The 67,536-nt window shown below is 42.8% G+C and overlaps 2 protein-coding genes, 1 non-coding gene and 1 pseudogene across 5 annotated transcripts; 2 read left to right on the forward strand and 2 right to left on the reverse strand.

Moving 5' to 3' along the window:
- Positions 1–11,355: 11,355 nt before the first annotated feature.
- On the forward strand, positions 11,356–22,127 carry Grhpr (glyoxylate and hydroxypyruvate reductase). The gene is made up of 9 exons (XM_005326292.5): positions 11,356–11,516; positions 13,246–13,376; positions 14,174–14,246; positions 14,771–14,887; positions 15,927–16,015; positions 17,512–17,616; positions 18,235–18,370; positions 20,041–20,171; positions 21,792–22,127. Exons 1-9 carry the CDS (start codon positions 11,434–11,436, stop codon positions 21,911–21,913), a joined length of 987 nt encoding a protein of 328 aa, XP_005326349.1. The 5' UTR covers positions 11,356–11,433; the 3' UTR covers positions 21,914–22,127.
- Positions 22,128–23,347: 1,220 nt separating this feature from the next.
- Positions 23,348–56,234, reverse strand: Zbtb5 (zinc finger and BTB domain containing 5). 3 transcript variants are annotated; one of them, XM_005326293.4, is made up of 2 exons: positions 56,022–56,234; positions 23,348–27,854 (listed from the first exon to the last, which is right to left on the reverse strand). In XM_005326293.4, exon 2 carries the CDS (start codon positions 27,848–27,850, stop codon positions 25,820–25,822), a length of 2,031 nt encoding a protein of 676 aa, XP_005326350.1. In that variant the 5' UTR covers positions 27,851–27,854; positions 56,022–56,234; the 3' UTR covers positions 23,348–25,819. The 3 variants fall into 3 exon arrangements, with proteins under 3 accessions (XP_005326350.1, XP_077903959.1, XP_040141988.1); XM_078047833.1 differs by lacking the exon at positions 56,022–56,234 and adding an exon at positions 55,877–56,015; XM_040286054.2 differs by lacking the exon at positions 56,022–56,234 and adding an exon at positions 55,332–55,869.
- On the reverse strand, positions 36,113–36,247 carry LOC120890152 (small nucleolar RNA SNORA70). Its single transcript, XR_005734400.1, has one exon. It is a non-coding gene; the product is annotated as a small nucleolar RNA SNORA70 (small nucleolar RNA).
- On the forward strand, positions 47,829–50,132 carry LOC120889849 (adaptin ear-binding coat-associated protein 1 pseudogene; annotated as a pseudogene).
- Positions 56,235–67,536: the final 11,302 nt, after the last annotated feature.

The following is a 67,536-nucleotide window of genomic DNA, read 5'->3' on the forward strand; positions in this document are numbered from 1 at the left end:
TGGTTAATGATCCTCTGTCAGAAGAGTAGCTAGCAAAGATTTCCTGGGAGCACTTTCTTAATAAATCACTTGCTCATGAAGCCTCAGCTTGCGAGGAGGCTGTGGGAGACCATTTCCAAGCTTTTTCTCTGCTTTTGGAGCGGCCTCCACCAGGACTCCCTTGCAGAAGGAAAGAGGTCAGCGAGGCCCTGCTCCTGCCCAGGCCCTCCCCAGGGGAAAGGCCCTGCCCAGAGACCCAGGCCTGCTGAGGCCTGCTGGTGGGGCCTGCTGACCAGCCTGGTTCCCAGAGGCAGCCCTCACTCTGGCCTTGCCCACAAATTGTTCTTCCCCCCTGGACTCATGGCTCTTCCCCACCTCCTAGCCACGTGGGTCCCCAGCTCCACCTGTCCTGGGGGCTGCTGGCTCAGGCCCTGTGAGCCCCCATCCGGCTGCAGTTGAGCTGGATCCTGGAGGAAAGAGGAACCTGGCTGGTTGAAGAATGAACAGTTGGGTCCCAGCTCACAGAATCAAATATTCTGGCTGTTCCAGCTCATTACTAAACCCCGGCTATGCCCGGAGAAGGATTAAAGAAACTGCTCTGGAAACAATCCCCAGCAGAAGTCATGCACTCTCCCCCAGGAAGCCCTAGAAATCTGACTACCATATCTCCTCCTGGCGGACTCCCCGGAGTGCATGGGGTGCCTGAGCACCAGCAGGGCTGTCCGGGCAGATGGGTGCACAGCCTCTGTCTGGTGGAAACGTGGCCCAAGGTGCCAGCTCTCCCATGCACAGTCCCAGCTCCCCACAGCTGCTGGGGGAGCGTGTGAGGCTGGGTCACTGCCGAGGGAAGTTGAGTCAAGAAGCCTGGACAGGCGGCTGCTCTGCTGGGGACCCCAGAGGTCACTGTCCCTTACTAACCCTCAGCTTTCCCATTTTAAAAATGAAGACAAAGTCCACCTTTAGGGATATTCACTCACTCCCAGGAACATGTTGGCAAGCGTCCACCCCGGGGGCACTGGGGCCCTGTTCTTGCCCTGTGTTGCTCACAGGCCAAACAATGGAAGGGTGAGGGGAGAGGTGAGGGTCAGGGGGAGAACAGAAGCATGGCTCCCTGGGAACAGAACCCCGAGCACAGTCCCAGGGCTCCGGCCAGCAAAGGATGCCAACCAAGCCCTCTGCTGCTCTCTGTGGCCAGGGCTCAGGTCTTTTGCATCGAAAAATCAGATGGAAGCCCAGGCAGGGGCCAGGATGAGGGGCATATGGCCTTGCTTGGTGCACATCTTTTGGGACCCTCTTTCCCCACTCAGGGCCTTAATTCCTATATCTGTGTCTTCTTGCACACACCCTGCCCCTACCAATGAGACCCCCACCCTCGGGCACAAAGCTGGGCAGGCACCTTCAGCTGGAAGGATAGTCTAGATTCAAATCCAGTTCTGTCCTTTACCAGCTGTGTGGCCTTGGGCAAGTCACTTCACTGATCTATGCCTCAGTTTCCTTATTTGTAAATAGGGGTCCTATAATCTGCTTCATTGACCTTCATGGGATTAAATGAGCTCTTGCACTTGAAGTTCCTGGCATAGATCACTGTCTTGGTGGAGGTTCCCTTTCCTTGGGCCTCTATGTCATTGTCCAGCCTCATCTTCCACTGCCCACCCAGCAGCTGCTACTTCTCTTCCCTCTCAGCACATGCCGAGCTTTCCAGCCTCCACCAGGATCGCCCTATCTCCCTCTCTCCCCACCACGGTTCCAATTCTTGTTGCTTTCATTACTCAGCTAAAATGCCACCTCTTCCAGGAAGGCTCTCCTCCCATGACTGTGCCAGCAGACAAGAACAGAGTAGGGCCACCAGAGCTGCTCCCCAGCAGTTTTCTCCACCTGCTGTTTGGATCAGTCACTTGCATTTTTCTCCCCCATGTCGCAGTACACAAAAGTTACCACTAGGTGGTGATAGAGTAACAAAGTCCCCGCAGGGAAAGGCAGTTGGGGAGGCCAATGCCACACCTCCTGCATCGGTGCTTTGTTTATTCAATAAATATTTGTTGAACACCTGCAGTGTGTAAAACTGCAGGACAACAGCAGTAAACAAAACAACAAGGTCCCTGCTCTCAAGGAGCTTATGTTCTAGTTGACCAAGGCTAGGCTTCTGGGAAGCACAGAAACAAGGAAATAAAAAAGCGGGGAAAACGTGGCACAGAGGTGGGCACTGTACAGAAAATGCCAGGCCCTGAGTGTGCTCAGACGGCTGAATGAGAAGCAGGACGGGTAACCAAAATAACACTTGGAACCCAGAGACTGACCAAGCTGGATGATTCTCTGCCTCTTGCAACTCAAAGTGAGGTCCATGGGCCAGTAGCAGCAGGAGAGCCCTTGGGAAATGCAGATTCTCTGTCTTGCCCAAATATTCTGGAGCAGAATCTGCATTTTTGTGGCTTGACTACTACATCCCCAGCCCTATTTTGTATTTTATTTAGAGACAAGGTCTCATTGAGTTGCTTAACACCTCGATTTTGCTGAGGCTGGCTTTGAACTCATGATCCTCCTGCCTCAGTCTCCCAAGCCACTGGGATTACAGGCATGTGCCTCTTCACTTGGCTCAGAATCTACATTTGAATAAGATCTTCAGGTTATTTATCTGCACAGGGAAATGGGAAGCTCTACTGGAACCCAGAAGTTTGGGGGCAAATGATACCCATGGGACAAATCTGGCCACCTATTTTTGTATGACTCCCATGCTAAGAATGAATCCCGTTCAGAAACATAAAATCTACAGAATAATATTTTATGATACATTAAAAATACATAAAAATTCAATTTTCATCGGCCGTAACTGAAGTTGTACTGGAACACGGCCATGCTCGTGTCTTTGTCTGTGGTTGCCTTTGAGCTGTCATGGCAGAATGGAGGAGTTGCAACACAGACGTAGGACCTGCAAAGCTAAAATATCTACTATCTGACCCTTCAAAGGAAAGGTCTACTGATCCCTGCTCCAGCCTTTCCTCACACCTTATGAATGAGGAATGAGAGCCTCAAGGGGGGGGGGGCTCATTTCATTCAAGATCTCGTGGAGCCCTGCTTTCCGTATGACTCTCAAGGTCCTGTTTCCACAGCTTCTGGTTTGAATCGCCTCCACCTTCTCGTGGCTGGAGCCATAGCCTTGTTGAGAAGTGCTGTTTCTTTAAGATGTATAGCATAATCACACACCAAGTCCTAGTTCAAATGATGCTAGAGGACCAGAGGAATGTGGGGAACTGAGACAGCTGCATTCTTCTCACCAGAATGTGCATGACTGATGTCAGGCCTTTTTCTGAGGAGCGAGGGCCTCTGGACTCCTGAAGAGGGGAAAGGGTTACAGAGGGGTCAGTCGGGGAGCCAGGCCTGACTCTGCTGGGATGTAGCTTGGAAGCACTGTCCCCAACTGGGCCCCATCCAGGGCTCCCACCTTCCTCGCTCTGGATTGTAAACTTTTTTTTTTTTTTTAATTTATTTTTTTAGGTAGAGATGGACACAACACGATGCCTTTATTTTTTTATGTGGTGCTGAGGATCGAACCCCAGTCCCACCCGTGCTAGGTGAGCGCTCTACCGCTGAGCCACAATCCCAGCCCTGGATTGTAAACTTCTTAACCTGTCCTGCCCTGGCCAGGGCCCCAGCCCATTCCCCAGGTAAATCCCTGCTCCAGCTAAACACTGGCCTGCAGCACCGCTGTTGGGGAAGGGGTTCATTAGAACAGGGAGGAGTACAAACCCCTTCCTCCTGTTCCCAGGTTTCAGCACCACAGTGAAAGCAAAAATAACCAAAACAGGAACAGACCTCATGGATCAGAAAGGCTTTCTTTATTAAGCAGCGGAATGGCCCATTTTCAGGAGAGAAAATAGCAACTGGTCCTAAGAGGGGTCTGATTTTTATCTTTTAGTAGCCTTTAGCGTTGAAATGAGACTTGAGTCCTAGCAGAATGCACTGGTTGTGCAAGTCCAAAGCCCCTTGTTTTCCTTCTCTCCTCTGGACCCATTGTCCTCATTTGTCCCTGGGGGTTGTTTTTTTCTATATCCTTCACTGGAATCAACCTAGGTGCCCTTCAACAGATGAATGGATAAAGAAAATGTGGCACACATACACAATGGAATATGACTCAGCCATAAGAAAGAAGAATGAAATCACGGCATTTGCCAGTAAATGGATGGAACTGGAGACAATCATGATAAGTGAAATGAGCCAGTCCCCCAAACCAAAGGCTGAATGTTCTCTCTGATATGCAGGAGCTGACTCACAATGGCGGCCAGGGGTGGGGGGGTGGGGGGGAGGGGGTCACCAGATGGAGGGATGGGGGGAAGGGAAGGGGGATGGGAAAGGGACACACAGTAGAATGAATTGGACTTAACTTTCCTATGTTCATATGTGAATCCACCCCCAGTGTCACTCCACATCATGTACAACCACAAGAATGGGAAGTTATACTCCATGTATGTATGACACGTCAAAATACATTCTACAGTTAGTTATTCATGTGTAACTAAAAAGAATAAATAAAATAAATGAATACATGTTAAAAAAAGAATCTTGTGTGCCAGATATGCCAACCACAAACCCTAGGGGTATCCTAGGTGTCTGGGAGCTCAGAGAAAGGGTCTCCTAATCCAGCAGTGGGGGGGCAGGTGCATTAAGAAGGACTTCCCAGAGAGGTGGAGGCCGGGCTGCATCCTGAAGCTCAGATAGAATTTAACTTGGTGAAGATGAAAAGGAGGGGGGTTCCCCTCTTTGAACAACTCTCCCTAAGGGACTTGTTTTCCTTTATATTAAAATGCATTTTAAGGGTAAAATAATTAAAGTGGTGATATTGGCAGTGAACTAGGCAGGCTGACTAATAAAGCTACATTGAGAGTCTAGAGAGAGAGACACAAGCAGATGCAAGAATTTAGCATGTGACAAAGATAACACTTCTTTTTTATTTTTTTATTAGTTCTAATTAGTTATACCTGACAGTAGAGCTGTATTTTGGCACATTATACATAAATGGAGCATAACTTCTCATACTTCTGGTCATGTATGGTTTAGAATCACACTGGTGGTGTGGTCATAGATGCACATAGGGTAATAATATCCGACTCGTTCTACTAAAAGATAGCACGTCTGTCTGTGGGGAGAACAGATCATTTGATAAATAACTTTGGGAGATATGAAATAACAATACACTGAAGAGGAATGATAATTAAACCAGTATGGTATTAATATGTATGATAGCTCATAGGACAGAATATAAATTTTAGGAATAGATCCTAGTAGGCCCACATTTAGTATATGATAGTAGTAGAATTTCTGATTCTAAGAGGAACATGAATTATCTCATAAAAGGTATTGAACAATTCACTAGCTACTAGGAAAAAAAAATTTCAAAAGTAAAAAAACTATAAAAGTACCAGGTTGAAAAAGCATGAGAAATGCATTTTTAAAACTAAACCCTAGCCAGGCGTGGTGGTACCTACCTGTAATCCCAGTGGCTCGGGAGGCTGAGGCAGGAGGATCTCGAGTTCAAAGCTAGCTCAGCAAAAGGGAAGTGCTAAGCAACTCAGTGAGACCCTGTCTCTAAATAAAATATAAAAAAAGGGCTGGGGATGTGGCTCAGTGGATGAGTGCCCCTGAGTTCAATCCCCAATATGCACCCCTCCAAAAAAAACCCTATACCCTATGTTTAAAAAGGCCTTTTTATATACAGCAATTTTAAAACAGCCCCCCAAATTCTTCAATACTCTTCTCATCAAGAAATAGAATCTTGGGGCTGGGAATGTGGCTTAGTGGTGGAGTACTCACCTAAGGTGCACAAGGTCCTGGGTTTGGTCCCTAGCACACAAAAATAATGGAAGACAGAAAGAAAGGGGGAAAAAAAGAAATGGTGTCTATGTCTTTTCTCCTTATTTGGATCCTGTGACTACTTGCCCCATAGAAAATGGCAGCAATGATATAGTGCCCTTCCCAGGGCTCAGGCATTAAGATAATGAAGGCTTCCACCTCCTATCTCTTGAGATGGTCCATGCTTGGAACCCAGCCTCCAGACTCTCAGGATGTCCAGGACACACAGAGAGGTTGTGTACAGGTGTTTACATCAAAAGTCCAGCCCAGGGTCCACTGCCAGCAAGTGTGAATGACCAGACATAAAAGTTTTATTTTGTTTGGTACCAGGGATTGAACTCAGGGGCACTCAGCCACTGAGCCACATCCCCAGCCCTATTTTGTATTTTATGTAGAGACAGGGTCTCACTGAGTTGCTTAGCACCTCACCTTTGCTGAGGCTGGCTTTGAACTCGAGACTCTCCTGCCTCAGCCTCCCAAGCCACTGTATTATGGCCTTTGATTGCCACCTTTGAATGACTCAGCCCAACTACCATTGATTACTCCTGAGTGAGAACCACCGGCTGAGGCCACCACCCCCAGGGCTATAAGAAGCAATAATCACATGATCACTGTTGCTTTAAGTCACTGTTTTGGGATAATTCATTATACATCAATAGATAACTGAGGGACTATGTATGACAAAGTCTAGAAGTCCTAAGAAGAAAAAGTTTCTGCATTAAAAAAATTAAAGCCGAGTGCGGTAGCACATACCTGTAATCCCAGGGACTCCAGAGGCTGAGGCAGGAGGATCACAAGTTGGAGATCAGCCTGGGCAACTTAGCGAGACCCTGCTTCAAAATAAAAAATAAAAAGGGATGGGAATGTAGCTCAGTAGTAAAGTGCCCCAGGGTTCAATCCCCACTCCACTTGGAAAAAAAAAAAAAGTTAAAATCAGGGACTGGGATGGGGGTGTGTCTCGGTGGTAGAGTGCTTCCTTAGCATACGTAATATTGAAGGACCTGGGTTTGATCCCCAGGGGGAAGGAAGGAAGGAAATTAACAAAATCATAGGACAAACAACGAAATGGGGAGAAAAACCATATATTTGCAAATAAATGGATAATTTTTTTGTACCAATAGTTCCTAAGACAGAGATACCCAGTTCATCTGAATAGGCAAAGGATATCAATGGATAGTTTATAAAGAAGGAAGTGGCTTTTAAATGTATGAAAAGTGCTCATCTTGGTCCAAAAGAGAGCTACAAATTAAATTACAATAGAATGCCATTAAAAATATTAGGCTCTTTGTTGGGGCATTGAAAATAGGGAAAATGACCCAAGGGTACATTCAGAGGGTACTGTTCCTTATTTGTGGTTTTCCTACAGTGAAGTACCCTGCATCAATAAAAAACATTAGGCATCATATATACTGATGTGGAATCACGTCCATGATATTCTCTTCAGTGAAAAAACAGGGTGATGCAGTGTGTATGCTACCATTTATGTGAATAAATATATGCATATTCCTATAAATACATTAAATATCTTTGAAAAGATGTACAAAAACTGAGAACAGGGCTGGTGGTGTGGTTCAGTGGTAGATTGCTTGCCTAGCAGGTGTGAGACCCTGGGTTCAATCCTCAGCACCACATAAAAAGATAAATACATAAAATAAAGGTATTGTGTCCATCTACAACTAAAAATAAAAATAAATTAAAAACTGAGAAGAGTGTCTGCTTCTGGGCAGGGGGCAGAAGGCAGAGTAAGAGAGACACAATTTCCAACTTGTACCCTGGGTAGCAGTGGGGACTTGTATTTTTTGCATTATTATCTATTCCTGAAATAAAGAAAACATTCATTTAAAAGTAGCTCTTGAATTCTGGTTAACTATTTGGAAAACATTAAGAAAAGCCTTGGGTGAAGGATGCAGCTCAGTGGTAAAGCACTTGCCTAACATGTGAGCATGAGGCCCTATATTTAGTACCCCCAGCACAGCAAAAAAGATAAAACAAAATGAAAAATTCATATTAAGAAAAACCCCATTTCAGCTGGGCACAGTGGTGCATGCCTGTAATCCCAGTGGTTTAGGAGGATCATGAGGTCAAAACCAGCCTCAGCAATTTATCGAGGTGCTAAGCAACTCAGTGAGACCCTGTCTCTAAATAAAATACAAAACAAGGCTGGGGATATGACTCAGTAGTTGGGTGCCCCTGAGTTCAATCCCCAATACAAAGAAAGAAAGAAAGAAGAGAAAGAAAGAAAAGAAAGAAAAGCCCCAGTTCACTAGGCATAGTGGTACATACCTGTAATTTCAGTGGTTTGGGAAGTAGATACAAGAGGATCCAAAGTCCGAGGAAAGCCCCAGCAACTTAGTGAGACCCTAAGCAATTTAGTAAGACTACCTCAAGATTAAAAAATAAAATAAAAAGGACTGAGGATGTAGCTCAATGGTAGAGTGTCCATGGGTTTGTTCTCCAGTGCCATGGGGAAAAAAAAATAAAAAGAAAATAAGAAAAGCCCTATATCAAACTATATATGAAAAATGTTCCAAAGGAGGTCAAGATTTAAATGTAAAAAGTAAAATTCTGAAAGTCCTCAGCACCACATAAAAATAAATAAATAAAAGTATCATGTCCACCTACAACTAAAAGTATTTTTTAAAAAATGACAGCCCCTTCAAGGGTTCCCCAATTTAATTCCTGGAATTCACCCCTCACTCACTCCTTCGCGCTTCCCACCTCCACAAGGTGGGCTATAGAGCCAGGGTGCAGGTCTTGAATTCTGCCTCTCAGTGGCTGTGTGACTTTAAGAAAAAGACTTTACTGTTTTTGCCCTCAGCTTCCAGTGTGTAGGCACCTTACAGCTATAGAACACGTTGACATTAGGGGATCGCCACCAAAGGTGTTGGAGACAGTGACGAGAACTTACTAAAGGGTCCAAAAATATTGCTACTCATTATGAGGATTAGTTTCAGCCACTGAAGCCCAGGTCAGGCTCCTCCACTGACTCTGGCCTCCTGGGCCCTCGGCTGGCTATTCTGGCTCCATCCCTACTACCCAGTTGTACTTATTGAGCATCAGCTGTGTACTTTGCCCTGGGGAAGGAACACGTAAACCTGTCATGTCCAGAGCCCAGTGCCCTTGCCTGTCCTTGGTGTGTGGAAGTGTTATGGGGAGTCGCTTCAGAAAACACTCTTAAGTCCAAATTCAAATCAATGAGAGCTTTATTTACCTGGCCTGGGACTGTCACCCACCTGTAGAGACTGACGCTCTGTGGGAGAACAGAAACTTCCTGGCCTGTATCCTGGGAACTTAAAGATGAAAATCACAACGACTCAGGGGCTTTCCTTAGCGTCATGCAAGCAAGCCAGTCACAGAAATTAAAACAATAGTAAGTGGGACCTGTGAGCCCTAAGCAGGACTGGAATTTTCCAGTTAGCAAGCAAGCAAGTACAGAAGCTGGAAAAAAGGTAATCAGCTTTGCAATTCAGTTAGCCACATTCCCAGGTTCTAGCAGGTGCTAGACAACAGTATCCTGAGTTTGAGCAGGGGTCAGCGGGGCCGAGAATCTATTTCAAAGTCATGTAGACTCACAAGAGCACTCAAGCTCAGGATGTAGCTCACCATGACCACCGCTGCATCCTGATTAGGTACAATTTGTGGGGCAAAAAGTACAGAAAAACAATTTTTATAAGAAAACAGCTTTCATTTCAGTTTCTTAGAAACAGCTTTTGTAATTTTTTTTTTTTTAATAGAAGGCAGCAAAATGGAGTCTTAGGCCTGTCTATGACAGTTCTTGCTTTATAATTGTTTCCCTTATCAAAATCTTATATCTATAATCTATATTTTTTTTACTAATCTATAACTTATAACTTACACTCTTACTGATTTTATTGATTAGTTTACACCACAACAGAAGAAGCTGGGCTCAGATGACAACAGAGGACAGAGCCACAGACTGCATTGTCCCCAGAAGGCCTGACTTGGGGACTGAAAACACTTGTTGTGTCAGTGTTGAATGTATTTCAGAAATTTTCTCCGAATTGGCTAGCAGCACAGATAAAGGTCAGTGGATAAGCATTTATTAATGTGTTACTTAGGGAGGGGGCAGGGTGAAGCTCTAGCAGGGACCCAGATGACCCAGGGATTTGTTGTGTGATCTCAAACTGGTATTGTCACCTCTCTGTGTACATCTCAGTTCTCTCATCTGGGCCTTCTTGAGGGATGTGGATTTTGATAAAATAGATGGAAAAGAGATTATTCACTCTATTACCCTTGGGGTCTTCCCAGGCCTGGGAGCAATTAACTGAACAGCTTTTGGACAGAAATGAAATCAGCAGAGCTGAGGCCCTCCAGTTATCCAAATTGACTTCTTCTCCTGCAGCTCTGACCAGCTGCCATCTTGGGAATTGTTAATATTTGTTAAGTATCCAGTACAGGTGTTGTGTTGTTACAACAAGCCAGGAGGCAGCCACCATTATCATCCCCATTTTACAGAGGGGGAAACTGAAGTACACAGAAGTGAAGAACTTCTCACTGGTGGTAGAGTTGGGATTCAGACCCAGGCAGCTGGGTTTCCCAGCCTGAGTTCCTCATGTCTCTCCTCATAGTCTTAAGTCTAAGAAGCACCTACTGTGGCATTGGGCCCATGCAAATGCTGCCTTGTGTAAAGTTACAATGACCCTCAACGGTGAGTTATCCCTATTTTGTGACTGAAGAAACGAAGCTTAGGAAGAAACATGAACTCACCAGGGTCAACCAGCTTGTAAGTGGCAGAGCCTGGATTCAGACCCAGGCCCATCTGACTACACACCGGTTCCGCACATGACCCAAATGCTTGGCCCTGTTCCTGTGCATGTACTGCTTCTAGCCAGTCAGCAGGTGTTTAGCAAGCCTGGGTGGCCCCAGGAAGGGTTAAACTTCCCATCACAATTGTGGATTCATATAGGGAATTGTTCCAAGTATTACAAGGGTTATTCCTATTGTCAGACTACCTCTTTGCAACTTTCTGAGAGTAAGAATATCAGGACAAGGTCAGTCCAGTATGTGTGACCAGAGGTCCTTGCCTGGAATAGTGTGGCCAGGACGGTACATACCTAACATAAGGGAGGGGAGGAAAGAGGGATGCCCTCATTACCTATGTTAGGTATGTTCCATCCTGTGCCTAATGAAGTGGGGCTTTTCTTTCTTTCTCTTCTTTCTTTCTTTGTATTGGGGATTGAACTCAGGGGCACCCAACTACTACTCAGTACCTTTATCTGACATCCACATACAAATCCACAGAGGACTCTGGGTGCCCCTCTACCCTCTCCAAACCCTAACCATGCCTGCCAGGCCCCCAGCCTCCGGGTCAGAGAATGTTCATGCTCAGCTGTCACTCCCGACCCCGACCGAAGCAGTCTCAGTGCCACTAGGGCAGGCAGGCAGGCACACACAGATGCACCAAGCACAGTGGAGCCCTAGACTCCCATCCCCACGCACAGTTGCGAAACAGCTCCCTCCGCGCACTGCCAGCCCGCCCCGCCTCCACCTCCGGCCACGCCCCCTCGATGCCCCGCCCAGGCCAGCGCCTCGGCTCCGCTCCTATTTCCGTCGCGGTGGGTCCGTCAGTGTCCAGCAGCTGCGGGTTGGATGAGGCTGGCGAGACTCATGAAGGTGTTCGTTACTCGCAGGATCCCCCCCGAGGGCAGAGCCGCGCTCGCCCAGGCCACAGAGTAAGAGCTCCGTGCGCGGAGTCCCCCGCGGGGCGGGCCGTCCTGGTCGGCGTCAGCGGCTGCGGAGCCTCTGCACCCCGGCCGGGCCGCGCGTGGCGGGTACCCGCCCCAAGTCCCAGGCACCCTGCACGGGGTGACTCAGCGATCTCCAGGAGCGCCTTAGGAGGCGCCCCGAGCTGCGCTGGGCGGGCTGGTGGCGTCCTTGCGAGACCCCAATTGTTTATGGAAGTGGCTGAAGTGATACCAGGGACCAGACAGACAGGGCCTGGAGCTTGTGCTTTGGTCAGACTTTCCAGCTGTCTTCGGCCGGGTCAGGATTCGGGCTTTGGGGAGGCTTTGATTATCTTTTCTAGGGTCCAGCTCTTCCCGGGCTTCTAGCCAGAACTCAGGACCTGGCACTGGGCCAGTAGGAGGGATCCTGAGCGTTGGTCATCAGCCTTCTGAGAAGAGAGATTGCCCATGAGGCAAGGTCCATGCTGATAATTCTTTATCCTGTGAGGTTGGCTGATAGCAGGTGGGGTCAGAGACTAGTGGTGGTCACTGTACTGGCCACGTAGATGGTTGGCAGGGGACTTTGTTGACTCTTTTTCCATTGAACCACTTCTGTGGGCCAGCTTTGCCAGGTGCCTACATACGTAAACTTAATCCTTGTAACACTGTGAAGTTAGTATTATAATTTGTATTTTAGTAATTTAAAAGGTCAGAAGGGGTGAATACCTTGCCCAGAGTCACACTGCTCTAGGTGATGGAGCTGAGTGACCACAGTCAGACATCTGCATCTTGCTGTGTTTGCACTTCTAGTATCAGATAGGGAAAAGGTGGGCACACAGCCTCAGGAACCAATTCTAGGGAAAATGAGATTTGTTTTTGAATTCTGTTCAGTGTAACAAGCATCTGCTGAGGACCTGTTTTGTACTAAAGGGAGAAGAGGAAGCCCCCCTCCCCTGCTGTAGCACCTTTGCCATGCTCACATGGGGGCTCAGGTCAGGAGGTGCTGCTGCAGGGGTTGCTGGGAGGTGCCAGCAGCCATCCTGCATCTTGCTTACATACAGACTCCATATATGTTGCCTGCACTGAATTCTTTTTTGGTCTTTTCATAGTACTGGGAATCAAACCCAGGGCCTTGAACATGCTACCACTGAGCTATGCCCCAAGCCCTGGCTGCCCTAGCTGGAAGGAGTACCCAGTTTCCAGGAGCTCTGTGGAAGCACACCCTAATGCTCCTCCTGGTTGATTGGCCTTGAACTTATCTTTCCTGGCATAGTCTATGTTGGGAGTTTTGAGTTTCATGGACTCATAGAACAGAAAGAGCCCTAGACTCACATCCCCACGCATAGCTGCTGAAACAGCTCCATTTGCACACTACCGGTGATCATTGAAGCCAGGCTCTATCCAATGCAGTAATACCCCCCTCCCCATCATACCCTATAATTGGCCCCCCAAAGGCCCCCTGTGAGTGTGAGAAAACTCTTCTGGTGTTGAGCTGAGAACTGTCCCTAGGACTTTCCCCATTTCCACTTAGGCTCTGATCTGGGGACCCAAGCCTTTGTTGGCTTCCTCCCACCCCAACCACTCTGTGGACACTTCTGAGGTCACCCACACCTAGCCCTGATTCTCCTGAGCCAGCCCCAGGCAGCTTGAAGCCAGAGCAAGCAGAAGATGATGCCTGCCAGTCTGAGAGGGGCTGGGGCCCTGCATCTCCTGAGTGGTTGGTCTTCCTTCCCTTCAGCTGCGAGGTGGAACAGTGGGATTCAGATGAGCCCATCCCCAGCAAGGAACTGGAGCGTCATGTGGTGGGGGCCCACGGCCTGCTCTGCCTCCTCTCTGATCGCGTGGACAAGGGTATCCTAGATGCTGCAGGTGTGTGCATGGATTCTGAGGCTGCCTCAGGCCTGTACATTCTGAGGGCCTCCCTTGCAGTGGTGACCAGAGGAGTAGTTGCTCCCATCTGGCTCTTGGTGCCCTTCCTCCCTGCTCTGAGTCCCTGGGGGAGGCCCAAGGAGGGCAAAGACTGTAGGGTGGAGCCCATGAGGTAGGATTGGGGGGGGGCACTCAAGCTCCTGGGCCCTCCTCCCACCCCACCACAAACTTACCCTGTGACCTTGAGCAAGACCCTGCCCCTTTTGGGTCTGTGTGCAGCTCAGGGCCCAACACCAACAGACATCTAGGATGTTTGCATGACCTCATCCACAGGGAAAGTCACCATCCCCTGTGAAGTTGTGTTGTGGCATTTTAGAGAAGAAGATTTGACTCCAAGGCTGCCACATATGGAGAGACTCTTGTGAATCAGAGCAAGCCATTCAAGACCCTGACCTTGCCCAGCTACCATCTCAGCACTCTCAGAAGTATCCATGGGGAGACCCTAGGGTGGCCGATGGAGATTCAAGGTCTCACTGAGTGAACAGTCCAGTGGGTCAAAGCAGGGGCCTTGGTGTCTGAGGCCCTGGTGGGAACCCCAGCTCTGCTGGTGACTGGGCCAGGACACAGCCTCCCTGAGCCATTGTGTGTGTTTGAAGATTTCCTGAGGAACAGAGATGCCAGGCTTTTCTCTTTGTCTAGGAAAATAATAACAAACAGGTGTCCCCTGGATAGTCCCCAGTGTTAAGGCTTTGAGTTCCATGAGGAAAGATACAAACAATGCATTTTCCGTACAACAGGGGCCAACCTCAAAGTCATCAGCACTCTGTCCGTGGGCGTCGACCACTTGGCTTTGGATGAAATCAAGAAGCGGTAAGGTAGCTGGGGCTCTGGAAGCATCCTGGAGTGAGGGTGACTCTCAAGAGAGTGGGAGCCATTTGTTTTTGCTCTTGACCATTCAGTGAGAATTTCAGGTGACATTTTATCCACAGGTACACCAGTCAGTTAAAAATACTCAAGGTCAGAAACAGTGGGTACCTCTGATATCACCCTTTCATGTTTGTTAAACCTTTTGTGATCCTTACAACTCCCCTAGAAGTAGAAAATGCAAGTGTTATTATTATGTTCTTTTCCAATGAGGAAATTCAGAAAGATTAAGTAGTTACTGGCCCCAGACTTTAAACTCCAATCTTCCATTTTCATATCCCTCCTAACGTGGGAGATAACCCAAATGGGAATGAGGACTAACAAACAGTTCCTTAGTGCTCATTTACAATTCTGAGCTTCCTGGTAGGCAGAGCAAAGAAGGAACAAAACAACATCATGGACATGACCCTACAGTAGACATTGGTGAAGGTGCTCAAGGCGGATGTTACCACCAGATGTTTGATTCCTAGTGGGATCCGGGTGGGCTACACCCCAGATGTTCTGACAGATGCCACTGCAGAACTTGCCGTCTCTCTACTACTCACCACCTGCCGCCGGTTGCCAGAGGCCATGGAGGAAGTAAAGAAGTGAGTGATTCTTGGCGGGAAAGTGGGCTGTGCTCAGCAGCCGGCTCTGAGCACTGCAGTTAGCCTGGCCTAGATGTGCTCTTGGTGCAGCCCAGCTAATGAGGGGAGAGGACTCAGCAGAGCTGCAGCCAACAGGGCCCGTGGTAAAGTCGGGGGGAAGAGGGTACCTAAGGCTGGTGAGGGCGTGGGAGCAGATTAGGGCTGGCATCGCAGGGTGGCAGGTGGAGTCCTCTTGTGCACTGGGTAATGCTGAGCACCCAGGATGCCCAAATCAAGAAGCTCAGAGGGCTGAAATGGTCTCATAATCCTTTGGGGAGCCACATCTGACCACATTACCACGAGGCTCATGGATTTTCAGTGTTAGGAACAGGGTGCCACTCCAGACCTGCAGAAGGTGCCATGTGGAGCACACCGTGGGTTCCATCCACCTTCATAAAGGCCAGAATTGTGGCCTGTGGGTTCCCGATGAGGGACTCCACTCTGCACCTCTAGAGTCGGGGAAGGCATTCAGGAGCAGGAGTGGTGGGAGCGTGGGCAGAGGTGTATGTGCAGACCCCCATAGAAGGTGGCTAGGACGCAGGCCAAGCAGGGGACGTGGCTGAGTTCACGAGGTGCTGAGTGTCCTCTCACTGTCCTGTCAGGGAGTCAGCACCTTCACTCACAGTGGTGGCTCAAGCTAGGGCAACAGGGACACTGTGGCTTTACTGAGAGAATGTGATCTAGAATCCCAGATCCCAGTTCCCTGGCAGTGTGACCTCAGGCAAATTACTCTTTCTAGTTTCCCCATGTGCAAAAGGGACCAGAGCCTCTGAGGCCTGGGAGCCCTCAATTTCTGTGTCCCCTGGTGGCTTTAAGGAAGGAGTGGTCCCTATGGCATTCTCACAGTGCTGAGTGGTTGGGATGTCACCCATCCCACATGCAGTTGTTTGACCTGGAGGCAGGTTTAAATCTGGGACCACAGCAGGGGTGCTGATGTGTGAGTCCCAGTGGGCTCTTGTCTTGCCCAAGGCCAGGCCCTCATCCTCTCTCCTCCTTGCAGTGGTGGCTGGACCTCGTGGAAACCCCTATGGATGTGTGGCTATGGACTCACGCAGAGCACCGTGGGCATCGTGGGGCTGGGGCGCATAGGTAAGACCCCCTCCCCCGACACACCTGCCTGCTCTTCCCTTGGCAGCTGTACCCAGTGCCTGGTGTCCCACACTTCGATGCTGGGGGTCCTTCTTGGAAAGGCTGCCTGAACTGCATGCTGTCAGGCCACTTTGCCTGCTGTAGGGACATCTGTGATGAGAAGACACAACTTCACAGAACACAGGCAAAGGAATCCATAAATAAAATCAGGACACACTATGTGTTAGAAGCCAAGGTTCCTGAGACTTCTAGCTCCATAAAGAACAGATGAAGGCTGGGGATATAGCTCAGTTGGTAGAGTGCTTGCCTTGCAGGCACAGGCCCTAGGTTCAATCCCCAGCACCACAGGGAGAAAAAAAAAAAAAACAGATGAAGGTACTGGGGAGGCTCAGGCAGGAGGATTGCAAATCCAAGGCCAATGTGGACAATTCAGCAAGACTCTGTCTCAAATAAATAATAGCTGGGTGTAGTGGCATGTGCCTGTAATCTCAGTGACTCAGGAGCCTGAAGCAGGATTTCAAGTTAGAGGCCAGTCTCAGCAATTTTAATGAGACCTTATTTCAAAATAAAAATATAAAAAAGTTTGAGGATGTGGCTCAGTGGTAAAATACCCCTGGGTTCAATCCCCAGTACTGCAAAAAAAAAAAAAAAAAAAAAAAAAGGTGGTTACAGATGCTGGTTGGGGCTTTGAGGAGTGGTTTACTATGGGAAAGCCTGTGCTCCCCCAGACCTGGGTTCTCTAAGGCACTGACTTATGAAGCCTTCTCAGGAACCACAGGGCTCAGTGGGCAGAGTTTATTTGCCACTCTACAGGTACAGCAGAGCCACTTTTCTTCCAGTGGCTCCTATTTGGAGAAGTCTAACAGGAAGGTAGCTGTCAGTGGTTCATTATCTTCCTGGTGCAGGGGTAAAGGGTGGGGAGTGTGGATAACCTGTCTGGCCAGACAGCAGTCCTGTCTGGAGCAAGCTGGAGAGTTGCATGGAGGAGCCCAGCAACTTTGGGGCATATTCCATTTTGAAAATCCAACTGCCCAAGCCTGTCTCAGCAGTAGCATATTTGAAAAGGTCTTAGAAGTTAAAGCAAGTTGGCAGTTGGACAAACCACCAAACAGTCTAGACTGCATTGGCAGAAGCAGTGGGTCTAAAGGGAGGGAGGAGACCACTTGCCAGGCATCTCCTGGTTTGCCAGGTGTAGTCCTTGGAGAAGGTTCACAAATGGCCCTCAAGATGACTGAGCCATGTGAAGACAGCATAAGCCAGTCACAGCCACAGAGGAGCTATGGCACTGCTTCCAGATCCCTGAAGGTAGCGGGCTGGCTGGGGCCTGTTACACCTAGACAACCCTGAGCTCTGATAAGACAGGAACAGTTAACATGGGAGCGTACTGATAAAAGGCCCTACTTCTGAGGGTCTCCTGTCCATGGAGCTGCTGGGTGCTGCCCCTGCCCTCTGAAGGGTAGGGAACAAGCTATGAACTCTTGACTCATTTCCTCTAGGTCAGGCCATTGCACAGCGCCTGAAACCATTTGGTGTCCAGAGATTTCTGTACACAGGGCGCCAGCCCAAGCCTCAGGAAGCAGCAGAACTCCAGGCGGAATTTGGTAAGTAAAACCTCGATTCCACAGGAGCCAGCTGTGCTGCTGTTGGGGGAGAGTGGGTTCTTTTCTTCAATGATGGCATTGGCAGGTGAGATGCAGGGGTTCCAGGTGGTCTGGGGACTGTGTGGCCCTGGTGTGTTATCTTCCTGCCCTGGGCACAGGACATTCAGGGGGTGCAGGGCATTCCCTCCACCCATGGGCAGAACCATGGGATGTGCAGGGCTGAAGAGTTGCTGAGCACTTTGTTTTCTTATCCTTAATCTGGCGATCCTCAACCCAGGCTGCATATGTGCCTGGTCCAGGTGGGTTCAGTTCCTGAGGGGAGGGTGTGCTGCACAGCGTGGTGAGCAGAGGGCAGGCTGGATCTCAACCATTCCTCCCCCTTGGCACATCCAGCCTGAAAGTGGTGAAATCCAGAATAGCCCAGATCCTGTTGTGTGACCTTGAATAAGCTCCTGTCCCTGTCTGGCCATTCCCCACCTGTAAGACTACTAGAGCTGTTCAGGTAGATCAAGGCCTTCAGGAAGTATCTTGGGAGGTTCTGTTTTGGGGATTGAAGGTACACCATCTTGCTGTCCCTAACCTGGACACAGCCTCTGATGGAGCTCTGCCCATCTCCAGTGCCCATTGCCCAACTGGCCGCGGAGTCTGACTTCGTCGTCGTGGCCTGCTCCTTAACCGCTGCAACTAAGGGCCTCTGCAACAGGGATTTCTTTCAGAAGATGAAGAAAACTGCCGTGTTTGTCAACATCAGCAGGTAGCCTAAGGCACCGGGCATCCCTGGGTCACCCAGGAGGCCTGGAGAGGGGATTCCCCGATGGCTGCTGTAGTCTGGAGTTTTATTCCCTGTGGGTTGTTGATGAGAGCTCAGGCTGAGCTTGCCAGTCTCCATAAACCAACCGATGGACCAGCAACTCAGAAACATAGTTAAGGCAACGCAGCAGGATAGGAAGAAAAGCAGTCAGAGCCACACAGTGGTGTGGCTCGGGGAGTGAAGGCCTGATATTGGCAGCCCATCACCAGGGATCCTGAGACAGGTCTTTCCCTACCACAAAGAGTTGGGCTTTCTGATCTGGATGGCTTCTTGGAGGCTGACCTCCCACACTGCTGAGCCTACCAGGAGCTCAGTGATGGTTTGAACCTTCTTACTTCTGTGGAGTCAGACCCTAAAACTCCTCCTGTCTCCCCCACATATCCCCAGGTGTGCCTTCAGGTAACTGGGCATATACTGGGGCAGACCTCCCTTCTCTGCCACTCTAACCCCTTCCCGGTTGATACCCTTTGAACCTTTTAAAAATCAGTTTGGAGGAAGGAATTGGATGAGGGTTCATGCAAGTTGTAGTTTCCAGTGTTTAGCTACACAGAAGTGCAAGGTGTAAGAATCAAGGACTTGTGCTGGTGGCCAATGGTAGCCCTGCCTGCCATTTACTGAGCACCCATGTGTGTCAGGACTGTGCAGGGGACTGTATTACAATACTCCTCAGTGCACATGTATGATTTAATGCCTTCTAAAGTTGCTAGAAATTCAGTTCTTTCCTTCTGTAGTGGCTCACTTTGATGGACGCAGTTTGGTATCTATTCATTTCTCTGCCCTTGTTTGGGCAGGTGCCTGATGGCACGCTGTGGTTCTCAGTGGGTGGTCTGGGGCCAGCCTGATTAGAAATACCGCCAAGAAGGCCAAAACAAATGCAGACTTCTGGGCCCTGTTTATGCCATAGTGCATATAAGAAAGCTTTAATCTTTCCAACACTCCTGGGAGCTAGATGGTATTCTGTCTTACAGAGGAGGAGCCTGAAGTTCAGAGAAGTGCAACGCTTCACTAGGGTCACGTAGCTAGAAAGTGTCAGGATTGGGGCTGGGGATGTGGCTCAAGGGGTAGCGTGCTCGCCTGGCATGCGTGCAGCCCGGGTTCGATCCTCAGCACCACATACCAACAAAGATGTGTCCGCCGAGAACTAAAAAATAAATATTAAAAATCCTCTCTCTCTCTCTCTCTCTCTCTCTCTCTCTCTCTCCTCTCTCTCTCCTCTCTCCTCTCTCTAGAAAAAAAAAAAAGTGTCAGGATTAGGGTTTCTCTGAGTATAAGATCTGTATTCCTGCTGGGTGCCATGGTACATACCTGTAATTCCAGACTTGGGAGGCTGAGGCAGGATGATCATAATTTCAAGGACAGCCTTAGCAAAACCTTATCTCAAGTAAAAAGAGCTGGGGGTGTAGCTCAGTGGTAGAGTACTCCTATGTTCAATCCCCAGTTATGCCAAAAGAAAAAAAAAAGGAAAAAAGAAAAAGACTCCCTGTAAGTGTACTCCAAGATATATTGCTTTAAAAGTCACTACCAAGTGCTAGGTTAGTGGAAAAATTCATATTGTGGGTTGTTCTGCCCTAAAAGTGGCTTGGGGCATCCATATCACCAACTGTCATCTGCAGGGGAGATGTTGTAAACCAGGATGACCTGTACCAGGCTTTGGCCAGTGGTCAGATTGCAGCTGCTGGACTGGACGTGACGACCCCGGAACCACTGCCTACAAACCACCCACTCCTGACCCTGAAGAACTGTGGTAAGGACCCTGCATTCCACACACTCATCACTGCCTGGTGGGCCCAGTGTTTAGAGGTGGTCATGTGGGCTGGGTGTGAAGCTACGTGAGCAGTGCTGAACACAAGGGGCACAGCCAAACTCCATTCATGTTCAGGCTATTAGTGACTCTTTGTCCCTAAAGGAGAATGGGTGGATTTGTTAAGATGAACAGCGGATTGGCTTTATATCTTACCCCAACCTCCATGGGTAAATCCCACTACTATAAATTGTTATTCCCAGTGTATGAGAAATAAGTAATGACAATACTAGTATTTAAAACTGGTACCAGTTATAAAGCTGTTCTCTCAGCAAAGACTCCCTTCTCTGTTCTGCTTTGTGGGCAGGGCAGGGCCTCTGTATACCCATTTCTCCTGTGCCCTCTGGTGCTGCCAGGTTCGTCAGAATGGGGCACTGGATGCCAGCTTCCTCTTGCCTTCTCATCTGCCTGCCTGCCTGCCTGGAGTGGCTTGTGAAACTTCTTGCACTGGCATCAGGAGAATCATTTCTGGGCCCTCACCAGTCAGTGGCACCCCAGGAGTCTGAGTTTTAGCTCCTAGGGCCCTTCCTTCAGTCTTCTGCATTTTAGCAATCCCACCCTTCCCCCTAACTTCTGGCAGTCGCTATCTGGGAAACTGAGTGCAGTGGTTCTCATGCTTTGCTGGTCACCTAGAGGGACTGAGCCAACACAGGTTGCTGGGCCCCACCCCAAGGGGTTTTGGGTAGCAGGTCTTGGCTGGGGTCTGAGACTGTGCACACCCCTAACAGATTCACAGATGACACCAATGCTGCTGGTCTTGGTACCATCCTTAGAGAACCACAGCCTTAGTGCATGCTTTCTGCCTCTCCAGCTACCTAGTTAACAACTCATACCTAGTAGCAATTCTTCATAGTTCTCTGATCAGACAGAGCTGTGGTTTCTGCCTCCAGACTCACTGAGTGGTCAGGGCTGTGGGTTGTCCATTCACATTCCAGAATGGAAATGCAAACAAGTCCTTCACGGTCTTCCCAATGAATGTTCTCATTATTGAATTCCTCAGAAATTCTACTTTCCCCACCCCCATGCCAGCCTGCAAGGAACAGTGGCTGTAATGTCAGGGCTGTTGCTCTGAGCCAGAAAACTGGCCCCTTTCCCTCAGGTCTGGAGCCAGCTCAGCACCCTGGGTACTGCTTCAAAAGGAACTCTTCAGGGACAAAAGACTTCACTTGCTCTGAGTGGGGTTGAGGGTTGGGTCAAAAGCCCTGTGGCATCCCTTCCAGGGTCACAGGGTGTGGGTGGAGAGTCCTAAGCTCCTGAGCTAAGTTGGTGACTGGTTTCACCATCTAGTGACCAAAAGGGTGGGTCTAGATGGGCACCAAGGCCCCTTACACCTTGCCCTGGTTGTGTTTAGGCTACTAAATCTGCTCATCCCCCTGTGTCTGGTTTCAGTAGCCTCTGCCCCTTTCTGTTACTGTGAACCCCAGGCCTGGGGGAGTGACAGGAGGGAAGGCAAACAGAAGAACACTGAGGCACGTTCTCTGTTTCCTTCTTACTGGAAAATCCATGCCATGGAAGGAGACCTGACTTACAGTCTTGAGCTGTCCTTATCTCCTCTTTTTCTAGTCATCCTGCCCCACATAGGCAGTGCCACCTACAGAACTCGCAACACCATGTCCTTGTTGGCGGCTAACAACTTGCTAGCTGGCCTGAGAGGGGAGCCAATGCCCAGTGAACTCAAGCTATAGCCAGACAAGAGACCTTACGACCGAAGCCACAGTGCCCTGTGGTTCTACTGGACACACCCGGCTGAATTTGGACCCACAGGCAAGAGCCACGGGGAAGTCTGCTCTGTACTGATCCTGCCAGGGCAGACTGGTGCTGCCAGTTGTGCTTGCCTCTTGTGCTTTGATACACCTGAGTCAAAAGCATGTAATTCTATTATTAAATAATTTTCTGAGAGACTGTCTCAGCCTGTGACTGGCAGAAGCTAACAAAAGGATAATCTGCTTACCTTTGCTAATTCGGGGCATCTAATGAGCTACCCGTTTCCCCCCAGCGCTCACCTGGGCATTTTAATGTTTAGATCCTGCCTTAATTTCTTCCCTTATCCCTCACCAAGCACTGCCCAGTTAACCATGGCACCTGAATCTGACACCTAGATCATCAGAGAAATTAAAGAGAACATATGGCAAAGGAGAGTTAATTGGAAGAAAGGATTGGGCAGATCACAACTCAAGCTTCTTTTCTTGGTGAGAGTAATTGGAGGCTGGTGAGTTTCCTAATTTCAAAATTTGTTTCTGCATCAACAGTTTGCTTCTTTTGTTCATCTTGTGCTTTACCCCCCAGGTAGTTAGGGTTTCTTATTTTGGTATTGGGGATGAACCCAGGGGTGCTGTATCATTAAGCAACATCCCAGGTTCTTTTAATTTTGAGACAGGGACTTACTAAATTGCCTAGGTTGGCCCTGAACTTGAGAGATCCTTCTGCCTTAGCCTCCTGAATTGCAGGTGTGTGCAATGGGAGCCTGGCTAGATTTTTTTTTTTTTTTTGGGGGGGGGGTACCAGGGGCTTGAACCAATTGAGCCACATCTCCAGACTCTTTGTTTTAGTTTGAGATAGGGTCTTGCTAAGTTGCTTAGGACTTCACTAAATTGCTGAGACTGGCTTTGAACTTGTGATCCTCCTGCCTCAGCCTTCCAAATTGCTGGGGTTACAGGCCTGCACTACAGGGGTTATAGTGCCTGGCTAGATGTGCTTTTTAATCAACCTTTACTCACTGTTTCCTAAGGCCAGGCCACTAGGGCTGTTGCCAAAGTTCTGCTTTGTGCTGAATCAGCTTCTAGCTCTTCCCCAGCCAAGCCATGCTGGCAAATGGAGATTTCAACTTGAGAGGCAGGTACAGAACAAAGTCCATGGTTGAGCTGGTCCTCGAGAATAAGTGGGTGGACTGAGAATGAAAGCTCATCCAAGTCCACAGCTCAAAGACATGAAGGGCTGGAGAAAGCAGAAGGAATAATTTGAGTGGAATGACCCAATTACTGTTATTGATTGACAATATTATTATATAGAGGGCTCAGTTTTAAAAAGTACTAGTCAAAGCAGGGCTAACAGAGAAATAACTACCACTTCCCTATTTTGTTTCAACCTTAACAACTTAAGCAAGGAAAAAGAATACATAATTACAGACATAAATATGACAAATTTTTATTTCAAAATCTCAATTTTTGACCAGCATAGCACCACTGACATGGGTGCCCTGATGAACTTAATGATGTGATCACCAGAAGAGATTCTACATGATTATGCCAGGCTATGATTAAGGCTAACCAATCAAAACTCAGGTCCCCAACACCAGATAATCCAGGTACAAACTCCAGATCATAGGAACCCGGGGACTGGTTTTCAGGGAACGTTACAATTATTTTTTAAGTGCTACAGCATGTCGAGGGACACTGGCCTGCAAGCTCGCTTCTCACATGTAGAAACTAAGAGGTAGATGAGATTCCAGGTTCCATCCAGCAGTGGAGAGGCAAGGATCCAGGAGTGTCAGAGGCAGGCCCCAAAGCAAAGTACACTTATGCCTGAGCAGGGACAAGAGGACAGGCTCCTGGCAGCACCTCCTCAAAATGGAAGGCAAGGAGGGCTGCACTGTTCTGCCAGTGTCACTGGCTTCTTGCCCTAGGCCCAGGCAGGGCCTCCTGTTCTCCATGCTGACCCATCTGACTCCTCACAGGATGTGGGTCCTAAGTCACATGGTGGTGGTAGCTGTAGAACCCCTTACAACTTGTTGGATAAGGACTGCTGACAATGAGCCACATGTAGAACTGGATTTCACAGGTGACCCCATATCCTCCAATGGTGTCTTTCCCACGTCTGCTCAAAAGGAAAAGTCACAGGTTTCCCTTTGAGCTTTCCTCTCTGGCAATCAGTTCCTAGGAGATGCCAAGCCCTCTGTGAACATTATGGGCTTATCCACAGATTTGTAACTGCACACACTATATTATTAAGAGAAGACACGTTCAGTTTTGTTTTAGGTGACACATAAATACTTAGTTTTCTAAATATAAGAACTGAATAAATTCTCTGAATTATGCACAAAAATGGTTTAGTATCTCTGAGAAATCCATATTAAAAAAAAAATGAACTCATGTTCATGCATGAACTGAACTGAGTTCTACAGAGATGCATGAACCTGTGCTGTTTCCCCTGGTTTATGTGAGCCAGGATGTGGCCTGATACAGATGCCACCAACAGCCTCCGATAGCATGGTGTCAGAGGACAGCAAGGTGAAGCTGGGCAAGTGAGACAAGAAGGCCCAGAAAGGCCCTGGGCATTGACCCAAATGGGCAAGTGAGACAAGAAGGCCCAGAAAGGCCCTGGGCAGTGACCCAAATGTTTCTCCCAACAGTTCTGAATGCTCCTGGTGACTTCTGTGCTATGGACTGCCTTACTCTCTTACAGAGCCTGGAAAATACTGGTCCATGAACACTACCACATTTGGATTTCAAACTACACTCAGTATTCAGTTGGGAGAACAAACTAAAAGTTTAGGGCCTATACTTTTAAAGTATGGTATATAACATATACCATAAAATAATAAAACCCATGGAGGGGTGGTATTATTTTTGGTTAGTTCGTAACTGAAAACAGGAATCTAGGCCTGGGAGGGATGCCATAGTGGGTACAGGAAGAAAGGAAACAGAGAACAGGCTTGTCCGAGGGTGGGATGCGTCAGACTGGACTGGCCTTTGAGGTCTGGATGGAGCAAAAGGTAAATGCACCATTAAAAACCCCACAAAACATGACTCCACATCATCAAAACAAAGACAAACACTAGCTCTTTCCTGACTTTCAAACATGAACTGTGACATCAGTAATACGAGTTGGTTAAAATACTGCTAAAACTGCACACACACAAACAATATCTTACTTGTCACTCCATATAAGTACATACTCCATTTACAACTTGGCCTTTAAAACCAGAAACTTTTAAAACATCTATCCAACAGAGATGTATTCAAAAGTATATACACCTATTCTAAGAGAATGCTTGCCCTGGGCCCAGTGTCAGCACCAAAGTGCAGTATCTATGACTGCAAATCAGACAAAAATAAAAAATACAGTACTTTCTGAGGCCTAGGACTAGCTCAGGATACACTTTAAAGCATTTGTGGCAAACAGGCCTGTCTTCAAGGGCCTTCCTTTCAGACAGGCACAAAGTTGCCAATGGTTACAAGTAAGTATACTTTGCATCACTGTACAGGGATACAATATTCCCATTACATATAGGATATGTAATTAAATGCTTCACAGAGCTTTACAAAAATTGCTAAAAAAATTTTTTGCACTTCAATTTTTAATTTTTAAGTGTGCCACTTTTAACATCAATTACAAACTACTTTATGACTATGTCACTCAACCCTAAGGAAGAACTTAGTTCCAGGGATCACATCCCTCTCCCCAGATGCGCATTTCACTCAGAAATGCTGCAGCACAAGTGCTACATGAACAGTTGTCCACTTACTAGTCATTGAAAATTTCAAGAGCCACTGGGCAGCGGAAGCCTCAAACCCAATGGCATTAACCACCCACCAAAACGATTTTAGTTTTAGTCCCGCAACTAGCTGGCACTGTCTCCTGAGGACAAATAGTCAGAGCAAAGTGCTAGGAAGATTGCTGCTCTGCCAGCGCAGGCAGGTAGTCTTGGAATGTTTATACAGGTGGCTGGACTGACTAAACCTCTTGCCACACTTCAGGCAGGCATACGGCTTTTCACCTGTGTGAACGCGGATGTGCTTCTTGCAATCTGTCAAAGTCAGAAAAGTTTTGCAGCAGATTTTGCAGGCATACTTTCGAGCTCCCTCTACAACCAAGACATTGTGTTCTGATAAGGCCTTCTTGCACTTTGACAGGACATCAGCAGATGCCCTGGTCAACTGTGGGGGGCCAGGCTGGGAGGGATGGCCATTTTCAAATGAGGATGTGGTCCCATTCATCATTAGCTGGGAACTGGCAGAGTTTTCCTGGATTTGTGAGCTCCTGACAGAAGTTACAACTGGCATTTTGGGAGCTATGCGGCGGTAGTATGGAAAGTTACTGGCTCCTCCTCGGGGGGAACCCATCATTACCCTGGAGAAGGAGGAGTGGAGGCCCAAACCAGACCTGGAAAAATCCATCCCAAACTGTTCTCCTTGGTAACCTGAAGTCTGCACACAGGGTAGGCCCATCACCTCCTGCATGGGCCTGACAAAGTGGGAGTCTGCAGGCTCGCTGAATGGGTTCTCCACATGGGAGCCAGGGGCAGAGGAGGGCCCACCTGCAGGCCCAGCCTCTGGACTTAACAAGTAAGGGGCCTCGCCCTCCAGCCTGCAGTCACTAGTGGTGTTTGGAATGTTATCATCATTGTTTTGATTCCCACTAAAGTTACTTCCTCTGCTCTTGTTGAGAAAATTTGAAATACTAAAAGTGGACTTATGTTCTAGGTTATTTGTAACTTCCAAAATGTGGATATCACCTACCCTGTCCGTGCTAGACTGGGGATCTGAAAAACTCCGATCACTACTTTCAGGGCTGAGGTCTATCTTCTCTGCACTAACAACAACTCCTTCCACTTCTACGGACTCACTGCCTTCTGCTTGAGAGGTCACATCACTCACTTCATCCTGAGGCTCAGGTGAGCTCAGAGGCTCAGATTTTACCACCACTCTCATGTGCTCCTTCTCACCAAGGCCAACCTCAGGATTCTCACATTGGAAGCCACTTTTCTCAGTTGCAGCTTCCTGCTCAAAAGTAGTCTCAACCTGAGTTGCACGAGAGGCCATGGACAACTGTGCCATGTTACCAGCACTGTTGTCAGACTGGCTAGGCACCTGGGCATCTTCTTGAGCACCAAAAGTCTGGTCAAACATCATAGTACTATCTTCTTGGTTGTCATTCATTCCATCAGCTTTAGGATTATCAACAATTTTCAGGGAATCTGGTGAAAAGAACTCCTCCCGAGAATGAACCCCTGAAGGCCCATTCTCGGCTGTGACATCTGAAATGGCAGACTCATCCATGGAGGGGCGGAGGCGCTGTCTGGCCCGCTCCTCTGCAGACTGCTTGCGCTTATGAAGGCGTCTCATGGGGAAGGGTGTCCGCTGGTCAAGGTTACTGCGCATCGATGAGCTCATGGGGGCTGGCTGTTCCTCGCCACTCTGGCTGGAATTGAGGGCTGAGCTCACGATGCTTAGTCCCAGCTGCTGCAGCATAAAAGAGCGCTGCATGCGGGCACTCTGCTCTTGAACACGCTCACTGGGGGGAGACATGGGCAGCGTCCTTGTTGTTAGGTAATGTTTACATGCCTTAACAACAGAGTTCAAATGCAGGTGAGAGGCTGCCAATAAGACATCCATAACATTGCTCTCCCCCAGCATGAGGGTGGAGGTATACATCATGTCAATCAGCGCAGCAAAGGCCTCCGCTGTCACTACCTCGCTATCCAGCTGGATCATGTTCATGGTCTGATCTCCCTCTGCCACTGAGAACAGGGCTCGAAAATGTGTGCTGCATGCAGCCAGCACAGAGCGGTGGGCTTTAAAATGTCTATTCCCCACTACAATGACACAATCACACAGCTGGCCATGAAGTCTCTGGTAATTCAACTGCTGGAAGATCTGCTCAAAGTGACCAGGAAAATCCATGATCCTATAGGAAACACAAAGAAAGAAAAGTGTTAAGACTTAGAAAAGCATAAGGCAAAGCCAAAACACAAAGGGTGAGACAAAAAGAAAGGTACAGATGGCTAAGCCTGTACCTGTTAAAACCTTGTGATGTCTCCAATGATGGGCACCCAAACTAAGAATTTGTCAGATAAGGAGCAGATGCCAATTTGTGTACACACGTGGGCTCCTTATAAGCTTCCCATAATTTCATATGACCCACTTAGAATACTAAGGGTCTGAGTTAGAAAAGTCCAATGTGTGTGTGAAGGCATATTGACCTCACACAAGTCTGTCAGGATTCTACATTCTCTAGAGCAGCAAATGAATGCCAAGAAATTCCAGTCTTCACAACCTTAAATAAGCAAAAGGGCAAATAAAAATTAAACTGGAAGATTTCTGGTTCTAGATGGTAGTAAATTACACACATGCACTCCCCCCCCAACCCCATTCCTGAAACCCCATTAAAAAGACACTACACCCAGGCACGGTGGCGCATGCCTGAAAACCCAGTGGCTTAGGAGGCTGAGGCAGGAGGATCACAAGTTCAAAGCCAGCTTCCACAACGTAGTGAGGCCCTAAGCAATTCAGTAAGTCCCTGTCTCTAAATAAAGTATAAAAAAGGGCTGGGGATATGATTGAACCTTGGGTTCAATCCCTAGTACAAAAAAAAAAAAGGTTACTATAATTTTTGGGTTTGTTGTTGTCATCTTAAAGGTATAAACTCTAGGGGCTGAAATTGTGGCTCAGTGGTAGAGCACTTGCCTAGCATGTGTGAAGCACTGGGTTCGAGCTTCAGCACCCACATAAAAATAAATGAATAAAACAAAGGTCCATCTACATCTAAAAAAACCAACATTTTTTTAAAAAGGTAGAGGGGGCGCTGGGATCGTGGCTCAGAGGTAGAACACGTGCCTAGCATGTGTGAGGCACTAAGTTCGATTCTCAGTACCATATAAAGCAAAATAAAGACATTGTATCCATCTATAACTAAAAAAATAAAAAATAAGTAAATAGATAAATAAAGGTATAAACCCTAGAAAAATCAAAGGGAGAAAAGACATCAATGGCATTTTGGAAGCTGGGAAACAAGTGAATGAATACAGTCTTTGCATACCCCAAATGCTCTTAAACTGGCAGTAGATAAAACAACCTGACATATATAAATCCCTCTCCCCAAAGGCTCAGAAACAAGTGGCTTAGGTGCCAGGAGAAGGAAAGTAAATGTGAGATGAAGAAGGAGGCGTGGCTGAAAGTCTACTCAATTTAAAAAAATCCCATGGGCATAGAAAAGATAAATCTTCAGAGACAGTAGATGACAGGATTAAGAAATGAATACAAATGGAAAGAGGGATTTAGGGGTAGGTATGACAGAATGTTCTAATTATGGTCACAGGTATACAACTAAAAATGTACTAAAATATGTATATTTGTTACAATAAGCAATTTTATGGTATATACATTATAACTCAAGAAAGCCCAATAAACCTATACATAAATTTAAAAAACAAATGGGAAAGGAAAACAAGATAAACAATCTTGGTCCAAAGCCAGTTTTTCAGAGTCTACTTTGAACTACAGAGTTTGTACTAAACTCACTGTTTTGACTACTTAAAATATCACATATATCTCTCTAGCTTTCCAATGCTGTGTTTAGAAGCATTAAATGTCAGGCTGGGGTTGTGGCTCAGTGGTAGAGTGCTGCTTGCCTAGCATGCCTGAGGCACTGGGTTCGATCCTGGGCACCACATTAAAAAAATAATAAAATGAAGGTATTGTATCCATCTGTAACTAAAAAATTTAAAAAGAAGACATTAAATGTCTGTATGTTTTTATCTTCTGGATTCATTAGAAATAAGAACTTCCTATTTTCATCTGAGAAACTACTACATCTCCTAGGAACTTTGTGACTGCTGGTTCCAAGTCCCCTACCCTTGACTTGGGGTAATCTCTTATTATGTGGTTAAAATACCAGGCCAGTAACTCTCAAAAGGCATTCCTTGGTGCCTTCTGCCCACAGGCTCTTCAGCTGAAGAAGCCACAGAGCTAAAAGCTGTTTTACCCTCTCCAGAGAATCAATCTGTGGCTTCTGGGATGGGATTTGGCTGAACATGGCTAAGCCTCAGGACACAAATATGGAGACTAAATAGCTAATGCACCTAAGTTAATAGAAAATGATCGGATTCAGTTCCTTAAGGGAAACAGGCAACTCTAATATAAAGAATTACAAGTGCTATGATAGGGGAACAACAGGAGACAAGGAAGGGGCTCTTGCCTCTCGCAGTGGTGGCCTGTTGGGGAAAGTAAGCATTCCAGTCTCCTGCAGGGCCTGAGGAATTGAACCTGTACTCAGGGCACTAAGTGACCACTGAGGCTGAATCAGCACTACACTGAAAGCTAAAGTTTTAAATTAAAGTTTGCATTCAAATGATGGGATAGCCTCTGACCTCTTCAGCTAGAAGACTTTAGAAGCCAGACTCATACCTCCCAAGAAGTAGCCTGGAGATTCTTCTCTGGAGAACCTGATATTTGGAAGCCCCTCCGATACAACAATTGGGACTCCATCTAGTTTCCACATTATGAAGCCCATCTGTCCCTACTTGGCTTCCAATCATAGTCAGTGCTTCACTCTTAAACATGAACATTTAGGAGGGGAAGAAAAAACAAAGACAAAGCAGCAAATAAATGGGGACAGGGAAGCATTTGGAAGAGACAGAAGCAATGCAAGAAAAAGCAAAGAAGACTCAGTGGGGAAAACACCTATAATTAACATCATCAGAGAGAAAGAAATAATGTACTTTTAAATTTTTTTAAAAGAAGAAATTAAAAATAGCAAAAGTTGTGTGTGTTGAACCCAAAGATGCATAACCCACTGAGCCACATCCCTAGCCCTCTTTTATTTTTTATTTTGAGACAGGGTTTTGCTAAGTTACTGAGGCTGGCTTCGAACCTGTAATCCTCTTCCAGATCCACTGGGATTATAGACGTGTACCACCATGCCCAGCATGAAAAGTTTTTTCAAAAAGTTAATGGAAGAGCTGAAAGAGAATGATTGAGGAACTCTCAAAGACATAACAAAGGAGAAATAAAAGTGAATGGATTTTTTAAAAAAGAATTAATTAATGAGGTCCAACTCTGACTATAAGAAAGACAAAAGACAGAAAAAGAGGAGAAAAATAATTTAAGAAATATCAGAACAAATTTTAGAACCAAAGAATTTTCTTATGACGACTAAATGAGCCCCTAAGTGCTCAACAATATAAATGAAGAAACAAAATGACTACACCAGGCTCATTACCACGATATTTTACAATATCTGAGATTTAAAGATCCTGAGTTGGGAGCAGGTGACAAAGAATCAGGAATAAAATTGACATTTAGGCTTCTTCAAAGCAATGTTGAAAACTGGAAGATATTTCCTTCAAAATTCTCCAAGAAAATTATTTCTAATTTAGAATTCCACATCCTACCAATCAATTATGAGGGTAAACCAAGGCATTTTCAGACAAGCAAGAACTGAATGCAAGGTTTTACTTCCCTCATCTTCTGTCTCAAGAAGCTTCTAAAGCCGTAAAGTTGAGAATAAATCAGGGAAAGATCAAGGAACAACACAGAAAACAGAATACCCACCACAGAAGACAGGCAAAGAGAATTTTAGATGGTGATAAAGCTTGAGATGACAACTAGGCAGTGGGCCAAGAACAACCAGTTCAGATTAGAATAGGAAGAAGGAGTAGCCATGAAGAAAATCTCTAAGGGTTTTTTTTAAAAAAAGGAATGGATAGATCACCTGATGTGTATGGGAATGGGAAGCCTTTAGCAGTTTCATCAAAGTGTAAAAATACATTCTTAGGGCTGGGGATGTGGCTCAAGCGGTAGCACGCTCGCCTGGCATGCGTGCAGCCCGGGTTCGATCCTCAGCACACATACAAACAAAGATGTTGTGTCCGCCGAAAACTAAAAAATAAATAAATAAATATTTAAAAAATTCTCTCTCTCTCTCTCTCTCTGCCCACTCTCTCTTAAAAAAAAAAAAAGCATTCTTAAAGAAACAAGAAAATTTTTTAATGAGGCAATGATTAGCCCCAGGAAAAATAAGAGGTTGTTTAGTTGTAGCATACCAAGTGGTTCATTTGTAGACAAGATTTACATAGTCATAACATGGGATATTAGGAGTAAGGGGAGGCAAATTCGCATGGGAAGTGGGGTAGGAGACATGGAAGAAAAGGCAGCAATTAAAAAAAATAACGATAAGCCTTATGGAACTATGATTAAATTTTTAAAAACATGGTAGATTCTTAACTATTATTTATTTATTTATTTATTTATTTATTTATTTATTTAAAGAGAGAGAGAGAGAGGGGGACAGAGAGAGAGAATTTTTTAAATATTTATTTACTTTTTCTTAGTTCTTGGCGGACACAACATCTTCGTTTGTATGTGGTACTGAGGATCCAACCCGGGCCGCACGCACGCTAGGCGAGCGCGCTACCGCTTGAGCCACATCCCCAGCCCCGATATTTTTTATTTTTTTGGCACTGGGGATTGAACCCAGGGTATTTAACCACTAAGTTATATTCCCAGAACTTTTCCTTTTTATTTTAAGAAAGACTCTCTTGTTAAGTTGCTGAGAGTCTAAATTGCTGAGATTAGCTTTGAACTTGTGATCCTCCTGCCTCAGACTCCTGAATTGCTGGGATTACAGGCATGTATCATAGCACCCGGCTTAGATCCTAACATTCTAAAGCTATATACCCTGATATTTTTGTAAATCTCCAAATTCACAAATGCTATTACAGTATTTCACAAAAATTGCTAGAGGTAGAGGCCAACATGTATACGCAGCTTACCAGGCTCAACCACTTGTTCAGGCCAAAGTTGTTCAGGATCCTGGGAAATAAATGAAATGGAAAACTCTAAATTCACCAAAACCAAGGGTCTACTATGGCAACTGAGAATACTATGCCATTTTGCTGGCATTATACCTAGAAATAAAAATTGGAATGATGTATCCAAGCAGTAGCCACATGTTGACCATATTCTTTTACTTTTTTTTTTTTAACTTTTGATGACTTTTCAACAACAAAATATATCACCCGAACACACTTTCCCAATGAAGATGTCTGCTGTTTACTATCAGATGTGGGAGAGCAGATAGACAAGGAGGCAGCCACTGCCACATACCTACTTGCTTTGCCAAGATTTCCTGCTGACAGTAAAGAGCCAACAGTGGTGGGCAGCAGCAGATACTATACTGGACCCCTGCCCAACTCACTCAGGGACCAAGAGCTCAAGATTTTGAGGAGATTAAATAAAAATGTAATTACAGCTCACAGGTCTGGTAGCCTCTACCTTCCAAAGTAAACTCATATACTAGTAAGTGCCAAATTCAAAAAGTGACCACTTTGTAGCAATAACAAGGGAGAAACATTCTGGTTTGAAACAGGGAGTTGTTGCAGAAGCTGTACAAGCCCCAGAGTTGCACTAAGAAACTAGAGATCATGTAAAACTGGGCCCCATCAGAAAAGCAGCAGACATTCAGCTTATTGTTTCTCTCCTAGAGAGAACAGAGTTGGCAATGTCGCAGCAGCAGTCTGGGTGACAGTATTGGAGGTAAGTGGTGGAAGTAATAATAAAAGATAGTTCAGTTACTCAAGTCCTCTACATTCCTGAGTTATTAAGCTAAGTACTTTTTATTTACAATCTTCAAAACAACCCTGCCAGGTAAGATTTTCTACTTCCCAACTAAACAGCATTTCAACCCAAAATTTTAATTTTAAAGAATGTAACATTTTTTTCAATGTTTTTCTTTTGCAACAAAGAGAAGTTATGAGAAAAAAATAGCTTACTTTTAATATGTCAATTAAATCTTGAGTATAAGAAGAAACCACCTCCCTTTTCCCCAAAAGGTCATCCACTAAAATATTCAGTCCCTACTTTCTATAGAACAAGCATAAATAGCAAAAAGAAATTATGGTCACAGAAGCAGCACTTTGAGGGAATTGTCCAAAGGCCCAGAGACTTTTGAGAAGAGGCTACTGAGGTAGCTAAAATGACCCCAATAAAGACAGAAGTTTAAGTAATATAAGAAGATGGGTAAACAGTGCATATAATCTCTTAACTTTCCTTAAGCCCTACACTAAAACCTCCATATAATTCTTGAGATCAACAAATGTTCCTCCAGGCTCTTCTCAAAATACTTTAGGGCTGCCAGGGACTCCTGTTATGCCTTGTTAGCAGGTCATCTTTAGGGCAATAAAGAATATTCAAGATTCCTGCTCTCCAGGGGCTCTGGAAGTTCTGAATGATAATAAGAGATGATCAAAACTTGAAAAGACACCTGTCTTTTACTTACATCCGTGTAAAATCATCCTTTTGGAGATACTCCAAACTAAGTTTTCTTCAATAGCCACCTACTTTCATCCCAATATAATCATTAAATTTATGATCGTTTGGATTGGCAAGAAAATCAAATCCACCAAGATCAAAGTTAATCAGAGCCAAAAAAATTGCACCAATTAGATTATTCAACTGTTCCTCTACAATATCAAGTGTGTCAGAAAGCATCTCAGTATAAATCAGAATTCTCAATTAAGTTACAATGAACTTAAGTTAATTTAAACAGAAAGAGATTTGTGATTAGATATTAGGACAATCACAAAATCTCTAAAAGGACATGAAAACTATACTTGGATGCCCCAAAGCCAGAAAGGAATACCCAAAGACATCCAGGAACCATTCTAGAGAAAGCACTACTGCCACTGTCCATTCTATCACATGTTTCTTTGCAAGTCCCTTGCTCTAGCTTACTATTCAGAAGAGTACCTGCCATTGTTGCCTTCTAGACCAGAAATGTCCAATAGAGCTTTTATGATGATAGAAATGTTCTGTTGTTATGCTGTATACTAGTTACATGGCTACTGACCTCTTGAATGTAGCTAGTGAGACAAAGGAGCTGAACTTTTTATTTCCATTAATTTTAATTAATTTAAATGGTTACAGTTTTGAACAGAGTAGTTTAAATGCTCAATACTGTCCATGGCTCACATCTGCATCCCAACTCCACTCAGATATATATGCAGAACCAAGGGAATCTAGTTCTTATAGTGTACTATAGTAACTATGATTCTACCTTAGGAAACAGGGACTCACAATTTGCAGGCTAACCAAATGTAACCCCGAATGAAAGATTTTCAAAAGATTCTGGGCAGCTGCAAATGATACACACACACTATAATATCCCTCTGAAAACTAGAGCTCCTCCAAGCATATATAATGTGCAGGTGACTTTGGAAATGCCTAGTTTTACTGGGTAAGAGGTGATTATTCCAGAAGTGAAGGAATCAAAACAAGAAAAGGACAGAAGAGTTGATTTTTATACTGTGTAGATGTGCAGGCAATGTAAAAATTTTCAACTAGTCTTTTATTAAGCCCTGACTATTACTCTGCCTGGGGTGTGCTAAGAAATAGAGTGAATTTTAAACAGAATAGGGACAAAACTCTAGGGAATAGAGAAGTGATTTTTAAAAATTGTTTGCCTATTTTTAGTAATGAACAATTACACTGGTTTCCTAATAAGTGCTTAATAAAGTGACATCATAACAATAATTTTTTAAAAATTTATATGTCAACATTTCACAAAAAAATAATTATTTTCAAAAAAATGAATTGAGGGCTGGGGTTGTGGCTCAGTGGTAGAGCACTTGCCTAGCACTGGGTTTGATTCTCAGCATCACATATAAATAAAATAAAGGTCCATTGACAACTGAAAAGAATATATATATATATATATATTTTTTTTTTTTTTTTTTTTTTTGGGATACCATACAGGATATATTGGTGTGTGTGTGACCGAGAAGCAGACAGCACACTAGAAGCCCTCATGAATGCAGGGATCGCCACTTGTCCAGGGGACCACGATTGGGGATATATTTGACCCCACAGCCATCAGGAATGAGCTGCTTCTCAGTCACCATGTCTTCAAATTCATCAGCATTAAATTTGGTAAAGCCCCACTTCTTTGAGATGTGGATCATCTGGCGGACAGGGAACTTGAACTTGGCCCTGCGTAGGGCCTCAATCACATGTTCCTTGTTCTATAGCTTGGTGTGGATGGACATGATGACTTGGCCAATGTGAACCTTGGCCACTGTTCCCTGGGGTTTCCCAAAGGCACCTCACATACCTGTTTGGAGCCTAGATGAGGGACACCATGAGATCAGAAATATGAACATCTATTCAAAGTGCTGTCTCCAAGGTCCCTTAGGGCAACCCATTTGAGAAACAGGCTGCATACACTACCGAGGAGATTACTGTTTGCAGCCATTGCACACTGGGCCACCACAAGTAAAGGAACCCAGTCGGCTTAATTAGCTGCAGATGAGAAATATTTTTAAAAAAATGAATGACATGGTTTTGCATTTTGCATCAACAGAAGACAACTGGATTCTCATATTTGCTTCTGCAGTCAGATCACACATTACATGCCTCTGGAAAATGTCTCTGGAAAACTCCTTTGTACATTGTTTTAAAAAGTAAAGTTAAATTATTACTATGAAAAGTTCCGACCTTACAGATCCCTTGAAAAAGTCTGGGTGGGAGTAAGACAAGGGTCCCTGGTCCATACTTAGAGAACAGCTGATCAGTAAAATCTCTAACTATATTGGAAAGATGGAGGAATGAAGGATGTTCATTAAAATGTATACAGAAAAACTGTCAGAATTAAAAGGAGAGGGCTGGGGACGTAGCTCAGTTAGTAGGGTGCTTGCCTTGCATGCACAAGGCCCTGGGTTCAATCCCCAGCACCCCCCCACTACACACACACACAGAACTTAAAAGGAGAAATCAAATTTGTCAAGAACAAAAGTCTCATCTGTAACCAAGGATCACTCAATAAATACTGCCTAAATTAAAAAATTAAGAATTAGCTCCATGCATATTATTTAACATGCATATTTAATACCCAAAGAATTAGCTAAGAGTTGAAAGTGATAAGTCATGAAGAAAAAAATAACAACAACAAAAAGCATTAGAAGCAGGAAGAATAAGTAAACCTGGTGTTTTGTCTTAACAAATCTTGTAGAACCTGACTCTTTAAGTAAACTACATATGCCTCAGCAAACTACATATACCTCTGGTTTGGGGAAAAAAAACAAAAAGAACCTAAACAGACTATAACAACTCCAACAATTAGAAAAAGCTGTCAAATGATGCCCCCCCCCAAAAAAAAAACACACATCAGTACCAAATAGTTCTATATGAAAATCCACTCCCACACACTTTTTTGTGGTGAAGCTGGGGGTCAAAACCAGAGCCTCATACATGCTAAGCAAGAACTTCACCACGGGGCCACATCCCCAGCCCTCTAAATGAAAATATCTATCAAATGCTATGGAAAAGAAAAATCTTTTATTATTGAAACCATTTTAGGATAAAAAGCTTCTCATGATGCAATACTGAAATAAACAGTGACTGTATAACCTACCAGACAATGCAATTAAATAATTAATATTGACCAATTTTTCTGAATGGAGCAATAAGGATCCATGCATAGTGAGGGACAATCCACTGCTGTGACTGCAATGACTGACTTTTAAGATAAGCTATTAAACATCTAGTAACACCAGCATAATTCAATAAGGTAAAAAGGGAGCCATGAGTTAAACCAAATGAGAAATGCAGCTAATGCACTAGTGTCATTTTTAATATATGTTTTGGCCATCCCAAAGTGCCAAAAGTCAATATTCTAAGAATGCGTTGGAAATAGCAGTGTATTACCACGTTCCCAAAAGTGTTTCCAAAGATTATGAATATGAGGAAGGCTTATGATTCATGCTATTTTAGTTTAGATTCCCCAGAAGTAGACTGTGAGAGAAGGATTCAAGCCCAAGTGATATCAAGAGGTTCTCCCAGGAGAAACTGGGAGGGAGGAGCAAGAGAAGGAAGAAATAGCAGCCAAGCAAGGGTATAATTTCAGACAAAATCTAGCTTTAGCCTGATCTAACAAGGGAGCTCTGGAGTATTTAAAAATGCCTCTAAATTTGAGCTTATTCAAGGCAAAGGAACTGGTCTTTCATAGCCCTGCAGCAGTCAGTCAACAGCCAAGAGACTTCTCAGGGGGATGGTAAACTGCCAAGCCCTTACAGTAGTTGAAGCTAGTCACCCAAAGGAAGTCCTTGAAAGAGCCACAGATATAAGCTATTAGAGGCAAAAGTTCAGAGAAGCTGTAGGAGGAGTGCACAGAATAGGTATCTGGCCAGATCCCAACAGTATCTGTAATGCACATTTGGTGCTACTGAAGAATAAAGTGATATGTAATCATATGGATCAATAGATGCTATAGTCCAATAGTAAATATATGTTACATAATATATTTTGCATTCCCAATCTCCAAGCCCATCTCATAACCATTCTGTGAATAAGAAATCTCAATTCCAACAACAACAACAACAACAACAACAAATAATTCTTAATTCTTTTGATTCTAAGATACCACTGTTGTTAAGAGGCCCACTGCTAAAAGTTAGTAAATATTGCTTTAACAAAAATCATTAACAAAATAAGTATCACTTTTTTCAATTAAGCTTTCTGGCAATATCACACATCACAAGAAAGAAATCTATTTAGGTATAAAATACAGCTAGCTGTAGTTATGATAATCTGTCAGTTAAGGCTTATAATCAACAGAACCCAACTCTGGCTTTCTTGAATGATAATTAGAAGGATCTCTGAGGACTCAAAGATTTAGTTAGAAAGCTGAAGAACCAGACTCAGAAATGAACAGCAGCCAAAGGAATTCTGAAAAGACTAGAACACAAAACCCACAGTCCCAAGAGCCCCATGAATCTCCTTAAAGTACTATCCCTATAATAAATGGCCTCCAACACTTCTTTAAGTAATGACATCATCTGTTTAAGATTCAAAGTTCCTGTATGATATGTCAAGATCATTGTATTGTCTTGAGCAACTAATAAAATAAATAAATAAATAAATAATTTTTAAAAAAAGATTCAAAGTTCCAGGGAGAGCTCCTACAGGGTGAACTTATAGACTCACCACCCTGCTTACTGTGCTAGGGGAGCAAGGAAGAAGGGCCTTTCTGTTTTTACATATGTATGCTGGTTACTACCTTAACCAACTAATAAAACTATGCATTGAGGAGTCAATACAATTAATTAGCAAAAACCAAAAAGGCAATGAAGAAGGGAGAACCAATGGCAGAGAGCTAAAAAGTGATACTATATGATATGAGGCAACAAAACAATCTCGTCAACATAAGGACAACCCAAGAACTAGCATATAGCATAGCTTAATTTATATTTCTTTTTCTTTCTTTCTTTCTTTTTTTTTACAAAAACTAGTCATCTGAAATAAGGCAACATGTGTAGCATATTCTATTTGCCAAGGTAACATTAAGATCTCCCATTCTGTATACTTTCTTACAATGTGACATTGATGCTGTTCTCATGGAGGTATGGGGGGTATATGGGTTCAATCCCCAGTAAGGCAATAATAACTGTGGAGGGATAGACAGATATGGGATATATCGTCTCCCCTTAAAGTCAGGCATAGTCTCCGACTATGGCAAAAGTTACACCATGTGACTTGTGATCACTGCCATAAAAGGGGACACAATTTTTGCCTCATCTTTTTAGCTTATTCTTGGAACCCAGCCACATGCTGTCTTTGAGAAAGCCCAGCTGGAGTTAACCTCAGTTCTTTCAAGATGATTTCAATCCCAGCCACTGTTTGATTATAACCACATGACAGACTAAGAGAGAATCACCTTGCCAATCCAGTCAACCCTAGAATTCTTAGAGATTATAAGCAATTTTTGTTGTTTAAAGCCAAGAAGTTCTGAGGTGATTTGTTACACAGCAATAAATACCCTGAATAATATGAAAGTTAATATTTTTTCCCCATGGATCAACATTCAAATACTATCTTCAAAGGACACACACATCTTTTGGTCTGTCTACTATGGCTTTGGAGAAAATCACTTCCTACTCATTCTTAAATAAGGCCCCAAGCCTCTAAGTTTAAGAGTGGACAGATGTCCAGGGAGGATGAACAACTTACTACCCATTCCCATTGATTACTATGATTCTTTCAGAGTGACCCAAGCCAAGCCAATTACAGTCTACCCTGGAGATTTTAGCTAGTACTCTCAAGAAAGAGATCTGTTTTCACCTAGATCACAAACTATGGGGGAGATTTAAATCTAGGATCGAGGGTGGCCATTTTTTTTTCTATCTTTGAATGAAGCAAACACAAAAGAAAGCAGTAGCTGAAGATCATGTCCTGATGATATTAAGACCCTGGGATGTAGCCATGACTGAAGTTAATGTCACTGTAGGACTTAGTGTTTAATGAGGCAATGAATTCCCCTTTTACCTTAACCTAGTATGTTAGTCCATTTCCCATTATTATCATGAAATATCTGAAGCTAGGTAATTTATAAAGAAAGTAAGTTTGGGGCTGGGTTGTGGCTCAGCTGTAGTGCACTCGCCTACCATGTGCGAGGTCCTGGGTTGGATCCTCAGCACCACATAAAAATAAATAAATAAAGATATTGTGTCCAACTAAAAAATAAATATTAAAAAAAAAGAAAGTAAGTTTATTTAGCTCACATTTTTCAAGGCTGAAAGTTCAAACAGTGTGGTGCTGGTTCTGATAAGAGCCCTCCTAGCTATATCACCTCATGCTGGATGGCACAGCAATGGCAGGAGCTTGCAGAAGGAAGAGCTCATACTGGGAGCAGAAAGCAGGGAGGGGCCAGAAATGATCTCCTACTGTGCTCCACCTCTTAAAAGTCCCACCACCTCTTATTATCACACTAGGGACCAAGTTTCCAACACTGAATCTTTGCAGAACACACTTAAACCATATCCAAACTACAGCACCAGGTTTGTTGGGTCTCTGCCACATAGTCAAATATAGGTTTAAATAATATTGCCCAGAAAAATCTAAATAAATAGTCTATAACCTTTTGGGATCTAGAAGGGCTATTTTTAAAATCCTGCTAGTTTGGGACATATAAAACTTACTACTCTGTATTAGGAAGGCTAAAGCAGGAGGACCACAAGTTCTGAGGTCAGCCTGGGCAACTTAGGAAAGACCTGGGTCCTTATCCAGATTAAAAAAAATATATATATATATATATATATATATATATATATATATATATCTGTATCTATATATCTCTATATATCTATATCTATTCATTTATGTCTTAGTAGAAAAGCCAGTTAACAGCATATTTAAAACTATTTGTTTTATACATTGACATACCACATGCTTTTCTATAATATACTTAATTTATAAAGAAAAATATATTCATACTCACACATCATCTACCACCCTACCAGGACCTGCAAAGTTGCTACCTACAGGAAGCACTTAACATTCTAAGAAATTCTTAACATTCAGTGTCTCCAATCTAGATACAACTGTACCAGAAAAATAACTAAAGAGAACTTTTCTGCTAGGCGTGGTGGTACACACACGCCTATAATTCCAGTTGCTTAGGAGGCTGAGGCAGGAGGATTGCAGATTTGGAGCCAGCCTCAGCAACACAGGAAGGTGGTAAGTAACCTAATGAGACCCTGTCTCAAAATTAAAAAATAAAAAGGGCTGGGAATGTGGCTCAGTGGTTAAGTGCCCTTGGGTTCTATCCCTTATACCAAAAATATTTTAAAATAAAATAATAATAATAAATAAGAGAATTTGTTTTTACATTTTATAGAGGAGATGTAGATGAAAATAAATGTCAGAGAGCACAATCTAAGCAAAGTCCCACATGACAGGTTCCAAGAGAGAATCATCTCACTGAGTTCAGTCAACCCCCAGCATTCTTAGAAATAATAAATGATTTTTGTTGTTTTAAGCCATGAAGTTTTTTTTTTAAAGAGAGAGGGGGAGAGAGAGAGAGAGAGAGAGAGAGAGAGAGAGAGAGAGAGAGAGAGAGAGAGAGAGAGAGAGAGAGAATTTTAATATTTTATTTTTTAGTTATCGGCGGACACAACATCTTTCTTTCTTTGTGGTGCTGAGGATCGAACCCGGACCGTACGCATGCCAGGCGAGCGCGCTACCACTGAGCCACATCCCCAGCCCAAGCCATGAAGTTTTGAGGTGATTTGTTACATTGCAATAAGTAACTTGAATAATGTGAAACTTATTAACCATTTCCCCACAAATCAATATTCAGATACTATCTTCAAAGGACACACACATCTTTTGGTCTACTCTGTCTTTAGGGACAACTGCTTCCTACCCATTCTAGTCTAGTTGGGGGTTTTGTTGTTGTTTGTTTTTATGGTACTGGAGATTGAACCCCAAAGGGCACTTAACCACTGAGTCACATCTCCAGCCTTTTTATTCTGAGACAGCATCTTGCTAAGTTGCTTAACAACTAAGTTGCTGAGACTCGCTTTGAAATTGGGGTCTCAGCCTCCCAAGTTGCTAGGATTTCAAGTATGAGCCACCCTAGGCTGGGGTTTTGTTTTAATATTTATTTAGACAGTTTTAGGTGGACTCAATATCTTTATTTTATTTTTCTGTGGTGCTGAGGATCAAACACAGTCAGTGCCTCATGCATGCAAGGCAAGTACTCTACCACTGAGCTACAACCCCAGCCCTAGGCTAGGATTTTTGACAGGGCTCCACGTCAGTCTCAGAGGAGTCTTATAACATAGATCCACTGCTCTGATTTTACCAACAAAGTGGAAGTAGAGGAAGGCTGGGACTAGGGGTACACAAACGTGTCGAGGTTTATTCCCAGATACCAGATCCGATAGCATGATTAATGTCATTGTCTCTCCAGTTTTCTGTCAAGAATGTTTCAAGAAACTGGACAGACTAAGTCTATAAAACAGGAATCCCTCAGTGATTTACCAGTGAGCACAAGAGACAAAGGCAGGCTAGGGCTGGAAGCCTTTAGCATCACATTGCCACCTTGTTTTCTAGTTCAAAATCCCAGTGGATAAACTGACCTAAAACTTCATAACTCAGTTTGAGTGAGAAAAGGTATCAGTGCTCTACTTACATTTCTAGTGCAGATTCAAAATGCTTTTTTCATTAAAACAGTTTATTGAGGACTGTTTTCTCTTCCCTCTAATGACTGATAAAAAGGTTGGTAAATTTTGGATAAATATAGATGAAATATAACTTTAATCTAAACTATTCTAAAATCAGTCAAAAACCAGGAAGAAAAAGTCTCAAAATATCCAAAGTAAAAACTAAAGCCCACGTGTGGAAGATTTTCTCACAGGAAATCCCTCAAGTCTTTACCACCTTTTGTTTTAAATAAACAAAATTCAAGTTTTTCTCATTGCCTGGTTTATGGTGAGCAATAATAGCAACTCTATAGCGAGGGCAAGGAGTAGCTGCTTACCTGAGATAACTGGAAGTAGCAAAAAAAAAAAAAAAGAGCTTACTTACTAAGGAGAAAAGAGGTTCCACAGCTTGGCACCACATCATGGAGGGGTTATGCAGCCCTCCAGATCTTAACAGCCCATAAAGTTACTCATGTAATTAGTATATAAAAATTCATCCATCTAATGTTTTTAAGTACTTACTTATGTTCAAGGTTAAGTCCTGTGGATCACAGATTTGTACCACACAGTAATAAGAAGCACAAGTGATTAGCAGAAATAACACATACACAAATAACCCTATTATGAAGTAGAAAGCATTAAGGATAACAGGTGAAATGTAATCAGTGGTTTGGCAAAGGCAAAGGTTATCTCCAGTTTTACAGTGACACTGAAAATAGAGCTAGGTCTTCATTTGGATTTAGAAAAAATGAGATGTAAAGTACATTCTAGACACAGATAAAAATTGGAAGGATATTTGGTGAGGGGGAAGCAATGTGTCTAGTTTGGCTGGAAAGTAGGTAAGGCTAGAAAGTCACTAGATAGTGAATGTTCATTCAGTAATGAGCATTCAGTAATGTTAATGATTACTAATTTTAATTACCACAAGTCATCAGAAAGGTTAACTATGAGGCACCTAATTGTGAACTAAAGACTACCATCACTTTCAAATGGTATTTGAAACCAAGCTCTGGGCACTAGGAATATTCAGAGAGGCCCTGTTTTTGATGTTTTTAAACAACTCTTCTTAATGTCTAGTTTAATAGAAGACCCCTGGGATATATCTGTTCCTACATTTATATTGTGATGATACACTATTTTCATTTCACAAAATATATTCTTTTTTTTTTTTTTTTGGTATCAGGGATTGAACCCAAGGGTGCTTTACCATTGAGCTACATTCCTGGCCCTTTTTATATTTTATTTTGAGACAAGGTCTCACTAAGTTACTTAGGTCTCACTAAGTTGCTGAAGTTGATCTAGAACTTGTGATCCTCCTGCCTCAGCCTCCCAGGTCACTGGGATTACAGGCATGCGCCACTTCAACTGGCCACTTTCTTATCTCTGGCACTAAAAGATGCTCCAGGCTTGCCACAAATTTTAATAATCACAGAATTAGCAGGGTTCTTGACTGCAGCAGCAGAACTGATCTTAGTTAAATTAAACATAAAGGTATTTACTGTCTCAGGTGTAATGATACATGCCTGTGATCCCAGTAATTCAGGAAGCTGAGACAGGAAGATAACACATTGGAGACCAGCCTCAGTTATTTTGCAATTATTTTGCAAGACTCTGTATCAAACAGCTCAGTGGTAAAGCACCCCTGGATTCAATCCTCAGTACTGGGTTGTTGTGGGGGAAAGGAAAAGAATGAAAGTCTACTGGTCTGATCATAGAACTGATGAGAAGGTCAGATATCCTAGCTTGAGCTAAGGTATCAGAATAACCTGACTGGAATGCTGGTCTCTAATGTCTGTGCTGAACACAGCCAGTACTACAACAATGACTCCATTGGCAATCTAGTCTTATCCTCTCTACACTATTATTACTAAGTCTCAATTCTCAAGTACATCTTCTTAAATAATATGTGATGTATACCCAAAGTAGTTGTGCTCATTCTGAAATACAATACTGCCTCAAGGAAAAGCACTTGTGCAATTTTTGAGTTATGAGCTGAACTAATTGCTTTTCTCATAGAATGACATTCTTATCTGAAAGAAGCAAGGGTAAACTATGATTATTCAGACACAAATATTTGGTAGATACTTTTCTTGAAAGTGAATTAAGTAAATTTATCACTTAAAGGAAAACAACTTGTCTTTATTGCTAATGATAAAATTTGAGCTTTCAAGTGAAAATCAGAATTTTATAAAATTTACATGTGTTTGATAGCTTCCCAATGCTCAAATACTTGTGAGATCACTGGTGATAGGTCTTTTTAATACTGTATGATAGATGTGCCAATATTTGCAAGATCTAAGTAATTCAGTGAAATGATAATAGAAGTGTAACAATATTAATACAAGTATGGATTTTAAAAAGTTCATTAGAAGTGTAAGACATTAATGTATTTTAATATAACAATATGAGCCAGGTGTAGTGATACATAGTGTGGTATATGCCTATAATCCCAGTGAGGCCGGAGGATCCTAAATTCAAGGCCAGCCTCAGCAATTTAGTAAGGCTCTAAGCAATTTAGTGAGATCTCGTCTCAAAATAAAAAGGGAAAATGGGTTGTGGGTGTAGCTCAGGGGATGTAGCTCATAGTAAAGTGGTTCAATTCCCAGTACTCAAAAAGAAGTAAGTAAGTAATTAAATAAGTAAATAAATAAATATCAATATGAAAATTCATAGATATGGTTTTAGATACCATGTTGCAACTAAGCACTTAAGAAAATACCATTTGTGGAGCCAGGCTTGGTGGTGCCCATATGTAATCCTAGAGGCTGGGGAGGGTGAGGCAGGAAGATCATGAGTTCAAAGCCAGCTTCAGCAATTTGGTGAGGCCCTGCATAACTTGATGAGACCTTGTCTCAAAATAAAAAATAAAAAAGGGCTGGGGATGTAGCTCAGTGGTTAAGTATTTCTGAGTCCAATCCCTGGTACTGCCTCCCTCAAAAAAAAAAAAGAAAAGAAAATATTACTTCTGGAGTTTATTCAAAAGGACATCCAAACTTACCTGAGAAAGTAATTATAATACTACTCCCTTTTTCAAGTGCCTATGTTTGTGATCCTGGATTTTCCTGGTATACTTTAATCAAAAGATTATATTATTATAAAGTAACTGTAGGAGCAGATATGAGAACCTAGAAGTCTTCTATTAAGCTAGACATTAAAATTATTTGTAAAAAAAAAAAAATAACATTACTCTGAGCATTCCTAGTGTCCAGTCCTTGGTTTCAAATATTATCCTACAATAAAAAGTCTGGGCTTCTTGGAGAAATGGTTGATGGTAGAAATGGACAGGAAATACACAAAATAAACCTACAGCATCTTGTATGTAGTGCCAGAAATTAAGAAAGTGCTTAAAAGCAAACAAATAAAAGAATGTCAATATGTGAAAGGGAGAAGCCAATAGGAGAAAGATCCCCACCATGGCCAAAAATAAATAAATGAAACAGTACTGAATTATAATCTAGATAATAAAATAAATATCTATGGGTCCATACTAATACAAATATTGATTAAATATATAAGTACATGAAAAGGAGACAAATTTCCCATGCAGAAGAATTCCAAACATTTTATAAAGATGCTTTGGCTTGCTTCCTGAGTACAGCATGGAAAGAGAAGGAAAAAGGAACTTCAGTGTGGAGAAATCTAATATTATCTTAGCCAGGTGAATAAGGGTGATAAGTAAGGTATGTTGATAGTATATATCACATGTTGATATGATGACAGTGACATTTTACCTCTGTATTCCCCACTCCCCATAACCCCAGTCTATTCATAAGAAAAACATCAGACAAATCCCAACTGAGGAACAGTCCACCAAATATTTGTCCAGTATTTTATCAAACTAATAAAAAATGAGGAAACTGTCAGGCCTATAATCCCAGCAACTTGGGAGGCTGAGACAGAAAGATTACGAGTTCAAGGCCAGCCTCAAAAAAAGAAAGGAGGGGGGCTGGGGTTGTAGCTCAGTGGCAGGGCATTTGTCTCGCATACCTGAGGCACTGGGTTTGATCCTCAGCACCACATAAAAATAAATAAACAAAATAAAACTTAAAAAAAAAAAGAGGGGCTAGGAATGTAGCTCAGTGATAGAGCATACCTGGGTTCAATTCCCTAGACCACACACACATAAAATAAAAAAAAGAAAGTAAGAGAAATTGTCACCCCAAGGGAAGCTTAAAGAAACAAGATGACAAAGTAACATACTATCCTTGATGAGGCACTAGAACAGAAAAAAAGATAGTGGGTAAAAATTAAGGAAATTTTAATAAAGAATGGACCCCAGTTAACAACAATGTATCAATAAGGGTTTTATTATTTATAACAAATGTACCACAGTAATGTAAGATGTTAAAAATAGGGAAACTGGGTATGGGTATAGGGGGAACTCTCTGTACTATCTTCACAATATTTCCATAAATCTATAAATTATAAAAATAAATTTTAGGGCATAAATTTTAGGGCTGGGGGTTGTGGCTCAGCGGTAGAGCGCTTGCCTAGTGTGTGCAATGCCCTGGGTTCAATCCTCAGCACCCATTAATTATATAAAAATAAATAATTATATAAAAATAAATAAATAAAACAAAGATATTGTGTCCAACTACAACTAAAAAATAAATATAAAAAATTTTAAAAATAATAAATAAATTTTAGCTAGGCACAGTGGCACACACCTATAATCCCAGCGGCTCAGGAGGATTATGAGTTCAAAGCCAGCCTCAGTAATGGCGAGGCCCTAAGCAACTCAGTGAGACTCTTTTTCTAAATAAAATAGAAAATAGGGCTGGGAATGTTGCTCAGTGATTGAGTGCCCTCGAGTTCAATCCCTAGTACCAAAAAATAAAAAATGCAATTTGCTTTACTAGGTTTTTTTTCATTAAAATGTTATTTATATTCACATATAATGGGTTACTTTCAATGAATACTTAAAGTTTTTTTCTCAGAGCGGAGCCAAGATTGCAACCAAGTTGGAGTATGAATCTGTGCTGTGTGTAAAGCCAGATGTCAGTGTCTATCAGATTCTGCCTGAGCCTACAACCATGGTTACAGGGCAACTGACTGGAAATTAGACCAACCTAACTGGACTGGTCCTCTCCAAATTACTTCGGAAAGGGAAGACTGCCTATTATCAAACTCAAAGACAAAGTTTCAGGAGAGCCCTTTACTCAAGTACTAGTAGAACACTATCCTGGTATTGCTGTGGAGACAGTGAGAGATTCTAGCCACTACTTCGAAATTTGGATCCAGGATGGGCAAAGTGGCACTGGATTCACAGATTGGGGAAATGCCTTTGACTTTTATGTCTCCTTGCAAGATCACTTCAAGTGGGTAAAGCAGGAATCTGAGATTTCCAAAGAATCTCAGGAAATGGATAATCGTTTCAAGTTGGATATAGGCTTCAGGGAAGGAGAGACTATCAAGTTGAGTATTGGGAACTTTCCAACTAAGAAAGGAGGTGCTTCTAAGACCAGGGACTGCAGGAGCTAGGTCATTTCCCCTCAAAAGAAGAAAAATGACCTCTAATCTGTACATTTTTTCTCTATCTTTTTTTAGAAAAGGGGGGGCACCGGAGATCGAACTCAGGAGCACTAGACCATTGACCTACATCCCTAGCCCTATTTTGTATTTTATGTAGAGACAGGGTCTTACTGAGTTGCTTAGTGCCTTGCTTTTGCTGAGGCTGGCTTTGAACTCGAGATCCTCCTGTCTCAGCCTCCCTAGCTGCTGGGATAACAGGTGTGGGCTACAGCATCTGGTTCCATCTTTTAAATTCTTGAATTTATTTCAGAATCATTTCATGATCCTTGTGTGCCTCTTTGTGAACCCCATTGAACAAGTTCAGGGGAGACAAAGCCTTGAAACGTTCTTTTCCACTAACCCCAGATTCTAAAAATGAACAGGCTAACCTCAGTATTTACAAATTCAGAATTTTGATAAGGGTAGGTTTGGAGAAAATTGGGTGTCCTGGGTCTCTTCTGCATAGCCTCCTTCAGGCTTGTCCTTTTCAATAAATACCCAATGCTAGGTGCAGCCCCACCACTCTCTTGTGTTTACACGTCTTTTCCTATGATAAGAGGATTATATTGGTAGCACCACTACAGTTGTGTTTAATGAATAGTGGTTCTTTGACATCTTTCGATGTTTCTGGGATGAAGGAAGAAGTTGAAGGGGTTGTGCTTTCCAAGTTATAGTCTACAGAAGTGTTTAATTTCTTGTAGCTCCATCTCATTGCTGCATTTGAAACACAGCATTAATTTATATTCACCCCTTTATTTTCTTTATTTGTGTTTTTTAACCTGATCTGTAGAATAGAGAGGTTGAAAGTACTTAACTCTCAGTCAGTACCCACGCTGCCTTACTGCCTGGGTTTCTGACCCCTTTCCTTAAATATTTCTTTTTCAATCCATCTCACTCTTCAATAGAAAGCTGCTATTACATACATTGTCATTTTTGAAGGAAGTTGGGAGAGTCAAAGCTTTACTCATAACTGGTTTTGTCTTAGACTTTGATACCCACCAGCTATGGTATCTTAAAAGCAAGTTGCTCTCCCATCACTTTCCTTTCCCTCTGCCCTGCCATTCCTTTTATAATGCTGTGAAGACAGTTCACCTCCTCAGATAAATTGCCACTACCTATTTTGCTTGTAAATAGGCAATTTTGAGAATTAAATGGGAGGATATAATTTCTTCCCTTAGCATCTATTTGGATATGTAGATTCTGGATAAAGAGGGATCCTTATGTTTACTTTCAAAGTATATTGTTTCTCCTAGATTTTACTCTTAACCTCTTTCTAACTTTGGGTCCCTATTTTCATTGCCTTCCTTTCTTTTTTTTTTTTTTTTTTTTGTTTTTAAAGAGAGAGAGGTAGAGAGAAGTAGAGAGAGAGAGAGAATTTTAATATTTATTTTTCAGTTATCGGCGGGCACAACATCTTTGTTTGTATGTGATGCTGAGGATTGAACCCGGGCCGCACGCATGCCAGGCGACCGCCCTACTGCTTGAGCCACATCCCCAGCCCCATTGCCTTCCTTTCTAGGCAGCTCTATTCTTACAGAGCCATGGCAGGACATTTAAAAATTCCAATAGAAAACACTAAAAAGAAAGTCTGTAGTGACTAACTATTGGGAACCTATTTTCTTAATCTTCCTCCATGTTGTGTTCCTTGTATTCTCAAGATGATAATATATTATGTATTTGAATTGCTGCAAAATTGAAAATGAAGATATATATATATATATATATATATATATATATATATATACTTAAAGTACTTAACTCTCATTCAGTATCCACGTTTTACATATATATATATACATATATATATATATATATCTTCATATGCTGTATTGGTGCAATAATGGTAATTAAAAATATGGAAAAAGGAAAAAATTTTTCTCAATTTGATTTTTAGGTATAAAGGAATTCTAAGGCCAAAAAGTTTGAAAACCACTGATGTAAGTTTCACATATATGGAAAAATTCATGTATATGGAACCTGATTCTTCAAAAATACAGGATGAATTCACCACGTATAATTCCCTTGTGTTATGTGGGTCACTCACAAGTATCCCTTCAACCTGTTACAAGTTTCACTGTCAAAGTCCCTGTGCCATGTTGGTAATACTGTACTAGCACTTTGTGTTTCTATTAGCTGGATGATTAAAAAAGAGAATGGGAGGGCTGAATACCTACCAAGAGTCAGGTTCTAGAGTACTTCACACATATTATCTCTTAGGGATGACCGTTTACCTACACCCAGGACCAACATTATTACAATAAATGAAGAAGAGATAAGAACCCAGGTTTGACTACAAATTCTCACTCTGCAGTAATGGGAATAACCCTAACAAAATATGGGCCAGGTGGCTGATGAAAGAACACTCAGAGAAGAGACAGTATGCAGCCATGAGGATTAGGGAACTGGAGTAAAAGAACAGAGCTAGAAAGCAGAGTCAGAATCAAGGACTGAACGTGAGAATGAAAGAGAGGTGTGTAAAATGACAAACAAGAGAGTGAAAATTAGAGCAAGGATTCTGGAAGAGGTGCAGGGGAATTTTCTGACTTTCCCTTCTTTTACCCAAATTCTCTCTTATTGCTAATGCCACAGGCTACCACCACAGACCACACTGCTAAGCCTTCATCACTGCCAACAGATCTCAGTTTGGAAGGTAAGGAGGATGCAGGATGAACTCTGCCCCACTGCCCCTTGCCTTGGTTCCTCTCCAACCTTACATTTTACCAGGCTGGTGCCAACAAAAATCAGCAATTATATCTTTGGGGAGAAGGAGAGGGTAATAGAATACCTTTCTCGCAGCAAGGTTACCTGTTAAAAGAGGAAAATTTTGGTCTACCAATAGAGTGCTGACTGAAAGACCAGCATACCCAAGGCAGTCAGTTATAGGACAGTGTGAAAACACTACATTTAAACTTCCAAACAGCCAGGCACAGTGGCACATGAAACTGGGGAGGAAGGCCTGAAGTAGGAGGATCACAAGTTCAGTGTTAACCCTCAGCAACTTAGTAAGACCCTATCTCAATAGTAAAAATAAACAGATTGGAGATTTCGCTCAGTGGTTAAGCACCCCTGGGTTCAATCCCTGACAGAAAGAAGAGAAAAACAAAAAACAAAACAAAATGAACAAACCGCCCCCAAAGTCTATAGAAACCCACCATTAATAACTCCTTTTAGCTGCATATTAAATATAAGACTACATTTGAATCTCCATGTAAAAAAAATCTAAATGTGGAGCTGGGGTTATGGCTCAGCGGTAGAGTGCTTGCCTCACAAGTGCAAGGCCCTGGGTTCGATCCTCAGCACCACATATAAATTAATTAATTAATTAAGTTATAAAAAATAAAAATTAAATACAAATAACCTAAATGTATTCTCCCTCTTACTTAGAAAATGTTTCCTGGGCTGGAATTGTGGCTCAGTGGTAAAGCACTCGCCTGGCACATGCGAGGCCCTGGGTTCAATCCTCAGCTCCACATGAAAAATAAAGGTATTGTGTCCAACCACAACTAAAAAAATAAATATTAAAAAAAAAAGTTTCCTGGGCTGGGGATCTGGCTCAAGCGATAGCGCGCTCACCTGGCATGCGTGCGGCCCGGGTTCGATCCTCAGCACCACATACCAACAAAGATGTTGTGTCTGCCGATAACTAAAAAATAAATATTAAAAATTCTCTCTCTCTCTCTCTCCTCTATCACTCTCTCTTTAAAAAAAAAGTTTCCTGCCACCCTTCCAGTTACCCCTTTTGAAACCGTTTCAGCAATTAAACAAAATAGTGTTCAATGTTTTTCACCCCTGACAGATCAAGAAACTTATTTCTTAATTTAAAAACAAACAGCTAAATTTTTATTAAGAAGAAAACCATGCCAGCGTATTGGAGACAATTATCACTTGTGCCTTACTAGTAGAAAAGATTTAAAAAATGGATTTAATCCTTTTTTTTTGACCAAGTTTACTTTTCAAAAGCAGCATATCCCTTCACTTCTGAATCATTTATCAAATCAATAGTGTTGTGCTAGATTTGTTGCTCAGTGGTAGAGAGCTTGCCTAGCACACGTGAGGCATTGGGTTTGATCCTCAGCACCACGTAAAAATAAATAAAGGTATTATGTTCATCTACAACTAAAAAAAAAAATTAATCAATAGTGTTTAGTAAATGACACTGGACCATCTATTCAAAATAAAATACAACAGCTGGGCACAATGGGTAATCCCAGTGGCTTGGGAGGCTGGAGCAGGAGGATAGTGAGTTCAAAGCCAACCTCGGCAAAAGCAAGGCACTAGCAACTCAAGTGAGATCTTGTCTCTAAATAAAATACAAAATAGGACTGGAGATGTAGCTCAGTGGCGGAGTGTCCTTGAGTTCAATCCCTGGTACCCCCCCAAAAAATTAATTAATTAGATACAATGTATGTGACTACATGTGTTTAGATTTTTATAGCATTTCTGGATTCCTGACACATCTGAACCCCCAAACAATGGTTTTTCTTTTTCTTGTCCTCCTTCCTCATATTCTCTTCATAGTAGAGACAAAAACAGGACTACAAAGGTAAAAGCCTTATATTTTTAGAGGAAGATGACTGAGGGAATTTTAAACTAAAACTGACAAATTAAGAGTACTGAAAATCAATTACATCATGTTAACAATATTATGTGCAGGAAAAAAAGATGGAGTAATTCATCCTAATCATTTTAAATACAAGAGTTGGAAATGGGTGGGGGGGCACAAGGGCATATACCTGTAATGCCAGCTACTGCCTCAGGAGGCTGAGACAGGAGGTTCACAAGTTCAAGGCCAGTTTGGGCAATTTAGTGGGACCTGTCTCAAAATAATAAATAAATAAAAAGGGTTTGGGATATAGCTCACTGGTAGACCACTCCTCAGTACCTCCCACCAAAAAAAAAAAAAGAAAGAAAAAGAAAAACAGTGGTCTTTTAGTATATAAGAACTCACTCCATACTTAAGACAAAAGGTACAGTGTAGTGTTATATTTCATCCCACCTGCTATATAAACAAAAATTGGCTCTACTAGAAAACATCCATATTTGAGAAATGTTAAGTACAGTAAAACAAAAAATCATATGTTCAAAACTAACAGAGGAGTTAAGTATTTACAACTAATTTACATTTTTAAAAAGTTGAAAGCTAACATGAATCAATACCTTGCATTCTCTTTTTCCCTTTCCGGGGAAAATAAGAAGCAGATTCAAGAATCTATGTCAGTACGACAGTAAGTTTTGTCACTTTCACTGAACACAAGATATTTTTAAATCTCTAATATGATAAAATTAATGCTAAGTACTTTAAAACTAAAACATTTACATGCATTTTGCCATTCAAGTGATTTTTAAAAAATACTTCTACTTTTTGTGACAGTCTGTCTCTTTTGAGAACGCTAATCCTAAGTTTAGGAAAATACTCCACTATAAAATGCTTTTATTCCAAATCCCATCACTCATAGAATTTTGCTAGACACATCAATTAACCAAAATCCAGCTTGTCAGCATCCCCAAATAACCAAAAGTTAGGTTTTGACACAACTTTTAAGAGAAAAACAGCAAATCTCTAAAAAACAAATTGATCTCAGTATTTTCAAAGTCCTGGTCCCGTTATTCAGCAAAACCCAAGGACCCAGAACAGATCTTCAACCCATTAATCTTACCTAGCAAGTCACCAAGCTGGCTATGGTGGCCAGGTCAGTGTTCCCAAGTTTGCTGAGATTTCCAGAAGGGTTAAAGCAAACAGTGGAAGGCCTTCTTTAGGCTTAGGGGCTTTTATTTAAAATTCTTTCTCCTCTTCCCATCTGGACTTTTCCCTCCAACTTTTTAGCTTACAGCCAAGCACCTTCACCACGGAAATCAGAAGACTTTAGCAAATGAAAAGCAAATTCTCCAAAAAACAATGAGGCTCCAAGCCCACCTTTTATCTAAGGCACAACATCCCATGAAGGACAATAAATCACCAATGATGACTAAGGACGGTATTATAAAGAGACAGATGAGAACGGTGGGAACAAGGGGTTAAGAGAATAATTCTATAAAATGAGTCTACTATGCTGCTCTCCCATAAGCTTTCTTTGCCAAAAAACAATCTGCTTGTAGCCCTGCCTGGCCCGAGTGGACAGGAAATGTCACATTCCTCAGCAAACTGAGGCAGAGTGCCAAGGTCAGGTAGTAAGTGTAGTAATAAATGATCCAGTGAAAAGATGAGGGCTGAAAATACAATGGTTTGCTAACAGTTACCTCCGGGATTACACTCCTGGGCACAACAGGTTGCTAGCAATAGCTCCAGTGCTCCAGTTCCTTCCCACCCTTAGGCTACTTGGAGAAGAGAGAAGGTAATGATTAAAAGGGAGATTCTAGGATCTGTAAAAGAGCAAGTCAAACCACTTACACAGACACCCAGCTCTAGGATCCCTTCTCTTAGGAGAAGTCTATTGCTATATCTTTTCTTTAAAAAAAAAAAACAAAAAAAAAACTTGCTTTCTACATTTTTGTAGGCGGTTCTCAGGTGTTTAATTTTCAACATCGGGGAACAAGGACCCTCTCCTGATCTCCAAGACCGGTATCAGTATTCTCTATTCTCTTCAACCTCTAAAGAAATATCCAATGTATTTAACATCTTCTATGTGCTACAACTCAAAAATATATATATTTTGGAAACTTTTTTTTTCAGTTCTTGAAAGTGAAGAGTTTCTTCTATTCAAATTAATCAGAACCAGAACACATTACTTAGTCATCAAACTTTTTATTGTCTTTACCTAAAATTCTTCCTCCAAATTATTTAAAATTTTCTTCTATTTAGGAAATAGCTTCTACAGTACTTTCTACTATGCCAGAAGACAGACTGACAACAGTAAATGACCATTTCAGAAGGGAAAAAAAACCTAAAAGTCAAAACTCACCCCCATTCACTGCTTTATATTGTATCTATGTACAAATCTGTTTTCCAAACAGGAAGAAGGAGGGATGGCTGTCTCTTAACCACCTAATTTCCCACAGCTTCTTACACGAAGCTTTGAAGTAGTGGACATCCAATGAATGCCTATTTAGTTATTAAACACTTAGTGTTTAATAACAAGTTTGGACATTCCAAAATACTGACTGCACCCCTCGAGTCAGCCGCCGGCTCCCGAATCCAGATCGCCCATGGCCTTTCTCTGATGAAATGAAACCTCTTCGCTCAAGAAGACACAGGATGGGGGCAAGAGGGCCACCCGACTTCCTCCCGCAGGGCACCAGATTCTCTATTCACTTCGTCAAGCTGCAGGTCGGGAGGCCTTTCCCACTCCATCCCGTTAAGCTATGTCTGCGTCCGGAGATCCGCAGGGGAACGAGCCCCCGCCCCACCCGGCAGGCAGACTGCCTGGCGTCGGGACACTGGGGACGCCTGCGCAGAAGAACCCGCCTCCCACCCGCCGTGCCCCTCGGATCCGAAGGGTAACAATACCCCCTTCTGAAAGACAGGCGGGATAGGCCGGGGACACCAATACGCGTCCGCACGCTCCCTGATGCCTTGGCGCGTCTCGGGTGCTCAACCGTCTTCAGGTGCCGCGCTCGCGCCATCACTACTCTTGCTGACAGGGTCGCCTCACCTGAGCCGGGCTCCGCCCCCCTTCTCCCCGCTGGAGGAGGCGGTGACCCTTCTCCGATCCGACCCGATAGTGTCGGAGGAGGCGGGAACGTCCAGACTGGCGTCTCCGTGATGGGACTTCCTCTCCCTTCCGCCCGCCCCCCGCCCGCCCCTCCTTTCGTTCTCTCAGCTCCTTCTGCCGGTTCGCCGCGTCTCTCTGTGAACACCGCGGCGGCGTCCGACAGTAAACGGAAGTGACGCAATGCAAGATCACCTACCCCGCTCTATTTCTCCTCCCCTACGACCGGGATGCAACCAATCATCAAAGGGGAGGGCGGAGCCGGGGTGGAGTGCAGCCTGTCTCCCGCGGAACCCGGAGGAATTTACTCGGCCCCCTGAAAAATTGACCAATCCACAGTCCCAAGAGCCCGGCTCTGTTTACTACCGACCGAATCCGTGAGCGCTCTGGCCAATCACCGTTTGCCTTAAAACTGTTATCAAATGCCTTTAAGGCGGGATTTATCACTAAGCAACTCCAGGCTTGGACTATAGAAAAGTGACTGTGTGCCACAGCCAATCAAAATCCGCTGTGGCTAGACAAGCGGGTTTTCCGCCTAATTCTGCCAATCATAATCACCACTGCTTTAGGGCTGAATGCTCCCGGGAGGCGGGCCTGCAGGGTAGTGCGTCCCGCCCTTGCCTGGTCCTAAACAGTTTTTTTTCCATCCTCGCAGCGCTGGCCCTTCGGTTCTTTGGGGCTCCTTCTTTGAAGTGAGTTCGCCTGGCGTAATCCACGCACACGGTGGGAAGTTGTTCCCAGCACATAGATGGCAGAAAAGATAAAACGAAGTCCCAAGGAGCTGTTTAGGTTAAGCCAAATCCATACTTAAAACGCCGAATTTAAAAAATGCCTTTCATCTGAGACAATTAGGTGGAACTATGCCCCACGTCCACTCAGGTTTGGCGGCCAGTCTGGAAACGGCGGCCCCTGTAGAGCCTGGCAGGCGGGTCCAGATTTCTGAGTCTGTGTCTTGACTGTGCATTCCGCGTCCCAGATCATGCAACCTTGTAATCTCCAGAACCAAGTTTATATTTGGCCACACCTCAACAAAAATTGGAAGCGCTAAGCTTTCCCAGCAATATCACAGACATGAAAGGGTCGCAAGGTCAGAAACGACCAAGCTCCGGGATTGGTGCCAGGCTCCCAGGTGCAAGCTGGATGGAGAACGCGAACCCTGACTCAGATGTGTTGCCGCGGTCCCGCCAGGGCGCCCGGCTCTGCGGCGTGGGAAGAAGCCCTCCTTTCCCTAGGGAAAGATGAAGATGAAAGCCCTAGGGGCCTTGTGCAGGAGCTGTCCAGGAGCTCTGCGTGGCCTGGGAGACAAAGGCTCGCGAATGCAGCTGATTTCTTTGCGGTTGGTGTGGGGGGGCCTGGTTCCCAGGACTTAAGTTGAAACTCCCAGATTTCTAATGTTACTTAACACCCAAATATCATTTCAGCTGATTGCATCCCTCAGTTATCGGTTGGAAGTGTCCTTTGGGTTTGTTTATTTAAAGCCTGGATAAAGTGTGATGGTCAGTTTTGTTCAGATTCCCTAACATTTTATAGTTCGTAGGCATATATATATATCACCATATTGGGTAAATAGATAATATGGAATATTGACAATAAACCAGGCACTATAGGAGATCCTTAAGCATATGGGCCTTATAATAATTATGTGGCCTAGGTACTATCTCAAATTTACAGACTGTCAAAAGTTAAAATGACTTGTAAGTGGACACCCTTCCAAATTACTGATGGGGGGGCTGGGGATGTGGCTCAAGCGGTAGCGCGCTGGCCTGGCATGCGTGCGCCCCGGTTCGATTCTCAGCACCACATACAAACAAAGATGTTGTGTCCGCCAATAACTAAAAAAAAATAAATATTAAAGAAAAAAAAAACAAATTACTGATGGGGATATCACTGATGCTCTCTTTGAAGATAATATGGTAATCTCCATCGAAATTTAAACCTGGTGCGCAGCAGGTTCCTATATTCCCAGCAACTTCAGAGGTTAAAGCAGGTGGATCACAAGTTAGAAGCCAGTCTGGACAACTTCTTGAGACCCTGTCTCAAAAATAAACAAATAAAAACGGCTGGGGGGCTGGGGTTGTAGCTCAGAGGTAGAGCGCTTGCCTTGTATGTGGAAGCACTGGGTTCGATCCTCAGCACCACATAAAAATAAATAAAATAAAGATATTGAGTCCATCTACAACTTAAAAAAAAAAAAAACGGCTGGGGATTTAACTCAGTAGTAGAGCACCCCTAGACTCAATCCTTGTACATTTTTAAAAATACTCATTCTTTCCCTTCTAATTGGCATTTTCTATAAATGTTTGCTATTGAAATATACAAATTTGGAAAAATACATCTGAGGCTATACACCAGAGCTTTGTTGGAGGAAAAAAGAAAAGAACTGGGTATGATAACATACACATGTAATTTCAGCTACTCAGGAGGCTGAGGCAAAAAGATTGCAAGTTACAGGCCAGCAAGTTTGAGGCCAGTCTGAGCAATTTAGCAAGACCCTATTGCCACAGTCTGGCTGGGCACAATTCAGGAGCCACTTGTCAAAAGAAACGAACTTTATTTTTACAACCACACACACGAAACAAAACAGCTCCTCAGGAAAAACCTCCAGAGCCCAACTGCCACCACGGGCTTCCCACAAGCCTCTCAACCTCCCCCACTCCTCCTGCTTTTGAGGCCCATTGCCTGGGTCGTGTGGGCGGAGCCAAAAAAGTCCCCCAATGAGCAGCTCTGTGGTCTGAAAGGGCAGGAAAACAGCCCAATGAGCATCACCGCAGAGGAGCCAATCAGTTGGCAGCTAGAAGTTGCTGGGCTGCTGTAAGCCAATCATCAGCTGGCAGCTGGAAGTTTGCTGGCAGCTGGAAGTTTGCTGGGGCCCCTTGGTCTGTGGCTCTCAACATCTCCCCCTCTCTGTTTAAACAACAAGCATGTGGCTTAGGGATCGTGCCTGCCTTAGGTTGTCCAATAGTACATATGTTCCTTACCCGTTATCGGATGAGCTGACCTCAAGGCAACAGCCTCCTGTCTTAGGTTGGTACCATTGCAATTGGATCTTACCAGTCACTAACTACCGGTCCAGTATACAGCCACACCTGTGGATAGGTCTTTGTACCAGCGGGGGGGGGGTGAGGTTCTTTGCCTCACCTCTGTTGGCCCCCAAATTTTAGCTAAACGACCATGACAAGCAGAAGGGAGGAAGATACACCAAGCCAATTGAGGGCTCCTTTTGGAAAAATTGTACCACTGATGACATCATCAGCAAAAATACCCCAACACTACCACAAGTCACTGCATCAACAGATAGTTCACAATGCATACAAGTGAGTTCACAATGCATACAAGTGATACATAGTCCAGGCAAGTTCTGCAAGCAGCTCAGTGATGGCTATTGCAGAAGCTGTAGATTGGTTTTATCTTTATCTTCACCGGCACTGGGATGAAGATAGGAATTCTGGCAATAATGGCTAAAGAAAAAATTATATAACATTCCAGAAGGCACCAAAAGAAAACAATTTTCTTAACAATTTACATTATCTTGAATAGAATTATTAAATATAATGAAAAGGAAAGGTGAAAGTAAACAAACAGATCTGTTAACCTCCTTTTTTGTTCACATATTTAAAAAATCCTCAACAGCTGTTTACCCAATTTAAATTAAACCATTTAAATCACGTGAATAAAAAAAATATTTGGAGGGCTAGGGATGTGGCTCAAGCGGTAGCGTGCTCGCCTGGTATGCATGCGACCCGGGTTCGATCCTCAGCACCACATACCAACTAAGATGTTGTGTCTGCCGAGAACTGAAAAATAAATGTTAAAAATTCTCTCTCTCTCTCTCTCCTCTCTCACTCTCTCTTTAAAAAAAAAAAGAGTACTCTTGTACATTGCTGGTGGGACTGCAAATTGGTGCGGCCAATTTGGAAAGCAGTTTGGAGATTCCTGGGAAAGCTGGGAATGGAACCACCACTTGACCCTGCTATTGCCCTTCTTGGACTATTCCCTGAAGACCTTAAAAGAGCATGCTACAGAGATGCTGCCATTTCAATGTTCATAGCAGCACAATTCACAATAGCTAGACTGTGGAACCAACCCAGATGCCCTTCAATAGATGAATGGATAAAAAAAAAAAGTGGCATCTATACACAATGGAGTACTATGCAGCAATAAAAATGACAAAATCATAGAATTTGCAGGGAAATGGATGGCACTAGAGCAGAATATGCTTAGTGAAGCTAGTCAATCCCTAAAAAACAAATACCAAATGTCTTCTTTGATATAATGAGAGCAACTATGAACAGAGCAAGGAGGAAGAGCAGGAAGAAAAGACTAACATTTAACAGAGTCATGAGATGGGAGGGAAAGGGAGAGAAAGGGGAAATTGCATGGAAGTGAAGGGAGACCCTCATTGCTATACAAAATTACACATAAGAGGTTGTGAGGGGAATGGGAAAATAAACAAGGAGAGTAATGAATTACAGTAGATGGGGTAGAGAGAGAAGAAGGGAGGGGAGGGGAAGGGAGGGGGGATAGTAGGGGATAGGAAAGGTAGCAGAATACAACAATTACTAATTGGGCATTATGTAAAATTGTGGATGTATAACCGATGTGATTCTGCAATCTGCATTTGGGGTAAAATTGGGAGTTCATAACCCACTTCAATCTAATGTATGAAATATGATATGTCAAGAGCTTTGTAATGTTGTGAACAACCAATAAAAAAAAATTGAAAAAAGAAAAAAAAAGAATAAATATGTGCAAGATACCAATGTTAAATTTCCTGATTTAAAAATATTTGGATCCATTTTTTCATGAGCACTCATCATATATCATATATGGACATACGTACATACAAACATACAACATAAAACACAAGTGTGCACACAACACATAACATAATAGTAAAGGCCTTATAACTTTTTACAGGTGAAATCTCCATTGCAATGTTTAAAAACTCTATAGTCAAAAAATAGAACTGATCAGCAAAACATTAACCTAGGTCTGTATGAGCTCAAAAAACAAAATAGAACTTCATGATGTGGGAAAGGGTAATAATAAAATAGATATTGAAAAAAGCATCCTGGTTCTGTCACAGATGTAAGAATAGCCAAACTGGAGTTTTGGATATCAGTTGTTATGGATTTGAGCCAAATCATCTTCTTTTTAGTCTGTAGAAATCGCTTTAGTTAATCTTTCTGGAATCCAAATCAGCTGCTGTTCTCCCTGTGGAAACACATAAACAGACCCCTGACTCCAGACAATCACTGGGTCAGGACCTTAGTTAATCTCTCTGGAATCCAAATCGGCGGCTGTTCTCCCTGTGGAAACACACAAACAGATCCCTGACTCCAGACAATTACTGGATCAGGACCTTTCCATTGTCCTGTTAGAATATCCTTCCAAAGTACCTTGGGCTTATGTAAATTTTTTGGACACATATGCCTTTCCGCAGCACTAAGCCCTGATGAATCCAAATTTTAAAAGTTTAGAGTAAAAAGGGTTATTTCAAGTTTATCTTTGGGGAATATATACCCTTCCCAATTCCTTCTTTTTGCTTTAATAAGTACATTTTAATAGTTTGATGAACTCTTTCAACTATGCCTTGTCCCTGTGGATTGTATGAGATTCCTGTTATATGAGTAATGCCAAATGATGAGCAAAATTGTTTAAAAGAGGTAGAAGTATAACCAGGGGCATTGTCTGTTTTTCACTGTTTTGGAACGCCCACTGTGGCAAAATTTTGTAAGCAATGAGCTTTATCTTTATATCTTTAGTTTTCTCTCCGGCATGAAGAAAGCCCATCAAAAATCCAGAAAAAGTATCAACTGTAACATGCAAATATTTTAATTTTCCAAATTCTGGCAAGTGTGTGACGTCCATCTGCCAAATATGGTTAGGTATCAATCCTCTAGGATTGACTCCAAGATTAACTTGTGGTAAAACGGTCACACAATTTTGACATTGTTTTATTATTTGTCTAGCTTGTTCCTTAGATATTTTAAAATGCTTTTGTAAACTATTAGCATTGACATGGAACTTTTTTATGAAAATTTATAGCTTCTTCTAGTGTAGAGAAAATATGTATGTCATGTGTAGTTTTATCTGCCAAATCATTGCCCAAACTAAGGGCTCCAGGCAATCCTGTATGTGCCCTGATATGTCCTATAAAGAATGGATCTTTTCTGTCCCAGATTAGACTTTGTATAGTGGAAAGCAAAGAGAAAACAGTAGAGGAAGGGGAAATCCTACCAGCATCTTCAAGGGATACTATAGCATTAACTATATACTGACTATCGGAAAATAAATTAAATTCAGAATCTTTAAACATCACAAAAGCTTATAATACTGCATTAAGCTCTACCTTTTGAGCTGATTGTTTTTGGGTACTAAAAATGTAAAAGTTTGATCAGGTGTAATTATTGCTGCTGTGCCATTATTTGACCCATCAGTGAATATATTTGGAGCATTCATGATAGGTGTTTTTCTTGTCATTGTTGGAAAAATTACAGGATGCGATGACCAAAAAGACAATAAAGGATTAGATGGTAAGTGGTTATCAAATGAAACATTAGATTTGCACATGATTATTGCTCAAGTATTTAACTCATTAGCTAACTCATCAATTTGATTCATAGTATATGGAGTAATAATTTTATTGGGAGAAATTCCAAACACTCCCTTTGCTGCTTTTATTCCTTTGAGTATTAATTGTCCTACAGTCTCAGGATACCTAGTAAGAATAGTGTTAGGAGAATAAGATAAATGTATCCATAATAATGGACCTTCTTGCCAAAATACTCCTGTAGGAATATTTTTTGTTGGTAGTACAATAAATAATAAAGGCAAACTTATATCAATTCTATCCAAATGCATATTTTCCATATATGTTTCAATGATTTTTAATGCCTTTCTTGCTTCAGGCGTTAACATTCGGGGTGAATATGGATCTGATAGACCTTTTAGGATATCAAATAAAGGTCCCAGCTCTCCTGTTGGTATACCTAGATAAGGCCTTATCCAATTTATGTCTCCTAATAACTTTTGAAAGTCGTTAAGTAATTTGAGTTGATCTACTCGTATTTGAATTTTTGGTGGACGGACCATGGTTGAGGATAATAGAACTCCTAAATAATTAATTGGAAAATTTAATTGTACTTTATCTATTGCTATCTCTAGATTATAATTTTTTAATAAGTTTGTAAGTGTGGCATAACATTCTAGCAATGTGTTTTTAGCTTTGTGTGCTAATAATACATCATCCATATAGTGAAATATTTGTAGTTCAGGATTTTGATTTCTAAGTGGCTGGATTACTTTGTTAACATAAATTTGACACATAGTTGGGCTGTTAGCCATCCCTCGAGGGAGTACTTTCCATTCATATCTCTGATCAGGACCTTTATGGCCTCAGCAGAGCCCCTCAACAGAGACATTCACCATGAACCAAATCTTCCTTGATCTTGGACTTCCCAGACTCCAGAACTGTGAAAACAAATGTTTAAGCCACACACTTTATAGTGTTTTGTTTTAGCAGCCCCAGTAAACTAAGTCATATTTGCCACAAGGCAACCAGTGAATTAAATCAATAGTGGAAATAAAATACAATACTAAAAATTTCAATTAATCCTTAAGGATGAAGAAAAAAGGAACAAAAAGACTTTTTTTTTTCAACTCAGACTGTGTCTCTAAATAAAATGTAAAAAATGGCTGGGGATATGGCTCACTAGTTAAATGCCCCTAATGCTAAAAAAACAAACAACCCCTCAAAAAAAATTTAATGCTAAAAATGCTAAAGATTGTCTGAGTCTTCAGTGAGTCATAATCTTTGTTTCTGTTAAAAAAAAATTGCAAGGGAGATGTGACTTAGCAGAAGCAAAGTTAGGAATGTTTACTTGTTGTAGCCCCAAACAAGTTAACTGAGAATTATAGATGCTCACAATAAATGCACATAATGGAGAAGCATGGAGTAGAACAAGAGAAGCGATGGGTCATCTCTGTTCTGTGTTTCCCAGTCAGAGCTAGAGTATTTATTGACCCATGTGGGGCCCCACAGACTGAAGAGGATCCAGATATACTGGAGCATGTCCAGAAGAGGTGACCAGGATATCAGAAGAGGAAACTACAGATTTTAGTTGTGAGGAACACCTGAAAGTATGGAAGGAATTGCTGAGGCAGGAGAGGAGCAGGTAAATGAAAAGCATAAGAATATTCAGGTTTTGAAGAGGTCAGGATAGAGAAGCTGGTTGTATTCTGCATGACCCTGGACAGCAGAACTGGAACTAAAGGAAAAAGCTACAGAAGGCAGATTCAGTTCCACGTAAGAAAAAAAAAAAAAAATCCTGTCCTGCCTTATAAAGAGCAAATTGCTTGTAAGTACACACCCAGTCTTCATCAGTCATATGAAGGTAGAGAAAGAGAATATTAGAGGAAAGAACAGAAGAGGGGGACAGACAGAGGAAAATAAAGGAAGAAAAAGAGGCAGTAGTGCAAGAAAGGAAAAGAAGAGGAGAGATGGAAGTAGCACTTTACAGAATACAGTGTGAGTCACTGCAAGTAGAATCTGCCTTGCCTTTTCAAGACTTCATTAGCCATATCCTGAAATACCAGCAGATGGAGATATTTCTCTGAGAATGGAGTACTTTGCTTCTCTCCTCCCTCCACCTAAAAAATCAAGTTTTCCTTCTCTGAAAGATGCTAAGAAAGAATTCCAGATGTCTCTGAATTTCTAAAATAAATTGATGAACATTTAATGTAAATAATAAAAATAATTGTTATTATTATTTTGGTACTGGGGATGGAATTCAGGGGTGCTTAACCACTGAGCCACATCTCTAGCCCTTTTTATATTTTGTTTTGAAGCAGGGTTTTACTAAGTTTGCTGAAGCTGGCTTTCAACTCACAATCTTCCTGCTTCAGCCTCCCAGGTAGGTGGAATATCAGGCATTTACCACCAAGACTGGCAACATTTTATGTAAATTCTACCTGTGATTATTTATGATTTTAATCCAGAAGAGGTCATTGTGGATTTTCATCCTTTTGTCACTGCCTGAGTAAGGCTCCCTCTATCCTGCCCTATCCCAGTTATATATGTGTGTGTGTGTATGTACATGGTGTGTGCACCTATGTTATGAACCATGGTTAAAATAATTAAACAACATAGGGGTGTACTACAATCCCCTTGCCAGCTACCCAATTATTAACACTTCCCCAGATAGAATCTCTATCACTTTGAATTCTTGCCTGTGGTAATTCTGGAAGGTTTTTTACCATCAACAGTTGTATGGTACTCTTTACTTGTCCCCCCAACTCTAAAGCAATCCATCCTGAAGTCTTTCACAGAATATGTCTGTCAAAGGAGTTGATCTGGAACAACTGAGTTTCCCAAACTTCAAGTATACACAAATCATTGGCTAATTCTGATTCAGATTTGATCAAGCTGGAGATTCTACACATCTAACAAAATCCCAGATGATGATGTCTCTATTTCCATGGGCCACACTGAGTAGCAAGACCTTGTATTTATATGTCATGAGTAGTCAAGGCACCTATCTCAAGAATTACATTTGGTTCCTTATGTCCGTTATTGTCTTTTTTGTTACTCCTTAACTGTTAATTTTCATTTCTTTTTTTTCCCCTGGGGGTACCAGGGATTGAACTCACATCCCCAGCCCTATTTTGTATTTTATTTAGAGACAGGATCTCACTGAGTTGCTTAGTGCATCACTGATGCTGAGGCTGGCTTTGAACTCGGGAGATCCTCCTTCCCCAGCCTCCCTAGCTGCTGGGATTACAGGTGTGCACTTGTAACTTGAGGATTATATGATGATAAGGTATTGATGTTAATTTTATGGTTCTCTTGGCTGTATTGTTGTAACTTAGGGCCACCGTGCCCCATTTAACTTAATTTTCATTCAGACATCTACAGAGTATCTTATATCTGTGAGCCCTACATTAGTTGATTTCAACTAAGACTATAGACATCTTTTGAGTTCTAGTCCCTGCGATAGGATCCCAGGATTCAAATCTATTCCTTGCCTTGTCATTCATTTCATTACACATTTACCGAGCATATACAGTTTCCATAAACACTCTTCCAGGAGTGGTTGATACATCAAGAAAAATAAATGTCTATTTATTGTTTAAAAATCATTTATTGTTAACTGAAAATAAATTGAGGAAAAGATAAATGGGGAGGCAGAAAAATATTTAGACAATTAAGTTCCTTTTCCCTTCTTGAACTATATAATTCAAAAATTATTAGATGGAGTAGAGCAAGGAAGCCTTCCAATCAAAGAAAGAGCTGACAGCTAAATGCAACATATTCTTCTTGACAAGGTCTTCTTCTACTAGGACAATTGGTAAAGGAATGGTGTGTGGGGATTATATGATAATAATGTATTGATGTTAATTTTCTGGCTCTGTTGGCTGTCTTGTAACCTAGGGAAGATTCTTGTGTTAACTTTTTACTGCTGTATCAAAATACCTGAAATAATCAACTTGTAAAAAGGAAAGGCTTATTTGGTTCACGGGTTGAGAAGTTTCAGTTCATGACCCATTGGCCCAGTTGCTTTGGGGTCTGGGGAAGCAGCACATCATGGCAGCAAAGCCACTTAGTCCATAGCCAGGAATAGAAAGAGAGTACGGGGTGGGGGATTTTACTATTTCCTTTGAGAACAGCCTTTCAATAAAGTAAAGACTTCCCATTAGGCCCACCATCTTTCAATGGCATCATGGTTTGGAGAACAAGCCTTAACACACGGGCGTTTGGGGGACATTCCAGATTTCAAACTATAGCCGTCCTTGTCCATAGGAAAAAACTATCCCATTCAGGGTTGAATGGGTTAGTAGATTGACAATTTACTCTAAATGATTCAGAATAGTTCCTTGCACTGTAATTGCAATGTATCTGCTTAATCTTTTTTAGGGGAAGCAGATACTGGGGACTGAACCCAGTGGTATCCTACCTCAGAGCTACATCCTTAGCTCTTTTCACTTTTTATTTTGAGATAAGTCTAAGTTGTGGAGGTTTGCCTCGAAGTTGTGATCCTCTTGCCTCAATCTCTGGAGTAGCTGGGATTATTGGATGGCATCGCGTACCATCTCGATCGGCTTTGCGATGTTTCTATAAGCCTATGATTGAGTTATCTGTGAGCCCCACACTAGTTGATTTCAGAAAATGAAAATGTAACAAGTGCTCAGCAAAGGAGTATGCTTTGTCATAAGTCAAGTCAATAAGTCAAGGTTATTCAGAAGATCCCAGGTGAGGAGGTGGGGTGAGGTCTCCAGAGGCAGTATTTTGGAGAACAGTGAGGAGTCAACCCTGAACTTAGAGTCCATGCTTAAAGGACCTGCTTTTACCCTCTCCTACTCTGATTAATTCCCATACGGAAAAAATCCGCAAGGACAAACAGACATGTCCATCAGTTAGACACGGCACCCCCCACCCGGTCCCTCAACACCGTCCCTC

The sequence above is a fragment of the Ictidomys tridecemlineatus genome, chromosome 4, assembly GCF_052094955.1.
Source record: "Ictidomys tridecemlineatus isolate mIctTri1 chromosome 4, mIctTri1.hap1, whole genome shotgun sequence".
In the NCBI taxonomy this organism is placed as follows: Eukaryota; Metazoa; Chordata; class Mammalia; order Rodentia; family Sciuridae; genus Ictidomys; species Ictidomys tridecemlineatus.

Coding starts and splice junctions, on each gene's coding strand:
- Grhpr (XM_005326292.5), top strand. CDS start 11,434: ATGAGGCTGGCGAGACTCATGAAGGTGTTCGTTACTCGCAGGATCCCC. Junction 14,888..15,926: donor GCCATGGAGGAAGTAAAGAA/GTGAGTGATTCT, acceptor TCCTCCTTGCAG/TGGTGGCTGGACCTCGTGGA. Junction 18,371..20,040: donor GTGTTTGTCAACATCAGCAG/GTAGCCTAAGGC, acceptor TGTCATCTGCAG/GGGAGATGTTGTAAACCAGG.
- Zbtb5 (XM_078047833.1), bottom strand. CDS start 55,992: ATGGCGCGAGCGCGGCACCTGAAGACGGTTGAGCACCCGAGACGCGCC. Junction 27,855..55,876: donor CGCCTGTCTTTCAGAAGGGG/GTATTGTTACCC, acceptor TGTTTCCTATAG/GATCATGGATTTTCCTGGTC.